We start from the raw sequence: 72089 nt of genomic DNA, 5'->3' as shown, positions 1-72089 counted from the left end.
ACACCATCGACCAGTATGTACCTAGCGGCCTGCCTTTGTAGAGTTCTGGCTTTGTTTCTATCTGTTGGTAGCACACCGTTCGTCTCCAAGTAAGGTGGCATCCATGTATCCTCCATTCGAATTTCCATATTGGTCTCAACCGCTTGTATGCTTGCCTCACTCAGTCTTTCCACTGGCACAATGTTCAAAGTGTCAACATCTTTCGCGCTCGCGAGTTTGGCTAAGGCGTTTGCGTTTGAATTCTGATCCCGCGGAATTTGCTGGAGGGTGTACTCCGCGAATTGGGCTAGCAGGTCTTTTGTTTTATTCAAGTAGGCCACCATTTTTAAGCCTCGCGCTTGATATTCTCCTAGAACTTGATTTACCACCAGCTATGAATCACTGTAAATATCAAGCATCTTTATGCTCATGTCTTTCGCCATTCTCAATCCAGCGAGGAGTGCTTCATATTCGGCTTCATTGTTTGACGCAGTGAAGTCGAACCTAATAGCGCAGTGAAATCGATGTCCCTCCGGCGTTATCAATATCACTCCCGCTCCTGTGTGGGATTCGTTGGACGACCCATCCATGAATAACTTCCATGAAGGAGCTTTCTCTTGAGGCTCAGGCGCACTAGGCTGTTTGCACTGCTCGCTGTCTGGGAGTTCGGTGAACTCTGCAATAAGATTGGCCAAGACTTGTCCTTTTACTGCTGCTCGCGGTGAATAAGTTATATCGAACTGCCCTAATTCGATTTCCCATTTTAATAATCGTCCAGCCGCTTCTGGTTTTTGGAGGACTTGCCGAAGGGGCTGGTCAGTTTAAACTGTGATAGGATTGGCTTGAAAGTAAGGGCGCAACTTCCTAGAGGCCAGGATTAAGCAATATGCTAACCTTTCAATGGGCGGATATCTCAGTTCTGCCTCGATCAACCTTTTGCTTACATAGTAGACCGCTTTCTGTACGCCTTCTTCTTCTCGTACTAGCACCGCGCTCGCAGCAACTTCTGTAATCGCCAGGTAAATAAACAAAGTTTCTCATTCGATCGGTTTTGATAAGATGGGAGGCTGTGCCATATGAGCTTTCAAGGCCTGAAAAGCTTGCTCGCAGTCTCATGTCCATTCAAACTTCTTATTTCCCCTAAGTAGATTGAAGAAAGGGACGCATTTGTTTGTTGACTTCGAAATAAATCTACTTAGGGCTGCGATTCTCCCGGTTAAACTTTGTACATCTTTGATCCTTTCCGGCGATTTCATGTCGATCAGGGCTTTTATCTTGTTGGGGTTAGCCTCGATTCCTCTTGAATTTACAATGAACCCCACAAACTTCCCTGATCCAACTCCGAAGGAACATTTGAGGGGATTTAACTTCATCCGGTATTTGTTCAATACATCGAAGCACTCTTGTAAATCCTTCACATGTCCTTCTGCCTTTTTAGACTTTACCAGCATGTCGTCCACGTATACCTCCATGTTTACTCCGATAAGCTCCTTAAACATGTGGTTGACTAGCCGTTGGTAAGTCGCACCTGCGTTTTTCAGTCCGAAGGGCATTACTTTATAACAGTATAAGCCCGTATCGGTCCGAAAGCTGGTGTGATCCTCATCAGGGGGATGCATGCTGATCTGGTTGTAGCCCGAATATGCATCCATGAACGAGAGGATCTCGTGTCCTGTAGTAGCATCGACCAGCTGGTCGATTCTTGGGAGTGGGAAGCAGTCCTTTGGGCAGGCTTTATTGAGGTCTGTAAAATCCACGCAGGTTCGCCATTTGGCATTAGGCTTGGGAACCAGCACTGGATTGGAGACCCATGATGGATTAAATGCCACCCTGATGAACCCATTCTCCTTTAATCTTTCAACTTCTTCCTTTAAGGCTCTCGATCTATCCCTATCGAGCAGCCTTCTCTTCTGTTGCACGGGTGGAAAAATCTTGTCTATTTTCAGGACATGGCTGATAACTGCAGGGTCTATCCCAGCCATGTCTTTGTGCGACTAGGCAAAAACCTCCTGGTTCTTTCGCAAAAATTTCACCAGTGCGTGCTTCGTGGTGGGCTCTAGGTTTTTCCCGACCTTCACAACTCTGGTCGGGACTTTTTCGTCGAGTTGGACCTCTTCCAAGTCCTCGACAGGTCCAACGTTCTCTTCAAAATCCCCAAAGCGAGGATCTAAGTCTCTATCCTCACTTTGGGCAACACGCTATTTGGTGACTTCATCACCGGATTGGGCTTGTGTATCAACTCCTATTTGCAACATATCCGAGGTAGTTCTCTTCGGTGTTCCATTTTTCGCCTTTGTGATTGAGGCATTGTAGCACTCTCTGGCTTCCCTCTGGTTCCCCAACATGCGCCCTACCCCTGCGTCTGTCAGGTTCTTCATGGCTAAGTGCCGCATAGAGATGACGGCCCGTAGATCAACTAGTATAGGCCTTCCAATGATGACATTGTACACTGAAGGACAATCGACCACTACAAAAGTGGCGAGTAATGTCCTGGTAGCAAGCGCTGTACCTGTCGTCACTGGTAGTCTGATCAATCCAACAGGGGCGAGTCCCTCTCTAGAGAAGTCGTATATCGTTTGGTTGCAGGGCTCCAGGTCCTTAACGAACAACTTCATGCGTTCCAGCGAAGACTTATACAGGATATTCACCGAACTTCCTATATCGACCATCACTCTCTTTACCATCATGTTAGCCATCTGGATATCTACGACTAGCGGATCGGAATGTGGGAATCAGACGTGTTGGGCATCACCATCAGAGAAGGTTATTTCGCCCTCTTCTGATCAAGCCTTTTTTGGCGCGCGGTCCTCCACAGTCATCATCTCGATGTGCTGGTCGTGGCGCAGGGTCCGAGCATATCGTTCCTTGGCCTTTCCGCTATTTCTCGCGAGGTGCGGGCCTCCACAAATGGTCAATAATGTGCCAGTCACGGGGGCAGGCTGTAAGGGTGGCGAGCGTTGGCGTGTGGGCGCCTGCTCGTTGCTACCTGGAGCTTCTCGTTGGGAATTTCCCGAGGCTCGTACGTATCTTCTCAAGTGTCCTTGTCTAATAAGGAACTCGATTTCGTCTTTCATCTGGTTGTATTCGTTGGTGTCATGTTCGTAGTCGTTATGATAACAACAGAACTTGGTGGTGTCTCTCTTCGAAATATCCTTTCGAATGGGGCCAGGTTTTTTATAAGGCACACTAGAACTTGTGGCCTGATAAACCTCTCCCCGAGACTCAACGAGGGCAGTGTAGTTAGTGAACCGAGGTTCATAACAGTTACCCTTAGCTCGTTTATTGTCGGAGGTGGAAGGCTCATTGTGCGGCCGTTTTCCACCATTCTTGCCATTGCCGTTGCCATTCTCGTTGCCTTTGCCGTTGCCGTTAGGTTTGGACCCATTGGCGGCTTTGGCGGGCTCGGCTGCTTTCTTATCCTTGCCTGAGGGCTTTCCATCATCGGCAATTGTTTCTTCGAGCTTGATGTAATGATCATCCCGGTCCAAGAATTCTTGGGTAGTTCTAACTCCTTCCTTGCGGAGGCTCTTCCAAAGGGGGGGGGGGGGGGGGGATGCTTAACTCCTGCGGTTATGGCCATCATTTTGCCTTCGTCCCCCACTGTTTTTGCTCCGGTTACTGCTCGCATAAAACGCTGGATGTAATCCTTCAGCGACTCCCCATCCTACTGGCGAATTTCAACCAGTTAGTTTGCTTCGGTCAGATGCACACGACCTGCATAGAACTGTCCGTAGAATTCCCTTACGAACATTTCCTAGGAAACTATGCTTGCAGGAGGGAACTTAAAAAACCACTCCTGCGCGGCCTCAGAAAGTGTTGCAGGGAAGATCCTGCACCAAGCGTCTTCGGACATTTTCTGAATGTCCATTTGTATCTCAAACTTATTGACATGAGATACTGGGTCTCCGTACCCATCAAAATTCGGTAGCGTAGGCATTTTAAACTTGCTAAGAGTCTCTGCCATAGCTATCCTCTGGACGAAAGGAGTGCCTTTCCTCCTATCGTGGTCGATGTAAGATGTCCTTCCCCCCGACCAGTTGTTGCACCGCCTGGCTCCCGCCTCTACCTCTTTCTTCATTCCTCCGACCAGCATTTCCCTTGCCTGAGTCGGCCTCATTATAACCATGGCCATCTCTGAACCTCAATTGGCTATGGTGGGATCGACTGTTCCCTCGATTTTCATCCCTGGCTGAAACGTCCCGAGCGTTAGAGGGTGGCCTGCGCTGGTCGTTGTGTCCCCGTGCATTATCATGCCGTGGGGGACCCCGGACCGCAGAGCCTAACTCTGAGTTCCTCCTGTTACCAGGAGGATACTGACCTCTGTTCGGTAGGTTTGGCTCATCGACCCTATGGCGTCTAGGACTGCGAGGTTGATGCTCGGTCATATTCTGCCTCTGTTGCGGGGGATTGCCGCGACTAGCCTAGGATGGAGGCTATGCCTCAGGGTCCAGCGGGACATCGTCATGGGGCACCTGAGGCTGCTCGGGCCTTTGTGGACTCGAGGGCTGGATTGGTGGGCTAGGATTAGGACCTCTTTGGGGTGGCCCATTTGTTGGGTGTTCAGGCTGCGAGGCAGGTGTAGCCTGATTCCTTGCCAATTGTAAGGCTGCTTTGAGGGCCGCCATGGCTTCACTCTGGTGACGGTGCATCTCCGCCTGCCTCTCACTTAACTCTGCACGCTACCGTTCAATCTCCTGCTGCTACCGCGCCATAACTTCGGCAGCAGTCTCTTGACTGGCCCTCAGATTAGCCAGCTCTTCCTACAACGCCCTCAGGGTACTCTTCAGCGTTGCGTCATCCATTTCTTCCTCCTCAAAGTCCAGATGTGGTTCATCCTCAGCCACGCTTGCAGGGGGAGGAGGAGGTGGGTTTGATGGTGCAGCGGCGGCCGCCTGTCCAGTTTTCCTTGCAGTTTTCGCCATTGATTTTCTCAACAATGATAAATCAAGCTCTCAATGAAAGCACCAGAATGTTGACCCAGAATTTGGTCAACTGACACGGAGTCAGAATATGCTTGATGTGAATAAATGCGTTGAAAAGAATCGAATGACAAAAGTAATAAGAACACAATATTTTATAGTGGTTCAGCCCCAGGATTTGGTAATGACCTACGTCCACTTAGATTGTTATTGATATGAGAATCAAAGGAGTGATCAAAGAACTAGGGTCCAATGAGTTTCACTAACCTCTGAAGAACAATACAATATTTCAAGTAGAATTACTCTAGTCTCCAATAATTCAAAAGCCAAAAGTCCCTTCCTTGAGCTATCTTTCTCTATTTATAGGCTCAAGGGGGTTTACACGAGATTGTTACAGATATTCTCTCCTGAATAATTGGATATTCAGGAGATTGTGTGAGTTAATTTCGAGATTTACAAAGATCTTGATTGGAACATCATGCTGTATGCAGAACCATCGATCAGACTGGTCGCAGGAAAGAGTGGGTCGTCTACTGCCTATGATGTATCTTCTGGTCGATACACTAGCAGGGTTCCTCCAGATGTCAGCCACGTGTCCAGGGATCACTTGCCACGTCATCAATGCCTGTTTTTTGGATAACAAAAAGGCAAAATAAAATCTAGGACACGATTATTTATTTTGCATAATTGGATTAGTATTTATTGGAATATCATTTTGTAAAATTAATTAATTAGTTTTACAACCTAATTAAAAAAATAATGATTTTGAGAAAAACACAATTTTAAAATAGTGAGTGGGAGAGGGAATTATGATAATAAGTCTCATGGTCTCCATTATTGGTTGAACACCGAGAGGCATAGGAAATGCCTCATGTTGCCTCCGTTTGCGGCCTCCCTAAGGAAAGACTTCCGAATATGTTTATTTTATCTCATGGTTGACATCTCTTATGAGAATTAGAATAGTGATGTATTTTAAGTTTGACTGACCCTAAGGCAGACTCTTGAGTTAAGTCATCAATCGAAAATAATGGGTTGCACTATAAAGATGTATCTAGGCTTTTGAGCATGACTAGTACATCTTGACCAAACTAGTGGTAATTCATAAGTCAAAAGAGAAAAATGAGTTTTTAAGTTTTCACTTATGGAGTTGAGATCTTGTTTCAAGGTTAATTTGTGATTAGTTTGACCTACCCTAAGACGGTCCATTAATTTTCAAATTAATCTATCGTGGATTAGTAATTAATTTTTATGTGTAATTTTATATGTTGCATTCATGAATCATATTTACTATTCCAAATATAAATTGATATTTATTATAGGCATTAATTCATTATATTTTATTTATTTAATTTTCAGCAATATGTCCAATCCAAACCCTGTAACGACTTTACTTGCTAATGAGAAATTGAATGGTGATAACTACATGAAATGGAAATCAAACATGAACACTGTTTTGATATGTGAAAACCACATGTTTGTTCTTAATGAGGAATGTCCTGAAGTTCCCGCTCTCACTGCTGCCAAAACTGCAAGAGAGAAATATGACAATTGGATCTTATCTAGCAATAAGGCCAAATGTTATATGCTTGCTAGTATGAGCGATGTGCTCAGAAAGAAGTTTGAAACCATTGAAACAACCTATGAGATTTGGGAATCTATACAAGGCATGTTTGGCCAGCAATCTGATAAGTGCATACATGATGCTACTAGAAGCTTCATGAATATGAAAATGAAGAAAAATGTTTCTGTTAGAGAACATGTCATTGACATGATCAACATATTGCATGATGCAGAAATCCATAGTGCAACCATTGATGAGAGAACTTAAGAAAGTGTGATACTTGAATCTCTCACATCAGCTTTTGCGGCATTCACTACCAACTATGTTATGAACAAGTTGGAGTATAATATGACCTAACTGCTGATGAGTTGCAAACTTTTGAATCTCTAAAAAAAGTTTCACTAAGGTTGAGGAGGCAAATGTTGCTGAAACCAAGCCTTCCACTTCAAACAATAATTCAAGGAAGAGGAAGGGTGGCCAAGGAAGAGACAAGAAAAAGGAAAAACAACTAGAAAAGACCAACAAGTCTTCCAAGAAGAATAATTCTGTAAAGAACTCAAAAAAGAAGGCACCGAAGGGAGCATGCTTTCATTGGGGAGTTGATGGTCATTGGAAAAGGAATTGTTCTAAGTACATGGCTGAACTGAAAGACAAAAAGAAGGGTAAATTTGATTTACTTGTTTTAGATTCTTGCTTAGTGGAAAGTGATTTATCATCCTGGATAGTTGATTCTAAAGCCACTAACCATGTTTGTTTTTCTTCGTTGACTATTAGTACTTCAAGGAAGCTGGCTCATGGAGAAGTGACCATGAGAGTTGGAAGTGGTCAGGAGATCTCGGCAGCTAAAGTTAGAAAAGCTCGCCTGGTGATAACTCTACAAAATATAGTTATTTTACCACTTTTTATGTGCTAATTGTTGCTTAATTCTTGAGTTTTTAATTGATTTATTAAGTTTTTAAGTAATTTTGAATTTATTGGGTTTATTTTGATTTTATATATTTTTGTGTGTTTTATTGGGTTTATAGTTATTTTGTTGTAAAATATTGTAGTTAATTATTTGAATTATTGTTGTTTAATTTGAGGTAAAAAAATGTTGTATTATTGAGCTTAAATGTTAAATATAAATTAAGTTATAGTTAATATTTTCAAAGAATTAACTTAATTTATTTTATAGTGAAAATATTTTATTATGATTTTGTTTATGTTTATTTTGTTAGGGAACTTGCGGTATGTTTGTGTTTGGAAAAAGGATAAAAAGCTAAAGAAAGAAAGGAAAAATGACATTTTTAAAATGCCATAAGCAAGCAAAAGCTCACCAACCAGCCCATGTACCACTCCAGCCTAAGCTCCCTGGCCCACCTGCCAGCCGAAGCTGCCTTTGCCCAACTGTGGGCCTGCCTTCTTCCTCCACTCGCCTGGGCCGAACCTGCCACGCCCAGCTCATCCTGCTCACTGTCCACCGAAGACACCAGCAGCCCAGGCCCAATGCCATCAGGTCCGCCAACTGCTTCAATCTCCACCAGCCCGTGCCACCTGAAGCTCCTACAGCTGCTCCAATCCGCACCCTTCCCAGCCAAGTACACCACGCCTGGCCTGCCTCTAGCCCAACACACCAGCCACCAAAACCCAAACTTTTTCCCTTTTTGAGCCCAACAAAAGCACATTGTCCCCTTGTCCCCTTTGTCCAAAAATACAATTTTTTTTACCCAAACTTTTCTACACATTTTACCCCAAAATCATCATTACACCGTAAAATTTACCCATATTTTCCATATTATTATTAATTTAATCAACTTAAATAATTTAAATTGATTATTTTAATACTCTTATTTTGGCTATAAATAGGGAATTTTCAAGATCATTAGGGTGCTTATTTTAGAGAGGGGGGGGGGGGGGGGGGGGGTTACACTACAAGACTTTCAAGACCTCTCTATTCTCTTCATCTTTTTCTTCTTTTTGGTCATTTTTTCTATGAGATTTTAGAGGAAAAAATTGGGGGTTTCTCCTCTAAATTTTCCTATTTATGTTTGTAATTTCTATTCTAGTTATGAGTTTCTAATCTTTTTAAGATTATTAAGGTGATGATAAAACAATATGTAACTAGATAGTATTTATGTCGTGTGTTGATTTCTCATTTTGTGCAATAAAGTTTATGGATTTTCTTCTTCACATATTTTCTTTCATCTTAAATATCTTGTATTTTAGATTGTTAGAACATATTTACACTTAGTTCTTCATTAGTACAAAAATATAATATTCTTTGTGTAATATGTGTCATTAAATTGTATACATCCAATACTTAGAACAAAAATATTATGTTTTGCCTTATAAATAATATTATTTTATTTTTTGTTGTTTCATTAGGTTGATTCACATTAAATACTTTGAAATTATACTTTTTGAAAAGTGAAGAAAACTCCTATCTTTTTAGAAGTAATTTGTGTTCAAAATTAGAAATCTATTTAGAAAATTATAGTTTGATTTATTTTAACTATCACTAAAACTTGAGAATCAATGTGCTTATAAATATTATTGAAATTATATTTTGTGAATTCTATTATCTTAATAATATTTCTTCTACCATCTTGTTTACAATTATTAATTTAAGTATATATTGTCTTTAATTTTTTTATTATTATCTTTTATTTTATTTTCATTATACAAAAATCTCATCAATCTTTGGAGCTAGGTTATAATTTATTAATTTTGATTTAAAATAGTTTTCTTTTTTATTTTAGACAACTCATTTGGGTTTGATCTCATGCTTACACGAATATTGTGCGCTTGCGAGTTATAAATATTTAAAACATACCCGTTTTGGGTCCATCACCTGGATTTTGATAATAATAAATTCATTATGTTTGACAATGTTTATTGTATTCTTGGATTTACTAGATATTCAATTTCCTTATCAAAATTGCATGAGCAATGTTTTAATGTTTCTTTTAATAATAATTCGATTGTTATTTTGAAATATGGTTTTGACATTTGTTCTGCAAAGTCTAAAGGTGGACTTTACAAGCTAGAGCCCAACGTCGAGCATGTTTATAATTCTGAATTATTTAAAACTGCAAATCCTAGATCTGTTAAAAGACAAAAGACAGATTCCGATAGTGAAACATATTTATTGCATTTGAGATTTGGACATATTGGTCTAGACAGAATAAAAAATGATGGACCTTTAAGAGAACTATCTATTGGTTCATTCCCAGTATGTGTAACTCCCCAAACTCCAGGGACCATTACGGTGTGCCTTGTAAACAGTGCTAAGCCCGCTAATCGAGTCATTTGGCCAAAATCGTGAACTAAGTATGATTAGCGGTTTAGGGATTAAACATTTTGGTTAAGATGTAACGTTTCACTAGAACGTTTAATATATATATTGGGATCCCGAAAATATAATTTCAGAGTTTATCACAGAAAATATTTACAACAGGCCGTTCTAAGCGGCAAAACAGGGTTCAACCCTAGTTCCACTTTAAACCTCGGCCGTGGCGGACGAGCAGCTGCATATGTACACATCATCACCTAAGCTCTTCAACTCAAGGATGATCCAGCTTCCTCTTGCCTTTACCTGCACCACATAGCACCCGTGAGCCGAAGCCCAGCAAGAAAACATAACACTCTACATAAACATTATCAAATGATCATCATTATAATCACACTGAGCGTAAAACTTTCAAACCAATGAGTGAACATCACATTATTCAAGAGGGAGAGTGGCTGCTAGGTAAGTTAATGGTTGAAACTTACCTCAAACATGATTCACAAGTTAAAAACTAAAACTCAAAACAGAGTATGAACCAGAAACTAATGGTTGAAACTTACCTCAAACACGATTTGAATCCTTCCCAATGGCTGAACTCAAGCTAAACCTCCCCAAGCTTGACTCCCTAGCTTGCTTCCTCAAGATAGGCTCTCAAAACTTAAAGAAAAGGGTGAAGGAGAACTTGTACGGGAAGAAAGGGAGAAAGATGAAGATAGGCTCTGTTTTATTTCTGTATTTTCTACAGCCTTCATGTCATATATATCCAAAACCCTAAATGACCAAAATACCCTTAATCCATCAAAAGCCTCTAAAACCATTTCAATGGTAAAATTGGTACTTCCCGCTTATCCCGTTAATTATAATTAATGCTTCCCAATTCCCGCTAATCTCAATATCCTCAAACACCAATAATTCATATCCCATTACCCTAAAATCCCTGGTAACGCTATAATCATTAATATCACCCCGAGACTCACCCCGAGCCTCGAACTTAAACCCGTTATGACTAGACCGAACACTTACATCTCATGATCGTCTCATGCGGAAAAGCTCGAACCAATCCGCCCTATAATGTGGCTATATTAATTAATCTCAACCATGCACCCAAAATATACAATTACGCCCACAGTGGCCAAATTACCCTCATAATTAACACATGAACCCATATGCATGCATTCACCATCATATAATAATATAATTCACGTAAACATGCATATAATCATTAAATACTATAATAAATCAATTATGGCCCTCCCGGCCTCCTAATCAAGGTCATAAACCTTATTAGGAAATTTGGGGCATTACAGTATGTGAATCTTGCATAGAAGGAAAAATGACCAAAAGACCTTTCTCTACTATAGGTTCAAGAGCTACAGTTACACTTAAACTTGTACATACAGACGTTTGTTGTCCACTAAATGTCCAAGCTAGAGGAGGTTATGAATATTTCGTCACTTTCATTGACGATTATTCAAGATATGGTTACTTGTACTTAATGCAAAGGAAATCTGAAACCTATGATAAGTTTAAAGAATTCCAAGCAGAAGCTGAAAAGCAATTAGGTAAATCAATAAAAGTACTTCGATCAGATCGAGAGTACTTAGATTATGAATTTGAGGACCATTTGTGTAACGCCCCACGTCACTATGGCTGCTTCCTGGAATGACAACTGACCCTACAAACCAACACGAGTCTTTCCAGCGTGCTTTGTCCTCACTCGCTCGCTTCCTGGGAAAACTTCCCAGGAGGTCACCCATCTTGAGATTACTCCAGGTCAAGCACGCTTAACTTTGGAGTTCTTAAGTGATAGGCTACCGAAAAGAAGATGCATCTTGTTGATGTAGGCAGTACTCATCAATCCATTTAAGCCCTCTTCAACTGTGTAGTTCCATACCTACACAGTCTTAGAATCATCACACTTGACCTTCCCCAGGTGTTGTGGGATTGCACAGATTTACCCGGTCTTTCCCCTTATGGATCACGGGATTCTGACTGTCACAATTTGCATGAGCATGGAATTCAATCCCAACTTACTGAACCTGGAATGCCACAACAAAATGGTGTTTCAAAAAGATGGAACAAAACCTTATTAGATATTGTTAGGCCGATGATGAATTACTCATCATTGCCTTTTACATTCTGGGGTTATGCAATAAAATGTGCTCTATACATACTCAATATTGTTCCATCTAGGTCTATTAAGAAAACACCATTAAAATTATGGAATGGTACTAAACCTAGTTTACGCCATTTCAGTATATGGGGTTGTCTTGCACACGTGCTTAGAGGAAAGACTAGGAATTTGGGGTTACTGTAACCACCTGGATAGCCAAGACCGTTACACTGTGTGTTTATAAAGTGCTAGACTTGTTAATCAAGTCATTTAAATTAAAAACGTGTTCTGAAACTATAAAGAAACATCTCCTGTTTACACGGGATCCCAAAAATATTAAGATTGAAACTGTTTACAAAATATTTAAGGACTAAATACAGTATTAGCCATATTAAGGCAAAACAGACAATTAGGCAATCATGTCCTGATCCACTCCTCGACCATGGCGATCGAACAACTGACTATGTACATTCAGCCCCGCAGCTCTCCACCTCAGATCTGGTCTAACTTGCCTTTGCCTTTACCTGCACCATGTAGCACCCGTGAGCCAAGGCCCAACAAGAAAACACAATAATAGAGCATAAGCATTCAACAGACAATCCAACATTTCATATTGCATAAACATGTACTCAACCATATAAATATTCAGAATAACCAAGTATTCAACATACTAAACATATCAATTCATATCATATACCAATTCACAAATGATAACTAGGGCTAGCGCCCTCGGGTCGCTCCCTCCGTTATTCCACTGACTCCGACCCGCTTAAACCGAGCTCAGTGAATATTAAGCTGTCCTCGGCTACTAGTGGCCAAGCTGCGTCCTGTGCGCAAATATTGTGTACGGCGCCCTTAGGCCGCTATCACATGTCCCATGGCATAATACCATCATTGACATAATACAAATATCGGGAGCACTTAGTCCCATCTCAAACATATAACTGGGTGTAGTTTTCTTACCTTTCAATTCGCTAGCTTTGATCACTTGACTCCTTGAGCACGATCCCTCTCGAGCCCTAGCGCTCACCTAAACACAACCATAGGTCAAAGTCATCACCAAACCTCAAGTCCAAAACCTAGTCTTGGGACCAATCCCGAGCCCCCGGGAAGTCCTAGTTCCACCAAACCAGGTGGTGGAATCGAACCCCGAACCCTTGGTCAAAAACCCTTGAAAACAACCCTAAAATCCCTTTTTGGAAACAGGGCAGCGCTACAGGGCTCTTAGGAGGGCGCTACAACTCTACAAGCAGAACCAAAATCCCCCAGAAAGCATGGCCTAGTGCTACAGCGCCCAAAGGCTAGCGCTAGTCACAGACAGCCAACCTCCCAATTTTCCTTCCTGCGATTTCCCCGAGCCAAACTTAACCAAAACTTCTCCAAACCTTCACCAAACTCAAAAACAAGCTTATTAACACACTCCACTTATTCCAAGCATCCCAAATACTCAAAACCCAAGCACATGCATCCCTAATCTCAAAATTCACCATAGCCACTTCTAGACTTCAAAACTTAGCAGAAACCAGTCAAAACATCAAAGTTAAAAGCTCAGAATTTATACCTTTGATGGAACTTCGACCTCAAGTTGCCTCTAGACCTCCTTGGCTTGCTCTTTCTCAACCCTTGGCTCTAACTTCCCTAGAATTCCCCATCAACACAGCTTAGATATCTTAGCTAAAAACCAAAACCAGAACTGAAGGAACTACAAAGTTTTACCTCAAGTGATGGTGTGTTCTTGCTAGCCCTTCTAACTCTTCAAGCCTAGCTCAGGATTTATGTTGCTCAGCCTAACCCAACTCCCCTCTGAGTTTTGCTCCAAGAAAACACCTAGAAATGATGAAGGAGATCACCAACCGACTCCTAGGAAAACAACTCTATTTTCTCCCTTTTCTTTTTCTTCTTTTTCCTTCTTTTCTTTCTTTCTACAGCCTTCTACCCTTTTTCTACAATTCCCACTAAGTATAAAGCCTTAACATACTTATCTCTGAGAAGCCAATTGACCAAAATGCCCTCCCTATTAATTCTAAACTCTCCACTTAGGGGCATTGTTGTGAAAATTAGTCTACGCAAGTGCACGCAATCGTCAACAAGTAATATAATGATAAATCAAGTATCGTCTCCACAGGGATTGCAAATTAAAGTAAATGTAAAACCAACTAATTAACAACTTGAAATAAAGACAAATATGGGAATGATTGAATAATGAATCTAAAATTAAATGACTGTAAATAAAACTTGCTTAAAATGTGACTACAATTACTGGAAAATTAATTGCAAGAAAAAGTGTCTATGGAATGATAGACTTGAATAGCTAAATCCCCCCCTATGTTTTATCTGCCCAGTTGTTATAGCATTTCGTTCAGCAAAGCTGCACAGAGTTAACAGAATTCTAGAATTGCTCGTGAGATTTTTCCAAAACTCACTGATTATGTTCTACTACTTAATTTAATATATTCCTATATTTAATCAGGTTGCAGAACATCAATTAAACACCAATTCTCAAGTTATGCAAGGTAGTAAAATATTCCTATCTTACTTACTAAGAACAACCTAAACATGGAAATTCTCTTGCATCATCCAAGTTATATCCACTAGATTTAGCCTTTCCAAAACCAAATCTAGCTTAGCAAATTGTTACTCATGGCCAATTAATAACAATTAAATAACAGTAAGCTCACTTGAATGAACAAAGGCAAAATTGCTAAACTCATGCATTCACATTAATTAATCACAAGCATAGGGGTTCATAGCCATCCAAGTCTCAAAGGAGCTTAGCTCATGTTCAAAACAGAAAATAAAATATAAAATAAAATCTGTTCTCCCATGGAAACTACTTTGTCTTTACAAAATTATCAAAATCCAAGTTTAAAAAGAAGGGAAGAAAATAGAAGAAGACGAATAGAAGGTGGACTAAATGAAGCTTCGGCCTCCTCCTTCTTTTCTCGATGGTTTCCTCTTTTGAATACTTGGTTTTTCAGTACTATCCTTTTCTGCAACTATTTTCTCCTCTCATGGCAGCAACACACATGTTCACTATTGAATGATGTTGGTGGCTGGTACTTCCTTTCTTTCTATATCTCCAGGGTACAATTTCATTTACCCTAATTAGAAAGCCCACTTTCTTCTCTTTGGCCCACTAGTCCAATCCACATCAGCCAGCTGACATAATTTTAAATGACTGCCACATAGGCGCTGAATTAGATGAAGAAATTCCTGCTGGTATTTTGTCCACGTCATTTCCCAGTACCCAGAAATGCTATAGCATTTTGTTCTCCAGCAAATCAGAAGCATTTCCAGCTTTAGTGTTCACTTTGGCCTCGAATTCCTTTCTTTCCCTTGGCAATTCAAAAATTCCTTTCCTAAACAACAAAACAAACAGAATTAATTAATTAATTACATTTAACACTAACAACTTAAAAGACTCCTAAATTAGTACACTAACTAGAAAAGAAAGATAAAAACTAATCAAACTTACAAACAACATCACATTCATTACTCTTTTTCACAAAAAATCAAGTTTAAAGTTAATAAAAATAACTCTATACCATAGAGTTATCAGGCATTTTAGTCATTTTACCCAATTCCCGCTAATTCCTCGAGTGTCTCTAATATTTTCCGCTTACTTCCCAATACCTAATTAATCACCAGTAATATTCCTCGATATCAAAATAGACCCCAATATACTCACTAAATTCTCATTCATACCCCCAGGCTCGCCCCGAGCCGGGTATAAATCACCGCCTTGACTTTTTCGCTATTCTGCTCACTAGGATCATCTCGAGTCACAGATCACAAATATATCCACATAATAATGTGGTCTCAACAATCATCACATATATAAATACAGTTATGCCCATAATGGCCAAAATTACGATTATGTCCTTCTAACCTAATCAGGGCCTACATGCATACTAATACACATAGTCATGCATCTCGAATATTCAAATAGTCATATAATATGCTTTAAATCATAGTCATGCATTTTACTCATTAAAGTCACACATAATTCTCATTATGCCCTCCTGACACACTAATCAAGGCCCTTAAGCCTTATTAGCGAATTTGGGTCGTTACAGTTAAAAACCCATTCATTTTTTTAATGGCTAAACTATCTAAATGAACTGGAGTAGTTTTCTATTAATACCAATTGTTAAATTCATTAAGTTTAATACACGTGTAGAGTTTCAAAGCTTATTCTAAAATTTGTTTTTATAAATAAATAAAATAAAGTTAATTAAACAGGAGAAGAAAAATAAATAAAATAGATAATAAAGAGAGAAGGGAGAAGTTGACACATGCTAAAACCTACCCAAATTTTGACTTCTCCCAAAATTATACTAAGATTTCGGCTAAAATCTAACCCATGAGAGTCAGTCCCTTTGAGCTCTTGCTATCCTTTTTTCTCATTATATTTTTGTTTCAAAATTTGGATGCTAGTTGTTCGTTAAATTGTCGAAGAGAAGAGTTTTGACAATGAATTTGAGATTTGCCAAAATTAGAAAAATGAGAAATTTACCATCTTGTTTCGGTGAAAATGGAGTTCAAGTTGTGGATTCTTAATGGCTCAAGGCCTTAATGTGGAAATTGATGACTCTTCGAATCAATGTATTTGTAAGGTTGATATTAAACCATGGTTATTCTCCAAGAGAAGAGGTTCAAGGAGATTGGAAGCGTATTCTAGTAAGATTAATATATATTAGGACTTTTCTTTTGCAAAATTTGGATCCGAGCCTGAACCATTGGAGGGGCATTATGTGGGAGTTGCAGTAGATCAACAAATGGTTCTCCTTCTCGGAGATTTGAGATAAGAAGTTTTCCAAAAGACTAGTGCCACTCATATGCCTTCAAATGCTATATTTGTTGCCAATATCAAATTTTGCAACATCTTCAGCTGCTGAAATGATGCCTTATCAGCTTGGGCCCAAAATTCAAAATGATGGTGACAAGCAAAATTTTGGTGGTAGTTCAGTTGTTGAGGACAGTGAAACTGAACTTTCTTTGGAACATTCACAAAGTTCTACTCATGATATGGCATCAGTAGTTGGCTATGAAGATTGGGTGATTCCTTTAAGGGCTCTTATGTATGGATATTCCCAGATCAAGTAAGGCGATTCTATGTAACAACTGATGGTAAGAAGTTGATGGATTTCAGAGGAGGTTATAGTATTAGGCCAGAAGATCACAAAGAGAAGATGAACTTTTCTACACCAAAAAAGGTAATATTGTTTTCAGACTTTTGGACTTAATGAAAGAAAAACTCTAATCATTTGGCTTTTAGATGTATTCTAATGAATTGGGTGTATTAAATTATATAGTATTTTATTTTGTTTATTTTTATTTTTTATTATTTGGACTTTAGTTGAGTTGTTTCCAGCTGTATTAGGCGACAACATTTGTACTGGTTATATATAACCAGCTGCTATTTTTCATACGGACTGGTCAATACACAAGAGACAAAAGCTTTTTCTTTTTACTTCTTTCAAGAAAACCTCTAGTTCTAATATGGTATCAGAGTCAGGTCCATTCATTCATCTTTGACCATGGCTCGTCCACGAACACGTTCAACCTCGACAACCACAATCCCATATATCTCTTCACCGATCAATGAAGCTTCATCTCCACCAAGACCAGTCGACCATGGAGGTCATTTTCCTCTCCATCAACCTCCCATCAACACTGGTGCAGAAGCTTCAATTCACAATCCTTTATCGCCGCGACAAACTACCGGTAATCGTGGTCAGACCTCCATCAATCATCCTCCACCACCAACTACTACCGGCAGCAGCAATCAAACTCAACCATTGTGCCCCACTATCGGCCATGGTACTTTTGTTCAAGAAAAGCGATTCTTTCCTCTGACTTCATATCGATACACTCAAGATGAAAGCCCACACTTCCTTGGTTCTTCTGACCACCCTAGTCTTGTTCTATATTCTCCTCCTCTCACCGAATTTTTTTTTCAACAATGGCAAAGAGATTTCCGAATCAGTATTGGATCCAAAAACAAAACTAGTTTCTTAAATGGTTCTCTTCCTCAGCCCCCTCCTGATGATCCCTATCATAATTCTTGGTTCCAATGCAACCAAATGGTGATGTCCTGGATCTTGCACTTTCTTTCCCCTGAAATAAAAAGAAGCATAATGTTTCTTGATACGGCAGCAGCCATGTGGTCCGAGCTCAACAATCGTTTTGATCAAGGCAATGGTCCGTGCATGTTTGAACTCAGGCAAACCTTTATTGTTTTGCATCAAGGAGCTGATTTAGACACTTGTTACTTCACCAAGCTCAAATCCATTTGGGATGAAATCAATAAATTGAGGCCAAGAACTCCTTGTACTTGTGTTGCCTCTCTAAGCAATCTTGATTTTCACAATCAAGAACAACTTCTCCAATTTTTAATTGGTCTAAATGAATCTTTTCATTCAGTTCGTGCACAAGTTTTATTAATTGATCATTTTCCGTCATTGTCCAAAGTTTTTTCTATGATAATTCAGGAAGAACACCAAAGGAAATTGGGTTCTTCTCAAACTCCAAATCTGTTGGCTGCCACCACTCCTACCAACAATTTGAATCCAAAATATAAGAAACCTCGACCAACATGTACTAATTTTAAGAAACCAGGGTATTATGTTGATAAGTGTTACTTTATTCATGGTTTCCCACCGGCTATGGAGACAAGAAAAATCAATAAGACAAAACTCATGCTTCCGCACATCACACCACTAGATCTGGTCATGCTGATGCTTCAACATCTCAGAATGTTACTACATCAACTTCAACACCTAACCCTACTAGTCTTACCAATGCTCAATGTCAACAACTAATTTCCATGTTGAGTCAACAATTACACAAGAGCAGTACCAATTCTGAACCAGCTCTCTCAAATTTCTCTGGTAAACTCTATCCCTTTAACTCTACAATATGGATTATTGACAGTGGTGCCTCTCACCACATTTGTCATGATATAAATGATTTTTCTCATTTCGATGATCATATATTTTCTCTGTAACACCCTGGATAGCCAAGACCGTTACACTGTGTGTTTATAAAGTGCCGGACTTGCTAGCCAAGTCATTTAATTAAAATCGTGTTGCAGAAGCTACAAAGGAACTAGGGTTAAAAGCGTTTTCGTCTCAAAAACCACACTTTTCATTAAGAAACATTATCAGGTTACACGGGATCCCAAAAATACAAGTTTAAAGATCGTTTACAAAGGTTGTGAGACTCAGATACAATAACCAGCCATACTAAGGAAAAACAAGCAGTTAGGTAATCCCTGTCCTGGTCCACTCCTCGACCGTGGTGAACGAACAGCTGGCTATGTACATTTCACCTCGGAGCTCTCTGCCTCAGGCTTGGTCCAGCTTGCCCTTGCCTTTACCTGCACCACGTAGCACCCGTGAGCCAAGGCCCAGCAAGAAAACACAACAACAACAGAGCATAAGCATTTAGCAGTCAAGTCAATATCTCACATACTAGGCATATCAATTCATAACATGCACAGTTTATAAACGATAACCAGGGCTAGCGCTCACAGGCTGCTCCCTCTGTTATCCCAGTGTTCATGGCTCCCAGTGGCCAAATCGCGCTCTGTGAGCTAATAGTATGTACGACACTCTTAGGCCGTTTTTACATGTCCCATGGCGTGATACCAACATTGACACGATACAATTCTCGTGAGCACTTAGTCCCATCACAATCATACAATCGGGTGCAGTTTTCTTACCTTTCAATTCAATAGCTTTGATCCCTCGACACCTTGAGCACGATCCCCCTTGAGCCCTAGCGCTCACCTAAACACAATCATGGCCAAAGTCATCATCAACCCTCAAGTTCAAAATCTAGTCCCAGGGCCAATCCCGAGCCCCCGGGAAGTCCTAGTTCCACCAAACAAGGTGGTGGAACCAAACCCCAAACCTTAGGTCAAAAACCCTTGCAAATAACCCTAAAATCCCCTTCAGAAGGCAGGGTAACGCTACAGCGCTCTTGGGAGGGCGCTACAGCGCTACAGATAGAAGCCAAATTTCCCTCAGCATTATGGCCTAGCGCTACAACGCCCAAAGGCTAGCGTTGTAGTGCTAGTCACAGACAGCCCAGCACCAAAATTTCACTTCTGCGATTTTCTCGAACCAACCTCAACCAAACCTCTTCCAACTCTTACCCAAACTTAAAAAAACAACCCCATGAACACATTCCACTCATCCCAAGCACCCCAAACACCTAAAACCCAAACACATGCATCCACAAACTCAGATTTCACCATAATCACTTCCAAGCTCTAAAACCCAGTAAAAGCCAGCTAAACATCAAAGTTTAGAGTTTAGACCTTATACCTTTGATAGAATTTCGACCACAAGATGCTTCTAGACTCCTTTGGCTTGCTCCTCCTCAGCCTCAAGTCTGAATTCCCTAAGGGTCCACCCAATTTCAACTTAAGCACCACAACTCAAAAACCAGAAACTGAAACTGAAGAATTCTAAGTCTTACCTCAAGTGTTGATGAACCCTTACTAAGCCTCTGTCAATTCCTCAGTCTTAGGTTAGGATCCTTGATGCCTAGTTAATCCCAGCTCTCCTCTGAGCTTTACTCTAGAAATCCTCAAGAAACAAGTGAAGGAAGTACAAACCGACCTAGAGAATTCTCTCTGTTTTCTCTCCTTTCTTTTCCTTTCCTTTTCTTTCTTTTTTCAAACTTCTGTAATGTTCTATAAATCCCACTAACATAAAACCCCAGTAATACCCATCCTTAAAAGCCAAATGACCATTATGCCCTCCCTATTAATTCTAATCCTTTAGTCCACTTAAGGGCATTTTAGTCATTTTACCCAATTCCCGCTAATTCCTCGAGTGTCTCTATTATTTCCCGCTTAATTCCCGATACCTAATTAATCACCAATAGCATTCCTCAATGTCATAATAGACTCCAGTTTATCTACTAAATTCCCATTTATACCCCTGAGCTCACCCCGAGCCAGGTATAAATCCCCGCCATAACTTTCTCGCTACCTTGCTCACCAGGATCGTCTCGAGTCACAGATCACAGATATATCCACATAATAATGTGGTCTCGACAATTATCACATATATCAAAGCAATTATGCCCATAATGGCCAAAATTATGATTATGCCTTTTTAACCTAATCAGGGCCTATATGCATACTAATACACATAGTCATGTATCTCAAATATTCAAGTAATCATATAACATGCTTTAAATCATAATCATGCATCTTAATCATTAAATTCACACATAATCCCCATTATGCCCTCCAGGCACACTAATCAAGGCCCTTAAGCCTTATTAACGAATTTGGGTCGTTACATGCTCAATATGTCACTTTACCTAATGGTTCAAGATACAAAATTGAAAAATTGGGTACTATCCACATAAATAGTCATATTTGCCTTAACAATGTCCTATATGTTCCTCAGTTCTGTTTTAATTTGTTATCAGTTAATTCTTTTCTTAAAAACACAAATTATTCCATCATATTTACACAAACTAAATGCTTTCTTCAGGAACATTCTCGGACTTTGAAGATTGGGATGGACAATAAATTTGGAAATCTTACATCCTTGATACAAAGTCAGCACATTTGCATTCGACTTTAGCATGTAATACTCATTTTAGCAGTGATCCTTGGCATTCACCCTTGGACATCCCTCTATGTCAATATCTTCTCATTTGAATAAAAATCTTCATTTTTCATCTACTTTGCCTCATAATATTCCTTGTCATGTATGTCATTTTGCATAACAAAAATGATACCTTTTACATCTAATAACAACATTCCTACCACTCCTTTTGATCTAATACATCTTGACATAGGGGGACCATTTAACACAATATTTATTCAAGGACACAAATATTTTCTAACAATAGTTGATGATAGCACTAGATATACTTGGATATACATGCTCAAAACCAAATCTGAGGTTCAAACCATCATTCCAAATTTTTATACTTTAATTCAAAGCCCATCAATATCAAAGTTGTCCAATCCGACAATGCTCCTGAATTAATTATGACTACTTTTTATTCTTCTAATGGCATTATTCATTACCATTCTTGTGTTGATCGTCCACAACAAAACTCAGTTGTGCAACGCAAACATCAACATATATTAAACTTGGCTAGAGCATTAGCATTTCAGTCACATATACCTCTACAATATTGGAGTTATACAGTACACACTTCCGTGTACTTAATTAATAGAACTCCCTCAAAATTATTGCAATTCAAAACTTCATATGAATTGCTACATAAAAAAGAACCTTTATATATGCATCTTCGCAATTTTGGATGTCTTGGTTTTGCATCCACTCTTGATTCAACTAGGCACAAATTTTGAGCTTGTTCTAGAGCTTGTGTCTTTATAGGATATCCTAATGGTATGAAAGCTTGTACATTGCTTGATATAGAGACAAATCAAAATTTTCATTCCAGAGATGTTAATTTCTATGAAGATGTATTTCCTTTTTCTAATAGTTTATCTACTGATGCAGTCCACAAATTATTTTCTAGCAATATTTTGCCATGTTCTGTTCCTTTGTTTAAAATAGGTCCAGATTACAAAACATCTTTGGATGACCCAACTGCTTCTTTACCTCAAAACATCACAAGAGCTGGTTGCATATCTCAAAAACCAGCTCACCTTGATGATTATTTATGTGGATATACTCCTGCCAAAGTCACTACTAATCATCCTCTTGAGTCATATATTTCTTATAACAAGTTTTGTCCATCTTATAGGGCTGCCATCCTTGCTACTCAAAGGTTGAAGAACCAAAATATTTTTCCAAAGCTTGTCACATACCAGAATGGCAATCTGCCATGAATGAAGAACTTGTTGCATTAGAAACTAACAACAATTGGGAAGTTGTTTCTCTTCCTCCTGGCTGCCACAGCATAGGTAGTAAATTGATTTATAGAATTAAATATAAATCTAATGGTGAAATTGATCGTTACAAAGCTAGATTAGTAGCACAAGGTTTTACTCAACAATAGGGAGTAGATTTCTTTGAAACTTATGCTCCAGTAGCTAAATTTAATACTCTCAAAGTTCTTTTAGCCCTTGCTTCTACTAACAATTGGTTTTTACATCAAATGGATATAAATAACGCTTTCCTTCATGGTGATTTAGATGAACATGTTTATATGACAATGCCTAAAGGATAGCATAAGGGACTTTTCCTTCAAATCTGGTTTGTAAATTGAAGAAAAGTCTATGTGGCTTAAAACAAGCCTCTCGACAATGGTACTCCAAACTCAGCAAAACACTTCTTCAAGATGGATTCAAACAATCACCATCCGACCATTCTTTAATCATTCAACAAAAATCAGGTATTTTCTTAGCCATTTTAGTTTATGTTGATGATATTATAATAGCTAGTAATAGTATGGATGCCATCTCTCAATTCAAATTATCTCTTGACTCTAGATTCAAATTGAAAGACTTAGGCCCTTTGCGTTTTTTCCTTGGCTTAGAAATTGCTAGATCAAACAAAGGCATATTCATATCTCAAAGACCTTTTACTTTACAATTGCTTACTGAAACAGGTTATTTGGGAGCCAAATCAGCTTCCACACCAATGGAGCCCAACATTAAACTTAGTAAAGATGAAGGCCCTCTTGTTTCTGATGCTACTAGTTATCGCAGCATGATAGGAAAACTGATTTATCTAACAATCACAAGGTTGGATATCTTCTTCTCTGTCAATCGGCTAAGCCAATTCTTACATGAGCCAAGGGTTCCTCATCTCAAAGCTGCTCAACGCATCCTTCAGTACCTTAAATGCACTATTGGTCAAGGTATTTTCTATCCTTCTTCTTCAAATACACCTTACAGGTTTTGCTGAAACAAGTTTCCAAAAAAAACCCACAGTTAAAATTTTTTGTTGATGCTGATTAGGGTTCATGCGTTGACACAAAAAGATCCATTTCCGGATATTGCATTTTCCTTGGTAATTCCCTTATTGGTTGGAAATCAAAGAAACAAACCACTGTCTCAAGATCTTATGAGCATGAATATAGAGCAATGGCCAATGCAACTTGCGAGATAACTTGGCTTCAAGCTCTCCTCAAAGATTTCTCCATTATCAATCAACAACCTACTACTTTATTTTGTGATAACACTGTTGCACTACATATATCTGAGAATCCAGTCTTCCATGAGCACACCAAACATGTAGAAATCGATTGTCACGTGGTCTGAGAAAAAGTCCAACTTGGCAAATTAAAGCTTCTTCATGTTTCTTCCAAACATAACTTAGTTGATGTATTAACCAAAGCTTTATTTCCATGTCACCTTCAGGAGTTAATATCCAAGATGGGCTTAATAAACTTATACATTCCATCTTGAGGGGGCGTAGGAAATTATATAGTATTTTATTTTGTTTATTTTTATTTTTTATTATTTAGACTTTAGCTGAGTTGTTTCCAGCTATATTAGGTGACAACTTTTGTACTGATTATATATAACCAACTATTATTTTTCATACGGACTGGTCAATACACAAGAGACAAGTTTTTCCTTTTTGCTTCTTTCAAGAAAAGCTCTTGCTCTAATAGGGTGTCTTATGTTGATCAAGTTATTGTGTGTTTCTCATCACTTCAGCCTAAAGAATATAGTGGCATTGGAAGTGAGGTGGACAGAAGATAAAAATCAAACAAGTGCTTTTCTTTTCCTTATTTACTTAATCGTTTATTATTCTTTAATCATAAATTGCTTAAATTTCAAGGTGAAAGAGCTTGTTCTGGTTAGGGCACACAATGGCAACATAAAGGACCCAAAGTCTAAGTTGTTAAGGAAGTCGATGAACCAACTATAGCATTGCAGAGTTAGCCACCCCCTGCACCCAAAAAAAAAAGGCTACGATCCAATGATGCAGCGGAACCCAAGTTCAAACCATAAAAGAGTCAGCCACCTTCTATTCGACTTCTTCTCCCAATCGTACACACCTCCGGCGACATCAGATCCAAGCTCCGATTTCAACTTCTGGGTTTGAGGGAGGAGATGCCAATTTCTTTGGGTTTTGGGAGGAGCTCTCGATGTCAACTTTTGGGTTTGATGGAGGAGATGTAGACTCATCGACCTCTGCCTTTGAGGTAGCAGATGTGAAGTCGAAGTCGACTGGTATTTTGGGGAAGGAGATGTCGACTGTATTTCTGGGTTTCATTAATTTTGAAATTTAAGTTTTTTTAATTTACAGGCCAAAACAAATATTAGAATGACATGTGTACATTTTTAACGGAACAACATTCCATCTCATGTAGGTGGTTTAGCCATTAAAAAAACAGAATTGGTATTTAACTGTAACAAACCCAAAAGATTGGGTAGTTTAGCCACAATTTACCTTTCATAATACTAGTGAACTGTACTAACAATATTTAATACAAAAATTTCATATAACTTTGTTTTACTATGAATTATTTAAATTTAATTCCCTCAATCTTAATATTCTTGTATCAATAATTGAGGTCACATTAATGAATTTGGGGATTATTTATATTTTAAATATTATTCAAACAATAATATAAAACATTCAATATATGCAAAAATTCATTTCATTTATTGTTCATTACATATGTTTTAAGGGCACCATTCCCAATAATAATTAAGTGAGGTATTAAGGACTTAGAATAAGTGTCAGAGCATCTCCAACTACACTAGCTAAATTATCTTATTTAACTAAAATAGTTAAAAAAGTAACTTATTTTGTATTTTTCATCACTCTAAGAGGCTAGCCATATTTTAACTATTTTAACTTTTACATTTTTGACTCTTCAAATGTAGAGAGCCTCCATGGCTAGCTAAGCCATATTATATTATTATTTTATCATCATTATTACTATTTTATTATTATTTTAATAAAATGTATATTTATGGAACCAAAGTGTGGGAGAAATTCAGGCCACACACCTTTAGCCTCCTCCAATTGTTTTTTTAAGCTCGCCTTTAAAGTTTTATTTACCGCTTCCACCTGTTCGTTGGTTTGCAGATACACCACTGACAAAAAACTCTTGATAACCCCGTATTTTTCGCAGATGTTGGTGAACAGCTCACTGTCAAACTGAGTCTATTATCTGATACGATTTCTTGGGAAGCCAAAGCGGCAGATTATGTTCTTTATCACGAAATCAAGTACTCTCTTCGAGGCTATTGTCACTAATGGCTTGGCCTCAACCCACTTTGTGAAGTAATTCCTAGCGACCACAACAAAGAGAACTCCACATTTCCAGGTTGGCAGTGATCCAATCAAATCTATCCCCCAAACAATGAATGGCCAAGGCGAAGAGATCATTGTTAGCTCGACAGGTGTAGCCCAAGCTATTGTCGAAAAATGCTGGCATTTATCACACTTCTAAACATACAAGGTCAAGTCTTTTTTCATAGTGGGCCAGAAATAACTCTGCCTAAACACCTTCATGGCTAGATTGCGCCCCCCCTCCCTCCACAAAATCCTTCATGGATTTCTTTTAGAATAGCTTGGGCTTCCTTTGGCGAGACACACCTGAGCAAAGGCATAAAATGACCCCGCCTGTACAGGGCTCCTTCGATCAAGACATATCTTGGGATCTAATATAGAAATCTGCGTGAATTAGCTCGATATTTTCTAATATTTCTTCGATGCTCGACTTTTCAAGGAACTCAATTGGGACTATGTTCAACGTGTCTGCTTCCTTGGTCGTGGCAAGTCGAACCAACACATCTGCATTGGTGTTCTGTTCGCAGGGCACCTGCTCAATAAAGTAAAATTCGAATTTTGACAGTTTGTACTTTACTTTGGCTAAGTATGCAGTCATCCTAATTTCACAAACCTAGTATTCTCCCAATACTTGGTTTACCACAAGCAGCGAATCACTAAAGCACTGTATAGCTTTCGCCTTTAACTCCTTAGCTACTCGAACTCCAGTCATAAAAGCTTCATACTTAACTTCTTATTTGAGGCTTTGAATCCAAACCTTAGAGCAATATGGAAGCAATGTCTTTCTGGAGTAGTCAAAATGATTCCAGCTCCTGACCTGTGCTCATTAGATAACCCATCCACGAACAGTTTCCACGATTCTTGCACTGGCCCCCTTATTGGTTCATCCTAAAAACTAGTGCACTCTGACACAAAATCAGTTAGGGTATGCCCTTTGATGGTTGATCATGGTTTATATAAAATCTCGAACTGACTGAGTTTGATGGCCCAGTTTAACAATCGCCCCAATGTCTCAGGTTTTGCAATACCTGCCTTAAAGGCTGATTGGTGAGGCTGTAACTTCCTCAAGGCCAAGACTAGGCAGAACGCAAGTCTCTCCATCAACAGGTATCAATTTTCAGCTCCTAGAAGCCTCTTGTTGGTGTAATAGACTGACTTCTAAGTCTAATCTTCTTCCCAAACTAAAACTACGTTGGCCACATTTTCCCCACAGCAAAATAAAGATACAAAGCCTCTCCATTGATAGGTTCCGATAGAATAGGGGGCTCAGCCAAATGTTTCTTCAGATCCAGAAATGTCAGCTCACACTCGTCGGTTCACTCAAATTTTTTGTTCCCCTTTAATAAGTTATAGAAAGGAAGACACTTATCAGAAGATTTTGACACAAAGCGATTCAGAACAGCAGTTCTCCCTATCAAACTCTGAACATCCTTTCGCGACCTAGGAGAAGGCATCTCTAGCAAGGATCTAGTCTTCTCTGGGTTGGCTTCAATCCCCCTAGAATTTACGATGAAGCCTAAGAACTTCCCTGATGAGACACCAAAGGTACATTTCTAGGGATTCAGCTATATGTTGTATTTTCTCAGCATGACAAAACATTCTTCCAAATCGACCACATGGTTATTGGTAGTCTTCGACTTGACTAGCATGTCATCGACGTACACCTCCATATTTCGGCCGATCTAGTTAGCAAACATTTTGTTCAGCAGCCTTTGATACATAGCTCCTACATTCGTCAGCCCGAAAGGCATGACGTTCTAGCAATATACGTTATGCTCGGCCATGAAGCTTGTATGCTATTAGTCGACATGGTTCATCGTGATCTGGTTATATCCAAAATATGCGTCCATGAAAGACATGAGCTCATGTCCTACCGTGGCATCTACGAGTTGATCAATTCTTGGCAAAGAAAAACAATCATTTGGGCAAGCCTTGTTGAGATTAGAGAAGTCAATATAAGTTATTCATTTTTCGTTTGGCTTCGGGACCAGAACAGGGTTAGCTATCCAGGTCGAATACTTTGTCTCCTTGATGAATCCTCATTTTAAGAGGTGAGTTACTTCTTCCTCTAGAGCTTCTTGTTGCGGTGAAATTAATATATGATAAGTATGCGCAAGTGTACACAGTCAACAAGTAATAAAGTGATAAGAATGAGTATCATCTCCACATGGATTGAATTAGCAAATAATCGTGCAAAAATCAATACTAGACAACTTGGAACAAAGCAAGTGAAAATAAATTTGGTTGATCCTAAAAACTAAGCAAGAAAGTAAATAATAAAAAAAAACAAAATAATAAGATAGCAAGAGAATGAAACAAGCTAGAACAATTAATTCCCCCTAATATGCAAAACTGATGATAATGTTGCCAGTGTGCCATAGCAAATTGGGTATTATTAATCAAGAATTCCAATTAAAGTCCTAGGTTCTCGTCGGAATCACTATGGTATAAATTCTCTAATTAAACTAACATATATGTTTATGTCAATCTAACTTCAAGAATATTTGCCAAGCACCAATTCCACAAAGATTATGCAATGCATTAATATATGTCTATAGTAACACAAATTAAATTCAAAGAACTTAATCTTGAACCATTCAAGTTGTATGTCCATTAATTAAATTATTTTCAAAATTATTAATTAACTCAATTGCCCACTATTGGTGATCAAACAATAGCAAGCATTTAAACATTAAAATCACTTGAATGAATAAACTTCGAATTGCATTAAGCATCCTCAACAAAGTACAAAATTCACATATTAGGGTTCAACAATTATTCTAGCTACTAAAAAAATTAGCTCATAATTAAAATAGTAATAATAAATTCAAACATTGACAAGAAAAATACAAGAGAAGAAATTATATACTAAGAAAATGATGAGAAAATCAAGCCCCAATAAGTGTCCCCAAGTGGTTATCTCCTCTTGTCCTCCTCTTTCTTTTGCCTTTTCTTCTTCTTCTTCTTCATTCACCACTTTCTATTGTTCAATGGTGGTTGGTCGTATCCCCTTTCTCCTCTAAAAGATGACATATATTTATATATGATATGTGATATTAAAGCTTCAATTATTTCCCATTCTTCCTTTCCACACGACTTCCTTTATCCAATTATTTGTCCTTTTGCTAAATATGCACCAACATAATTAATCTCTTCATTTACGATTCAGCCCAAGTCAAGTTAATTCAAAAAGATTGATTTATATTGCTGAGATGGCAGCTCCTCATGTTGACCCAAAAATACTTGCTGCCTAGTCACAATGCTTCAACGTTGCTGCAGCATCTCGAGAATTCTACACAAAAAATTATCATTTTAAATAACATTAGCTCATTTCCACCTCACTCAACTCCAACAAATTTATCATTGTTTTTTTACTTATTTTCCCTCAGAACGAAAACTAGCTCTTAAACAAAAATAAGAATATCACACCAATCCTTAGCTTTGTAGGTAACTCTATATTATAGAGTTGTCACTTCTTCTGTTTCTTTTCCAAATTGCCTTCTTTTTTGTTGCGTTGCTGGCATGTTCCTTTCCAGATTCAACATGTGCATGATCACATTAGGACTAATGCCAACCATGTTAGCATGACCATGCGAAGATGTCGAGGTTATTTCTAAGAAACTCAATCAGGTTCCTCTTCTGCTCAATACCGAGATTTCTTCCAATCTTCACAACTTTGGAAGTTGCTTCCTGATCGAGGATTACCTCCTCCAGTTCCTCAAGAGCCTAGAGCTCTGACTTATCCTCACTCACTCGTATGTCAATCTCTTATAATTCGACGACCTCAATCTCCATTAATTGAAGCTCCTCTGCTTCCACGATAATTACCATTGTTTGCTACCCATGTTGCGTTCTTCCCTTTATCGAGATGCTATATCACTCTCTGGCAACAAGCCGATCTCCTTTAACTGTACATATTCCTATTGGTGAGGGAAATTTCATGGTTAGATGGCGAACACAAGTTATGGCTTCAAAGATTATTAAGGCAAGTCACCCTAGGATGGCGTTATAGGCAGACAGACAATCTATAACAATAAATTCGAGCATCTTTGCAGTGGCTCGAGCTTCATCACCGATTAATACAACGAGCTCAATCGTCCTTATTGCTGCCAACCCTTCTCCTGAGAACCAATAAAGAGTTGTTGATGAGGCTTTTAGGTCTGTGACTGAAAGTTCCATCTTTTCCAATGTGGACCTGAATAACACATTTACTAAGCTACCGTTGTCGATCAGAATTCTCCAGACTCTCCTGTTGGTGAGCTGAAAGGTTATCACAAGCAGATCATTGTGTGGGAATTGGACGTGGCAGATGTCCTCTTCCATAAAAATGATGGGTTGTTTATCAGTTCTCTGCTGCTTTGGCAAGCGCTGCTCAAGAGTATATACCGCACTGTCGTGGGTCTTCAGCTCCTAAATGTATCTCTTATGGACCCCATTACTTGTTCCAGCTAAACATGGCTAGCCTATGATAGTGGCTATGTCCCTCCCTTCTACTGAAGGTGGGATGAGAGGGTTTTCTAGAACTGGAAAAGCTACGAGTGGATTTGGCTGATTACCCGAAGTTGGTCGCAGATTCCGTGCGACCTGTTGGTTAGGGGCTACCCGATTTCGGGCATACTGTGCTAACGATCCAGTCCGAATCAACGTCTCAATTTCATCTTTCAGATGGCGACAGTGGTCTATAGTATGACCAATGTCGTTATGGTAACGACAAAACTTTGTCGGCTCTCTCTCAGCGCGTCGATTTCTGTTTTTCCAAGGAAGGCGAGTAGAGTTAACCAGGTATAAACTTTCTTGTGTATCTGTTAGAACAGTAAACACAATGAAAATTGAGGTGTACGTCTCCCCAGCTTTATTTTTCTTGGACCATGCTTGGTCCCCTTCATTGTTCCCTTTCCTCTTATTATTATTACTTGTCTAGTTATTATGGGTAACTGGCCAAGTTGACGCTACAATGTTTGTCACCACTCTAGTGGGTTGAATTGGAACACTACTAGCTCCTACTACGGTGGACTCCGCCTCCTCGAGGTTAATCCACTCTTGAGCTGAAGCTAAAAATTCATCTGTGTTTTTAACTCCTTTCCTTTGGAGCTCCTTCCATAATTCACTTCCTACAGTGATTTCAGACCGCATTTCCATGAGTTTGGCACTGTCATCGGCATCTCGTGCTCAAGCTGCAATATTGGTGAACCGGTTTATGTAAGCCTTGGGAGACTTACCTGGTTGCTGCTTTATGTTGGCCAATAAGTTTGCCTCCACCTGTATCTCCTTGGTAGCTCGAAACTGCTTCTTGAAATCTGACAACAATTAATTTCAGGAAGTGATTGTCTGCCTCTTGAACTTGTCAAACCATAATTTGGCAGCTCCAGTCAAAGTGGCTGGGAATAAAACACATTGCATGTGGACGCCTACATTATGGGCCCTCATTAAGGTGTTGAAGGTCCTGATGTGGTTAGACGGATCGGTAGTTCTGTCGTGGGTCGCCATCAGTGGCATCTTAGAGCCAGGCGGATACAATGTTGCGCCAATGTGAAGAGCAAATGGCTCGAGCTTTTCATCATAATCACAGTCATCCTTGTTTCTTTCTAACAGAAGGAGCCTCATCTAATCCTCCATCACAGCAAGTCGTTTTAGGGTTGGATCCCTCACTGTCGAATTATTTGGGAGCTAATGACTTGCTCTCAATCCGGGTTGCGTGTTATCCTCCCTCCAAGCTGGAGCTCAGTTCATTGGGACGTTCCCATTATCACGCCTCACATGAGGGTTTTCCCTTGGAAGATGATTATAATCCCAACTTGGTTGTCTCCGCTGTGAGTTTAAGCGCTCATGCAAGTCGGGCTGACAGCTACCGCTGAAACTATGAGCAGAGTTGAGATGTTCTCTCAGATCAGGCTCTTACCTTCGAGAGTGAGTGTTATGAACACTCTCTGACTTGTCTTCGTGACAGTTCTCCATCCAATAGCTATCTTTAGCAAAACTCACAATTCGTTGATGAGGTCAGTGAGTGATCGTTAACACGAACTCAAATTCTGGTATCTCGAGATCGAGTGACATGAGTAACCTCTCTGTGAACATAGTTTCTTCAGTCATTCCTTTAAAGGGATCCACTCCTTCGATCTCGCGGTGACGATGGAGCTCGCTAGGGTGACAGATGGCGTATTGGTGATGGTGAATACCTTATCGGGGAAGCCACATGTCGTCCATATGGGCGCACAGCTCTGGGTCGCCCATCATCCACCCCAATCTCCCTTACAAGGGGTAGGCCCTCTTCTTGACCATGGTTATTAGCATGGACTTGAGCCAGTGGATTCAAGGGAATCCCACCTCGCCTTCAATTTGTACCAGCCCATCCGGGTTGATTAGGCTGTCTCCTAGACATGTGAGCTGCTTGCTCATTTCTCTGAGTGTGTGCAGATCGGTCATTTCTAGAAATCTGCCCCAATGGCACAATGCTCGGAGTGGCAGTCCGAACCAAACGGCTCGTGTTGGGGTGACCACGCCTTCGCAATCTATTCTCTTGAGATCCACTTGCCCTCCGTTTGACATTCTGATCAGTTATAGGTGGCAAACAAGACAGGATCTCATCAATACGCTTGTTGGCGTGGGTGAGCTGGCTCCTGAGATCGGCACTCCCTTGCTCAACCAATCCTATATAGAATGGATTTTCCTGATGGGGTTGTGATGATGAACTGCCTGTTTCTGGGGTGTTTCCTGATGGGGCTGTGATGATAAACCGCCTGTTTTGGTTAATGAATTTTATTAGGTCACAATATAGAAAGAAGAGTTTGAATACATGAAATGGAATATACAAGGAAAGAATAGTTTTAGTGAAATCAAAATCTCTAAATTAATTGTCTATATCATCATCTAATTAATATTTTAGCATTGTTATCCTTATTATTTCTCTTTCATTTTTTTTCCTAAAATGAAATCATTCAAATAGAATAAATATTAATTAATAATATAATTTTCGTGGAAACATAACTATTTCTTTTATTGCATTTTATTAGTTGTTTAGCATTACGTACACTCTCAAATAGCACAACAATTATTCTTGGCTCCATTTGTAACTCTTACTTTTCTGGTCTTCAAGTTCAAGGTGGGAGCTACAATATCAATATCAACTTTGAAAGTATCTCTCTCTGGTCGGGCCTCCTCATTCAATTTCAGGGTCTGTTGGAGAGCCCTACAGCTACTATATTTTTCTTATGACCTCTTGTTCTTGTATGCTTTTTGGTGGGTCCAAATATAATTAGCACGTGTCTTATATTCTTAGTACCCTACTAATTTTATTGATATCAATTATCTAACCAAACCAAACAATGATTAGTTTGGAGTTTAGAAATATTGTTATGTTGTGCCATATACTAATCAATGTACCATAATTGAATAATCTAATATCGGGACTATATATTTTATTTTGAATTAAAATATATGAAATTCAATATTAAATTTAACCAATCACCATATGTTAGCGTTACATATCATAATACGTTCTTTTTCGTTTGATAAATTTGTAATTAGGATTATCTCTAAATTTGTATATTCAAGTAAAACATGACAATTTCAGCATAAATTAACATTTGATACGTTTGAGAATTTTTGTAAATAACATTAGTAGTGGAAGGTAAGAAAAGATGTATTTATAAAGTAAAATCTAAACATAAATTTCAATAGTTGATTGTTTACGAATAATTCTGTTAAGAAAAGTGCTAATTACAATATCTTTTTAAATCTTATTCACAAATAGTCTACTTATTTAACCACTTTTGGTTCAATTATTTAATATTTATATTGAAAAATTATATTTACACCCAAAATATTATATAGAATTCTTTTTTTAATATTATTTTATTACCAATTTATTCTTAAATAAAATAACTAAAATATACTATTTTAAAGTTTTAATTCTATTTATAAAATTTTAGGCTTAGTAACCCATTCTAAAATTTTCTCAACTTCAATTGATCCATTTCTTTTAAAATTTATTTCATCGTTATAACAAGTTAACAACCAATAATTAAAATCTTATTGACAAAAAGAATCACATAATTTAGACGTAAGTTTATTATATATTTAATTACATTTTTTTTAAAAATTTCTATTAAAGACTGTTTAAAATATTTATGAATTTTTGCTTAATTATTTATTTTACTAAGAAAATTTTAAATTAATCATTTAAAAATTATAGTTTCCAAATTTTAGAAAATGAGATAAGCAATTACATTTTATTTTTATTTTATATAAAAGGTGTATATAAAAAACATGGGATATAATTATAAATAAATACAATTTTTAATTATTTATAATTAAAAACTTAAATATGATATTGAACTATTAGGTAGCTGCTGCTGTTTTCTAATAGATCAATATTTTATTTAAATTTTAATAAATGAATAATTTATTATTTATAAAGAATAAAAATATAAATAATTAATTATATTTTTTTAATAAATGGTATAATGGCTGTAGAAAAGGTTGAAATAGAATCTGTTCATAGCACTAAAAAAAATCATAGTGTTTGACAAAATAACATTGGTTTGATAATTTTTTTTTTTTTTGCAAAAATAGACACCTCCGACAATAGACATAGCGAAATGGGGCAGTGGGGCAAAGCAGGGCCCCAACCCGGTGGGGCGTGTTTGCCCCGATAAAATCGGGGCAAGGCATAGGCTCGACCGATACAATCCAATCCAATAATGATCCAATACCATCCAATTAATATTCAGATAAAAAATATATTATATATTTTTTTTAAAGTTAAAATATATTATATTTTATTACATTTACTGTTTACATATATTATATTTGATGTACTAAACTTTTTTATTTAATTATGATGTATTATTGTAATTTTATGTTGGATTCCTACAAATTATTAAGACTTATGTTTTTAATTTTATGTTGGATTCCTACAAATTATTAAGACTTATATTTTTAATTTTATATTAGATTTGCGTTGCAAACTTCTAAATCATTACAATTAAATATTTTTATTATTTGGATGAGTAATTAGTGTTTTTATAATTGAAATAATATATATATATATTTTTTTTTTTAAATCAACCTAAATAAAGGTTTTAAAAGATCGGATAGATCCGATCCGATCCAACGGATAACCAATGGATGGAACCGAACTGATCCAATTATCCATTGGATCGGATCGGATCGGTTGGTTCAAGATGATTGGATCGGATCGGTTCCAAAAATCTAACATCCAATTGGATGATTGGATCGGATCGGATGGGCTTAAAAACATTGGATGTCATCCAATGAACACCCCTCCTCCTCAAACTCAAAATCCCCTAAAATCTTTCCTTGTTCTTTCTCCAACTTATCCTCTTCCTCTGTTACACGTCTCGCCTTTAGACCCAAGGACTTTTTGCTTGTTAGGGTATTTACTTGTTATTTGAAAAATAAGAAATAAGAATTTACGCTACACAGTATTAATGGGTATCTTTTGTTTTCAATTTCTCAGTTTCAATTCACTTTGTTAAAGTGTTAATAGGTATCATTTGTTTTCAAAAAATTATTGGAAGAATGGTTTCAATTTACTCTTGAATAATTGTGCCAAAATTTTCTGATGTGGCGCTATGCTCATAAGTTTTCGTTGTTTGTTTCGTCCAGCTGCAGGCAACTGTTGCTGAAACGGAGCCGCCAAAATGGTCGGAAAAGAATGCACCAAACATGGTTGACATTCATTCTACACAAGAATTCTTGAGTTCTTTAGGTGAAGCTAGAGATGAATTAGTTATTGTAGAGTTGTATGGAACTTATGTGATGGTTTTAGATATGTTTTAAGGGAACTTATCTTCCATTTGGTATCCAAAAGGAGTTGATCACATCAACACTGAAAAACCATGGTATATTGTTGATGGAACAGACAAAATTCTTGGGAGTCTAGCATCTACAATAGCAAATCACCTCCGTGGGAAAAGCTTCGCTACATACACTCCTAGTGTGGACATGGGGGCATTCGTTATTGTGGTGAGTAAATTACTGAGTTACGTATGTTTATATATTGAAAAAATTTCAATGCTTATTGGCATATGTGGGAACTAACATTTATGATGATTTGACAATATAGTGAATTGGTATAACAAGTCATCAATAGCTAAATATTTTTTTTCTACATTAATTTTGGATTTAGTTTTTTTTTTTTGCCATAATTAATATTATTTTCAACCAACGAGAGACTAGTTATATTTAAAAATTAACATGTATTTGAAAAATAAAAAATTTACAATATTATATTTTCATAATAAATGCACATTTTTCATCATATAGCCTTTCAAAAAATTTGAAAATATCAAAATTTAATTTTAGAAATATTAATTAACAACTATAAATATAGACCATTGATCTTAATTCAATAGTTAATATTAAAGTAATCATCTATAGGTAGTAACCATTAACAATGCACACATAAGAATTCTCAATGTTATAACATGTACCCATATATAGATATAAGGCATATAAGGTAGACATATTATAGAATAAGAAAATAAGGTGGTCTTATAAAGAGCAACGTTATAGTAATATTTACTTTTATGGTCTCATATATATATATATTAGCTAAAAATAACGTGCACGTTTGTTTAGTTTTAAAATTATAAACATGTTTATTCAAATATATATTTATTTTTATTATTTTTTAATTATTATATAAATTTTAAATAAATAAACAATATCATAAAAATAAATAAAATATATTTAATATAATGTATGACATAAATGTATTAAAAAATTAGGAAAAAATATTGTTTATAATTATAATAAAAATCAATTTTTTTTTTAATATATAATATAATGAATTACAGTTCTATAGTATATATAAATATTTATATCAATAATCTCTACATATATGACATTTAAACACAATATTAACATGGATATATATTTACATGATTACATGACATATATATAAATTACAATAATATTTAAAAAGAAATTAATAATAGAATAGAAAAATAATAGAAAAAATCATAGTGTAAAGTAGTATACATGCATAAACTATTTTTAGTATCTAATGTAACTCGCAATATCTTTTGGTGATTTTGATGAAGAAAAAGAGTGTCAATCATATTAATATTATACATGGATTTTCAAATAAGTTTGTTCCTAGTTGATAGTAGATTATATTATGTTATATGTTTAATATGATATTATTCTAATACGTGAAGTTTAAGTTTAATTAAACTTTATTTAAGTTATAAAATGTATGTTTTTATTATTTTTAAATAATTGTCATTGTAAAATATTTCAAAAATATCATATTTTAATTTGTTTAATTATTTATTTATTTAATTTGATTTAAATCACGTTTACAATCTACCGTTAAATATAAAAATATTTTGTTATGTATAAGAATATTCTGTTAAAATTAATAAAAAAATAAAAATAAAAAAACCGTTAAAACCAAGAATTTATGTTATCTATATACTTATTATATAGAAGATAATAAGTATGTAGATAAAGGAAATTCTTGGTTTTAACGAATTTTTATTTTTTTTTAATGTTAACTTTAACGGAATATTCTTATATTTAACAGAATATTCTTATATTTAACTGTAATTTGTAAACACTTACACTTAAATAAAATAAAATAAATAATTAAAAAAATTAAAATAGTACATTTTTGAGATATTTTACAATAATAATTTTTTAAAAATAATAAATCATTAAACAAATTAAAATAGGATATTTTTTAGATATTTTTCAATGATAATTATTTTTAAATAATAAATAATTAAACAAATTAAAATATGATATTTTTTTAGATATTTTACCATTATAATTATTTAACAATAATAAAATTATTTTATAACTTAAATAAAATTTAATTAAACTTAAACTCACTTATTAGAATAATATCATATTAAACATATAATATAATCTACTGTGAATTAGCAACAAATTATTTTAAAAAAAACTAGCAAGAAACTTAAATTTAAAATCCACGTATAATATTTAATATTACATTAAACATATAATATATAATCTTTTGTTGTCACTCCCAAATTCAAAAACTATAACAAACATAAACTTAAACAAAAATAAATATATTTTTTAATTAAAGTAGGATATTTATTTGAAATTTATACGACATTAATATAAATTTAATAAAAATAATTAATAAGTTTTATAAATAAAATTAAGCAAACGTGTATATTACACGTTGCTTGTATCTAGTTTATATAAAAGTACGTAGATATGAAAATTCTTGGTTTTAGCTATTTTTTTTAACTTTAACGGAATATACATTTAAAACTAATTGAAAATAGATATTTACTAATTATATTAATATAAATTCAAATATTATAAATTATCATTATTATAATAATATATAATATAAGACTACATATTTAATAATTATATTAATATAAATATAAATTCAAATGCAAATGTTATAAAATATCATACTAGATATTTAATAGTTATATTAATATAAATTTAAATATTATAAAATATCATTATAACAATAATATATAATACATAATCTTAATTTTTATTAAAAAAAATTACCATTTAATTTAAAAAGAAAACATGTTATTCTTTTTATTTAATCTAACTTATATAAATATATATTCATATTGAATTAAAAATAAATATTATAAAAATATTATATATAGGTGTCGTGTGTATGTAAATAGTATGATTGTATAACTACATAATAAATTAGAATAATATTTATTTTCTATCAAGAATAAACAAGTTTATTTTTGAATCAGTAAAGTGTACTTTGAATAATATCATGAATGTTTTGTACCTTAAATATGATAATTTGTGATCTAAAAAATTATCATATATATATATATTTTAAAAAAACTATAAACAATGTTTTGTTTTAATATGTTTATGTCATTTTTTTTATATATAATATTGTTTATTTATTTAAATTTTATATGACAATCATACAAATTTAATAAAAATAATTAACAAATTCTACAAATAAAACTAGTAAATGTACATTTTACGCTTCTATCTAGTATAAATATATATACTAGATAGAAGCAACGTGCAATGCACGTTTGTTAAGTTTTAAAATTGTAAATATTATTTATAATTTTAATAAAAACTGGTTCACTATTTTTTTTTAAATATATATAATAGAATGAAGGCTTATTAGGATTTTTTTTCCCTGAACTATTACCAATCCAAATCGTGCCCCCGAATTTTTCATCTAGTTGAAAATTTCCCCTGAATTATTCACGTCGCTGAAATGTGAGACTTCTGTCCAATTTCGCTAATGGAATAGTGATGTGGCAGTTTGGTGGCCGATGTAGTATTGTCATGTAAATGCCTCGTTTATAATATAAATAATGAATAGGATTTTTGCCCCCCAAACTATTACCATTATCAAATTGTGCCCCCCAAATATTAAAATTTTAAAATTAAATAAAAAAAGGGAAAAAAACATTAAAATTAAAAATAAAATTAATGGTGACAAAAAAATTGGCTTGGTGTTGGACATGCATCAGAATGAGCTCAAAGTTGGTTGGGTAGCAACATCGTCGACAGACTGAGCTCATGTGAGTCCCTGAAGACATTCAGCTTTGGTGTCGCCTATGTCGCCTTAAGTTTTTATTTTGTATGATTTAATTTAAATGAATTTTTAGTTTAATATTTTTTAGATTTTCTTTTTAATATTCAAAATATTGTTTAAATTTTAAATTTTAGAATTCGATGGGCATAATTTGGTAACGCTAAAAGTTTAGGGGGTAAAATCTTATCTATTTTTTAAATTATACACGTGGCAATCTACATCAACACTCCAATGTCGCCATATCACTATTCTGTTAGCAAAATAGGACAAAAGTCCTACATTTCAGTAACGTGAATAGTTCAGTGAGAATTTTTAACAAGCCAAAAAATTCAGGGGGCACGATTTGGTAGTGGTAATAGTTTGGGGGGAAAAATCCTAATAAGCCTAGAATGAATTATAGCTCTATAGATATATATATTTACATAGTTACATGATATATATATATAATATAATAATATTTAAAAAGAAATTAATAATAGAAATAAAAAAAAAAACATAGTGTAGACAGTAGTATACATGCATTAACTATTTTAATTTTTAATGTATCTCACAATGTACTTTGATGAATTTGATGAAGAAAAAGAACATCAATCACTAAATAAAAAAACAAACTATCACACAAATTTATAAAATAAAAAAAATGATATGTATGCATTTATTATTTTTAAATAAATATAATTTAATTATTTAAATTATCATAAAATATATTTAAAATATTCTATTTTAATTTATTTATTTATTTTTGTTTAAGTTTATGTTTGTTCTAGGTTTTTAATTTGACAGTGACAACAAAAGATTATATATTATATGTTTAATATAATATTAAGTTTAATTAAATTTTATTTAAGTTATAAAATATATGATTTTATTATTTTTAAATAATTATCAATGTAAAATATCTCAAAAATATCATATTTTAACTTGATTAATTATTTATTTATTTTAGTTTAAGTTATGTTTACAATCTACCGTTAAATATAAGAATATTCTGTTAAATATAAGAATATTCCGTTAAAGTTAACCAAAAAAAAATGTTAAAACCAAAAATTTTCATTATCTACACACTTTTTATATAAAAGAGATGTTATGTTCAGCCTTATTAACTTTTTGCTCAGCAAATTAAAGTCACTTATTTTTATATGATATAGTTAAATATTAGTTTTATTAGTTTACTACTTCTCTGTTAAATATTAGTTTTAATCCTATGTATATTCTCACAAATTTCGAGAATATCTCTTTAAATTTTTAAATGTTAAAAATAATGTTGTCTCGTTTGCCTTCCAAAATAGTAGTTAGAAAAATTACTAATAATTGTCCTCAAAATTATGTCAAAATAAAGTAACTATAGCTATATTGGTTTGTTGTATTAGTTTTTTAAAAACTTTGGTTTCATTTTATAAATTGTATTGGTTCCTCTCCTTTATTTTCTTCGCATAAATATTGATTAGTGTACTCTTTTTTTTTTTGTGTGGATTTAGTTTCATAATCAACTTAAATTATACTTTTATGAAGAAATTGTATTGGAGTTAGTTTTGGAGGTGTGTTTTCTATAGTTTTAATTTTATATAGTTGATATTGTATAAAATTTAAAAGAGTTTAAATATTTTATATATTCATCCATAGTGAAGTAGGTTCTGAGACTTTCATGTACTACGGCGATAACAGAATGTTGATAATTTGATTTGTATCTTAGTGAAGTAGGTTCTGAGATTTTTGTGTGCTGCAGTGACACAAGGACGAAAACCTATGTTGTTTGATTGTTTTAATTGATATTGACAATCAGTTAGGTTAATAAAATAGTGGAAATGTTGTCCGATTTTCTACCGATATAATTATCATTTTTAAAAAGTTTTGCATGCATAATTATTTTGATGTTGATCTCTTTATTATGTAGATATATTGTAGCTTAGATCAAACTCTAAACATGTCTACCCAAGATGTTACCGAATCTAATTTTGTCGATGATGTTGATTATGTTCATTCAGCATATACACAAGAGGTACAATCTCTAGGTAATACAAGAGATGAAAATGAGAATAAAAGTGCAGAATGGAAGATAACATCTCCTGCATGGGATCATTTTACATTGCAAAAAATTGATGGATTGTGGGAAGAAATTAGGGGTAGAGAGTAGTAATGGGACTAAACATTTACTTGATCATGTGAAAAGATGTCAAGTAATAAAGGAACAATTTTCCACGAATCTTTATCCTAATGCAAGTCCTTCAGTCACAACTTACAATTTTGATCCTGAACTAGGGAGAAAAAAGTTAGCTCAAATGATTACATAAATACCATTTATCGTGGTTGAGCATATTTTTTTTATAGACTATTCGAATATTCTTTTCCCTGTGTTTAAAATGGTGTCAACGAATACAATTAGATTTGACATTTTGAAAATGTATAAGGCTTAGAAGGAAAAATGTAGCCAAATTTTGGAGAAAAATAGAAGTGGAATAACTACAACCACTGAATATGTGGACCGTCAATCATCAAAAGATGAGATAAATGACTATGACAACTCATTTCATAGATGACTCTTGGAAGTTGCATTGTTGGATTATGAATTTTAAGTATGTACCATGTGGTTGTAACACTTACTGATACACTGAGTTTGTGTCTGTCTGAATGGAATATTGAAGACAAGATTAGTACAATGACTGTGGATAATTGTACCACTAACGATGCAATGATTCCACTTTTGAAAGAAAAGTTTAATTCTAGTTGTTTCATTTTAAAAGGAAAGTTATTTCACATGCGTTGTCGTGCACATATTTTGAATCTTAATTGTCCATGATGGCTTGTCTCTTATTGGTGATAGCATTGACAATATTCGAGACAGTGTTGCTTATTGGTTGGGCACACCAAAGAGGCATGAAAATTTTGAGGACATTGCTCGTTATCTTAAAGTGACATGTACTAAAAAGTTGTCACTTGATTGTCACACAAGGTGGAATTCAACGTACTTGATGCTCAACATAGTTTTATTCTCCAGTAGAGTATTTGAACGATTAAAGTATGTGATTCAAGGTATGTTAGATATGCGCCATCAGAAGATGATTCGATTAGAACTCAAAAATTGTGTGACAAGCCGAAAGTGTTTCATGAGGTGACAGAGTTGTTTTTGGAACTAAGAATCCTATAGCTAATCTTCTTTCTCAAAGATGTGTCAAATTAAGATGATAATTGAAGCATAGATTGTTAGGGTTTTATGCCCTAATTAAAACTCAATTTCTTTGTAATCTCATTTATTATCAATAAAAGAATAAAAATCATTTTTTTGACACAGTCAATCACTTTGCTCATATGTTTTGTTTTCATGATTATTTGTTTAATATAAACTTCTATTAAATCACGAGCACATAACTAATCGTATTTATAGTGACGTAATCACAATGGAATATAAATATGATTATATGTTCAAAATAAGTTAGTCCTAAGATTACTCAGTGCACATGATTTACACTGACTTGCCAATCTACGATGTGATCTACTTACACATAGTGTTATGTTCTCTACGATAAGATCGGATGTATTTGTTACATCGGACATGACCGATATTGACAGTTGATAGGATAAGTAAATATATACTGTTATTATCTATTCTAGTCATATCATATAGTTGACCATAGGTCAATTCAATCTCAATTCAGAGTGGTTAGTATTCTAATTGATTGTATTATTTGAGTTCATTGACATGTTCGTTACCAGTTACCCTACGAACTAGCCTATACTTACATCTTGGAAACTCGGTAGTATAATTGAGTGGGAGTGTTAATCATAGATATGAACATCTATAGCTTCTGATGAAGAAGTGAAACGATGGTTTCTTTTTAGTTTGGTTCAAGATGTTAAATGATAGAGATCTCATTTCAGTAATTAATATTAGTTTACTAAAATATCATTTACAAGGAACTAAGTGTTTTAAGGATAAAATACAATGAGGGGTAAAACGGTATTTTAATTTCATCTCATTGTAGACCGTTTATAGAGGATTGAGTGACAATTATGATTGTAACAATTGATAATTAATTGCGTATCTATATTTGTTATAGAACGTTCTATGAATTCAATAGTGTAATTCCGAGTCTTTAGTGGAGTCACGAGGAATTAATAAGTTATTAAATTTATTTGTTAGATTTATGATAACTTATTGGAACTTGATTTCATAGGCACATGGTACCCACTATACATTTGATAAAATCATTTAGATAGTTTCAATTAATTAATTTAATTATCAATTAGCATTATCAAAGTTGACTAGGTCAATTTTGGATAGTTTCACAGAGTTGTGTAATTTTGAGTAGAAACGAGAAATTATGGCAGATTTATTAATTAAAATAAATTGGTATCTAAATTAATAAATAAGTTTAAATTAAGGTTCAAATTATAAATAATTAATTTGATAAAGGATTTAATTAATTAATTCAATAGAAAATATATAGGCCTTGATTTTAAGTCCAATGAGCTTATAATTAAATGGGAAATTTCATGGGCCTAAAGCCCATGATAATTTCGACATAGGGTCGTTAATTGACTATTATTTTATTGATTTTTTAATTAAATAAATGACCTAATTGAGTTTATAAAAAGAATGTTAAGAGAGAGTTGAATACACAAGACAAGTTAAGTCAGACGCAGACACTAGCTTTCTGATAGGTTTTAGATTATCTCTAAACATAAGTCATTTTCTAAGTCTTATTGCTCTTCTCTCTGTATCTATATCATGTGTTGAGAATTACCCACCATAGTCTAGGTGATCCTAAGGATACTTTGGAAAGCTGTGAAGAAAATTGAAGATTGGTTCAGAATCTTGGTAATACTCTGCAACAGAAAGAATGCAAGGATTAAAGAAACTGAAAGAAAGACCCTATTATTCCGCTGCGTATAATGTAAGTATTCTTATCGTTATTTCTCCTAATTCAATTTTAGAAATATGTTATAGGTTGCCTCATATTAACTTGTTTAATATTAGATCTACATGAAAATAAATAAAGATTCTGTATAAGTTTTCCTAATATAGATGACATCAGATGAGCCCTTTGTTAGGGACATGACAACTCAAATGATGTCTAAGTTTCAAAAGTATTGGGAAGAGATTCATAGACTTATGAATGTGGCAGTTGTTTTGGTTCCAAGATATAAGTTTATGTTGATCGAGTATTATTTTCCTACCATTTATGGAAATGATCATTATGGGATTGAAATTGAGAAGGTCCGCAAACTTTATTATGAGCTAATAGAATAGCACAGTTCTAAGTTTCATAATCTGAGAGAAAGAAGTCAGCAAATGGAAAGTGTATTAGCATCTTCCTCAACACAAATGGATGATCTATCTAACTTTGACACGTATGTTAAAGTTGCATATGGTGCAGAGAATGTGAAGTCAGAGTTAGAACTCTTTTTGGAAGAGAAATTGATACCTAGGATTGATGAGTTCTTTTATATATGCAATTATTGGAAAGTAAATGGTATTGGAAGAAAATGGTAGTAGTAAAGAATAGGCTGAAAAACTACTACTCTTATCACTCTTTTATCTCTATTCGGTATATCATTCAAGAAGTTTATGGCAAATTTATGGGAATGACCGAGAATGGGAACCTGATTTGGACCAGATTTATTTGGAGTGTTTGTGTAGTGCCTAAGCATGCTTTTATTACTTTGCTAATCTGAATAGATTGAAAACAAGGGCTAGATTACATCACTTTGGAATAGCAAGTACATCATCTTGTCTAATCTGTGACGCTGCAAAGGAAGATAATTTTCATTTATTTTTCTCTTATTGTTACAGCATGAAGTGTATCACAGAGGTAAAACATTGGCTGGGTTGGTATTCGAGTTCTGAGAATCTTCAAGGCCTTCTGAGATGGCTAGCTAGAGGGAAGGGTCTCTCCCGTTTCAGGAGAAAGATTTATGCCTCTAGTTTAGCTGCAACTACCTATTATTTGTAGAGAGTGCGAAACACTGCTTTGTAGGAGGACAAAATTCTAAGTGTTGATTGTACAGTTAAACATATCAAACGAGACATTAAAGCTCGAGGGAATATTTTTTTGCAGAATAGAATTTCTGAGATAGATAAAATCTAGTTTGGGGAGTTAACTGTATAGAACTTGTTTGTTTTTTTTTTTTTGCTCTGGTTTCCATTTTGGGTTACTGTAGGTTGTATTGGAGGTTTTTGATTAATGAATTTTGCTTGCTTACCAAATTTTTTTATTGGAAAGTAACATAACTTAAATATCATGTGATGAATATGATTGCCAAAGATATATTTGTTATCTATTAGCATTGTTGCTTCGAAATTTGCATTCAGCACTGGTGGTAGATATGTGGGTTCACACCAAGCGAGACTTCATCCTTCTACATTGGAAGCATTGATATGCACTCAAATTTGGTTGGTAAATGACAAAAAGTAAGTATACTTATCTTATATATATATATATATATATATATTCATATTTTGTTGTATTATTTCGATATTAATTTTTTTTAAAGAAGAAAAAAGTCAGTTGATTCCTATGAAGCACCGAAAGTGGAGCGTTATGTCGTATATGATAATTTTGTTATCGTGAGAAACTCTCATTACACTTGGTGAATTCTTGAATTAAATGATGATATAATGATATGATTTAATCTAATTTTCTTATGTTACTTATATACATGCATAGTAAGTAAAATTAACATTTTATTTGTAGTTTAGAATAAAATAAGTTTTATATAATTCATCATTATTCTTGTATTTATTTTTGTAAATTTTAAAATAAAAAACTAAATAAAATATTTGAGAATGTAGTTAATACGAAGGGTTAAAAATAAGGATTGTAATAAAAAAATAATAACTTAAACTTAAGGAAAATTCTAAAATTATAATTCAATGTTTCTTTTTTTTTAAAAAAATTAACGAGTCAGGGCAGGTCCACCCAACCCACTCCAAGAAACCAATCGAGGCGGGGCGGAGTGTTAGCAAGGCAAGGTAGACTTGCCCCATTTTCATGCCTATTTGACACCTCATTGGAAATTCCCAACACCTAGTAGAAAATTCCAAGCACACTATCTGAATTCTAGAAAGAAGTCAATTTTGTAAAAAATTATCAAAAAATCATTTGACAAAGTGAGATCATAAAATGATCTGATTTCACCAATTACTCTTGTTTCGTTTTGATGAATTTTTTAAACAAGTTCAGCAAAAAGAATCATTTTTTTTTTCAAATGTTACTAGTGTAATAATATGCTTGATGTGGTAATGTGTGTATAATTACAAAATATATAATTTTATGTTTTAAGAAAAATTAATTGGAATCAAATAAATATATTACAACAAAATAACCTATTATTATTTTTTATTTTTTCTAAATAATTGAACCATACAAAATACGTCTGATTAAAAGAGATTGAAGTTGCAATGGCACTTCTTTTGTTGGTATGTATATGGTGAAAATATCAATACAATTTCAATAGAAGATATTGGAGTTGCACATGACACTCTTCTTTTATTCGTAAATATATGAGAATCAACATACTCTGTCAGATTATTGTGTCTCATAATATGTCCAACCAATATAATACTAACACCTTATTTAATTTTGACACTTCATATTAATAGGGGATGTAATAGTTTTTTAATGAAAAAAAATTAAATTAAATGTCAGTATTATATTAGTTTGACACATTACGAGACACAATAATCTGACAAAAGATCTTCATTCTGTATGTGGTGAAAATATCAATACAATTTCAATAGGTGTCAACCTTTTGGCCAGTTTCATCGTTAACATTTTATCATAACGTCACCGTACTTCGTCATACACTTTGTTTCAAAATCCTTTGCTAAACATATTTTCCAGATTTTCTTTCACATCAGGATCAAAATCGAGAGTTTAAAGCTTTTTAATAAGTTGGCCGCTCGCGCAATATGCTTTTTCCACCAGAAATGGCGTTTAAGATGAGATTATGTCACCATTTCATTATTTTTGTTAGTAAGTAATTATAGGTCCACACAAAATATACTTTTTTAATCCATCATTTTACACACTTAAAATATACACAATAACATTGAAGTATTTTAAACTACATATAAAAATAGTATAATTCTACAGTGAATATTTAGTGTGTGAAATGAGTGTATGCCTAACATTACTCATTAAAAATTCAGATCAAATGCTTTCCTAGTGTATATTTTGGGTAATAGACTACATCAGCATGGCATTTTCCTTTGTACCCAATGTTTCAACAATCTTATGCATACAAATTAATCAGAACAATCTACAATGTATTTTCTACCAAACCGCTTATTTTTTTCCATCCTGATTGCATGACTCGTGTTCTAACTCTCATGAACAAGGTTTGGTTTTTTTTTCTTTTTCTCCTAATCTTTGCAATTAGTTTCTCAGCTGCAGAATTCTTATTTCTTGAGGTAGCCATTGACATTGGACTGAAGTTTTCTGTTTAAGCCAAGCAAATCACGTCTACTTCAATTGGAGGAATTTCATCATCGTTCAGTTTGGATTGAATTTTGAAGGAAAATGAGAAATTTAGTGAAACCAAAACAAAAAAACTTGTGCGTATTTGGGGGACTTTGAATTAAACACAAAAAGATTAATAGAATAAGGTTTGAAAATTGTTTTCCTAGTGTCTTTGTAAATTCTCAAAAGCTTTATATTTTATTTAATATTATTATGAAAAAATAAAAACTTATAAATTTTATTTTTTCTATTGTTTGAATATATTCTTTATAAAATAACATTACATTGAACTTGTGACAAAATAAAAAATAATAAACTTTCTCAATTTTTCTATTGTTTAAAACTGTTCGCTTTTCCATTCAATTTTTATGTTCAAAAATCAAAATTTTGTTTCAAAAACCTCAATCTATACATCTTTTTACACTTGGGTTCCAACTTTAAATTTTAATATATATTTTTTCTAGTAAACAAAACTAACTTCAAATTTATTGAGAAAATAGGTAAATATTCATTTGATACCATATATTTTATCGAAATACATACTTGGTACTCTATATTTATAATAATAATCATTTGGTACACTCTGTTTGCAATTCGTACTAGTTTGGTATCTTCTACTGAAATCTGGTCAACACAAATTTCCACTGGAATCTGGTCAACACAAATTTCAAATATGACTATATTACCCATCTTTTTAATGATCTATTTGATCTTCTTTTGTTTTTGTTATTTTAAAATGATTTCAAAATATTTTTTTAATTAATAAAACAAAAAAATGTTTTATAAATTAATCAATGAAAAAGTATTATTAATTAATTTTAAAATAAAAATATTTGATTAAACTATTCTAATTGGTTAAATTAATACACATAAATATTTTTAATTTCAAATATAAGTTTAAAAAAACTAAAGCAATATTTTTAAATTAATTAAAGTAAATTAAAAGTTTCAATTAAATTATTTTGTTTGAATTCAATTTAAATTCTGACTTTTAAGTTTAGGGTGTTGATTTATTTAATTTATTTTTAATTGATTAATTTATAAAAAAAAATTGTTATTATTTTATTAATTCATAAAATATTTATAAATAACAAAATCTAAAGAAAATCAAATAAATCATTAAAATGGTCATATTTAAAATTTGGGTTGACTAAATTTTCGCGGAGAATACCAAATAACTATAAATTGCAAACAAAGAGTACCAAATGATCATTATTATAAACATAAGGTATCAAGTGTGTATTTCAATAAACACAATATCAAATGAGTATTTATGAGATTTTGAATTCATAAATATATGAGATTTATTATAATATATAAACGATAGTTGAAATTTTTTTAGCATAATTGCAATAAATAGTTGATAAAAAAAATAAATACTCATTTGATATTCTGTGTTTTATCGTAATATATACTTAGTACCCTATGTTTTCAATAATACTCATCTAGTATCCTGTAAAATGAAATTGTACATATTCGGTACCTTGGACTAAAAAAAAAATTAATAAAATTTTATGAATATGACCAAACTGTCCCAATAATGAGTTTCAAACTCAAATTTAATTACATAAAATTGAGAGCAATTTGGTCATATTAATAAAATTTTATTATTTAAATTTAAGTGTAAAGTACCAAATATGTATAATTTTAAATTACAAGATATCAAATAAGCATTATTGAAATCACAGGGTACTAAATCTGTATTTCGATAAAACACAGGATACCAAATGGCTATATTAATATTTGATAATTTCAATAATTATAGTATAAATTTTACAAAAATTTAATAATTTTTTTTAATTCAAAACAAATAAAATACAAAATTGTCTATATATATAAATAATAATAAATTATCAAAATTTGAAGTTGGAAATAAATTGGAATTTTTATATACATACAATGAGGGAATATAACTATTTGGTTATATATATAGAATGACGGAATATAACTATTTGGTTATATACCATGTATTTTATCGAAATACAATCTTGGTACCCTATGTTTTTAATAATATTCATCTGGTACCCTGTAATTTAAAATTATGCATATTTAGTATCCTAAACTCAACTTTGAACAATAATATTTTATCAATATGACCAAACTGCCCTCAATGATATATAATTAAGTAATTAAATTTGAATTTAAAACTCGTATAATTAAAGACAATTTGGTCATATTGATAAAATTTAAATTTAGAATACCAAATATGTACGATTTCAAATTACAAGGTACCAGATGAGTATTATTGAAAACATAGGGTACCAAATATGTATTTTGATAAAATACAGGATATCAAATGAGTATTTAACCTACTAATGATGCTAACTTTTTAAGAGGTTAAATTTAAAAGCAAAAACTTTGAAGTTAGGGACCCAAGTGCAAAAAATGGGTTATGTTGAGGATTTTTCAGCAAATAAGACTTTAAATCCAAATAAGATAAAATAAAATATTTTGAATATTTTTTTACTTTCAAACAAAGCCATCGTGTTGTGATTCTTATTGAAGCAATTGTGCTGTTTTTCTCTTATGGCTTGGGGTTTTGCCTTGTCATTGCAGTTTTTCAGACACAGAATGCTTACTTCCTGAGATAGCCATTCACATTGCACTGTAATTTTCTGTTTGTCGTTTTTAATTTTTAGCCAACCAAACACGGCTGTGCTAATTCAATTGGAAGTTACCTACAATAATATGCTACTTTCGATATAAATATTGTAATTTTATGAAATAAAAGTAACAAATCTTCAGAATCTGAATTTAAGGAATTGAAATTGTAAATCATTCAGCCTCTAGATTGTTGAAAGTTACAGTAGTTTGTTGTCTTGAAGTTGAAACATCATAAGCAACAATACTTCAACATCAACATTTATCATAAGCTTTCACAAATTAGGTTCAATTTAACAGGTAATATTTTCTTTTTTTTTTGATCTGTTTCTTCTATTTAAATGTTGAGTTGAGTTTTCCTCTTATGGTGGGTATAAACAGAGAGTAACAAAAGCATAACATAAATTTTAAAACAATGTATAAACAATGTATCATAATCATAACGATTAAGAAAAGCACTTAAAATAATAATATTCTGGGGTATTCGACATACCTCAAACAGAAGAGATATCCAGCAGCCAAAATGTCTAAAATGCTTGATAGTTATTTTCATGAGATCAAGGGAAATTTTCATGCCACCACCAAATTTGTCAACTAGGCCTACCTTAAATCTCAATCATCTTCCTTGTACTGTGGAGACACTTTGACCGAGATGACGAGAGTATGCAAGACCAATAGACCTAAATTGTTTCCTTCTCACTTCTGAAGGATGCAAAATAGCAAGGGGATAGTTATTATTTCGACATGCTTCGATGCTAAGAAACATGTTTGGAAGGAAATTCAATATTTAACTGAGGATTGGCAAATGAAGGTTGAAATGAAATTTGACAAGTTTAATTTATTAAATCTAGTAAAAAGCTGGAGTCACCTCTACAAGTTGTCATGACGGTCCAGTAAGAATGAAAGCATGTAGCAAGCTCTGAGCTGCCTGGGTTTCATCGGGTGTACCAGATATGACTATGATTCTATCACTTGTTCCAGGACGTGGTTCGTGCACAATGACCCGAGCACCTGAAATCTGATTTGAGAGAGCGAGGGGGTAAGGACAAATGTATAGATACAAATGTGGATTCCTGAGAAAACTAAATGCTTCTAACAGCGTGGTTTATGTTTGCTAAAAGGTAGTGACCAAAATACAAATTAAGGAAGCATCATTTAAACATAAATTTCGTGAAGTTGTGCATCTTAATTCAAATCTTCATGTGATAAAGTGGATCCTAAACTTTTTTTATCAATATCGCAAAGTTGATTGTGTTCTCTTATCATAAGTTTAAACAAAATTTCAAAAAAAAAAAATTATATAACAAACTATAATGAGTTCTCGAAACTTCTTTTATTGTATTTAATTTTAATGAGTTCCAAATGTACCCTTACTCCAAACCAAAAACTTAATAACTTTCTTGGCGACAATTTAAGCATAAAGAGTTCCAAATCTTGATGTCCACTTTTTATGATTCATTTTGGTATATATCCCCTTTTCTTTTATAGCTTTATAAATAATACCAGCACATTCATAAATATACTAGCTTTAGTTATATACTGTTACTTTTCGTATAATTTTTTTCTTTTTCAAAAAGACTTTTCGTATAAATTTGATTATACACATATATACACGAAAATATCAATTAAACATGATATATATTTTTATATATAAATATATTCACTGATATTCGTCATTATGATATATAATTTGAAAAGGAGACATCTATTAATCAAAGTCCAAAAATTGGGCCATTTAACTAAGAGCTCCCAATTTTTTTGGGACTTGCTACTTTTTGTTTCATAAAACTACTTGATTGTTATTTTCATTTCAACAGCCTTTAAATAGGCTAAGTATAAGGTATATTCTAGGTATAAACTAATTTACCCATTAATTACATCTTAGCTGTATAACACTAACTAATGAACTTAAAAACACTAACAAATAATTCAGATTATTTCTACACCCTTCCTTCCTTAAGCTGGTGCATACAAGTCCCACATGCTTAGTTGGCACACTTGCTCATCAAAGTTTTCTTTTGATAATCATTTTGTTAGCAAATCAGCAGCTTGTTGTTTTCTTGGCACATAAACAACACAGTTCTTTTTCTTCAATTTTTTTTTTATGAAATGACAATCCACCTCTACATGTTTGGTTCTTTCACGATGAATCGGATTGTGTGCTATATTAATAGCTGATTTATTGTCACTGTATAGTTTCAAAGGATACGCCCTTTGAAGTTGTAGTTCTTCAAGAACTCGTTTGATCTAGATCAATTCACATACTCCTTGAGCAAGAACTCTAAGCTCATCTTCAGCACTGTTTCTTGCGACAATAGGTTGTTTTTTGCTTCTCCAAGTAACAAAGTTTCCCATACCTTGGTACAATATCCAAATGTTGATGTTTTGTCCTCAATTGAATCTGCTCAATCTGCATCTATGAAATCTTCTATGCCTCTTTCTCCATTGTTTTTAAACATCAGACCTTTTACTGGTATCTTCTTTAGATCTCGTATATCCTGTAAACTGTCTCCAAGTGTTTTTCTAAAGGGTTGTACATATACTAACTGACCAAGCTAACTGCAAAGGCAATGTCCGGTCTAGTGCAAGACAAATAGAGATCAATTTTCCCACTAGTCGTTGATACATCCCTTTGTTTACAAGTTTCTCATTTTCTTTCTTCTTGTACTTCCCTTTGGGTTCCACTGGTGTTGTTGCTGGTTTACATCCAAGCGTACCAGTCTTTTTGAGAAGATCAATAACATACTTACGTTGCGAGACTGAAATCCTCTGCTTGGTTCTAGCAACCTCCATCCCAGATAGTATCTCATCTGAACAAGATCTTTTACCTCAAATTCTTGAGCTAGTAGTCTTTTAACTCCTCTATTCCATTAAGGTCATTTTCAGTTAGAATCATATCATCAACATAAATAATAAGAATTACAATCTTACCATCTTGTGAATGTTTAAAGCATTGAGTATGATCCGACTGACCTTGTTTGTACCCATGCTTCTTAATCACTTGATTGAACCTCTCAAACCATGCTCGTGGTAACTGCTTCAAGCCATAGATAGAATTATTAAAGTGACATGCTGTTTCTTTTCCATATTTTCCTTCGAGGCCAAGAGGAATCTTCATATAGACCTCTTCCTCTAAATTTCTGTTTAGAAAGGCGTTCTTAATATCAAGTTGTTGCAATGGCTAATCAAGATTAACAGCTTTTGATAGAAGAATTCTTACTGTGTTTAGTTTTGCCACAAGTGCAAATATCTCTGTGTAGTCCACCCCATAAGTTTGAGTGAACCACTTTGCAAACAGTCTCGCCAAGTCTTTCTATAGTACCATCAGCTTTGTATTTCACTGTGATACCCACTTACATCCTACCACATGCTTGTCTTTCGGCTGAGCAACTATTTTCCAGGTTGCATTTTTTTCCAACGCCCTTATTTCCTCTTCAAATGCTTTCTTCCACTCAAGAATGGACAAGGCTTCATCAATATTTTTTGGAATAACTGTCTCCTCAATTTTGGTAGCAAAGGCTCTAAATTTTGGTGAGTATGCTATAGCACACATACTTAGATATAGGATGTGTAAAGTACAATTCCTCACTCCCTTTTTGCAATGGGCACATCTAATTCTATCACACTCGAACTAGGATTAGGATCAAATGAAATTGGACTCAAAGAATCACTTACACTAGGATTTTTCACTAGTTCAGACACATGGGAGATGAAATCCGTAGCTGGCGGTATTACTTGATGTTTGTCCCGTCATTTAGTATAAACCAACAACTCTTTTCCTGCATTTAATTGGTCTGTCTTTTCCATTTCAGGAGTGTTTTGTTCAGAATTTAAAACCGAGTTAGACTCAATGGGCGGACTGAATTCAGATCCTATCATTGGTAAACAAGTATCCCAACAGTGAGTATCACTAACAATCCCTCCCTGAAGCGAAGTGTTGGGTTAACAAGGTTGCTCTTCATTGAATGAGACGTCTGATGAGACACTAAGGCTACGAGTGAGGGGTTGTAACATTTGTAGCCCTTTAAAAGGTGGAAGAATACCCCGGGAAAATACACTTTCAAGAACGAGGATAAAGTTTGGTATGATTAGGTCCTAAAATATGAACATAGGATGTACAACCAAACGTTTTTAGTGGAATATCTGAGAGTAGGTGAGTCTGAGGATAAATCTTAAGAAGAGAAGAAATTGGAGTTTGATATTGTAAGACACGAGAAGGCATTCTATTGATTAAATAAGTTGTTGTCAAAACAGCTTCTCCCCAAAAAATCTTAGGAACAGTAGTAAACATGAGAACCCTAACAACTTCTAACGGATGTCGATTTTTCCTTTCAATCTCATTTTGTTGGGGAGTACAAACACATGAACTCATTTTGATGGACAATGCCATTAGAGATTAGATAATCACCTAAGATTGAATTAAAACATTCTCTACCATTATCAGTGTGCAGAACTTGGAGATTAGCTTGAAATTGATTTTTAATCATTGAATGAATTTTTTTGAAAGTGGCAGCGGCATCATATTTGTCTTTTAAAAGAAATACCCAAGTTAAACGAGTAAGATCATCTATAAAGGATATAAATCAGCGGGTATTAAAGATATTTGTAACGCAGGATGGCCCCCACATGTTACTATGAATGGGAGTGAAAGGATGAGATGCCTTATAGGGGCGAGAACGAAAAACACTTCAAGTATGTTTTGCAAATTGACACACTTAACATTTAATCATGCTCAAGTGTTTGTTTTGAAACAGACTAGGAAACAGATGTTTCCGATAGGGAAAACTAAGATGTCCTAATTGGTAATGTCATCTCATAATATCAATATTAGAAGCAGTACAACCAAAATGCAGCCTTCTATTACCTTGAGCAAATGGCGGGTCAACGTCATAGTATAGCCCGCTACATTCTCCGGCACTTCCACTTGTCTTCCCCAAGGACAATTCCTAGAAATCACAACGTAAGGGTGAGAATTTTGCAATACAACCTTGATCAAGGGTAAGTTTACTAATTGAGAGGAGATTGCAAGATAGATTTGGCACATGGAGGACGTCTTTAAGAGTAAGTAGAGGAGATAGATAAACGGAACCTTTATCAGCCACAGTTGATAGAGAGCCATCGGCAATTACTATTTTACTAGTACCTGGACAAGGACTATAAGTAATGAACTATTGAGATTGACCAGTCATGTGGTCAAATGCGCCGGAGTTGATGATCCATACGAAGTTTGAGTAGCAAATGCAATAGAAGTGTTTGGAGTGGAGAAAAATCCCAGAGTGTTTAGATTTGGTATGGAGTTGAGCAGCCTATGGAGTTGAGCAATCTGATATGTGGTGAAAGGGAATGCGTCACGCTGAGCACCCATCATAGCGTGCCCTTTAAAATTATTTTCAGCGGTTGAATGGTGAAGATTAAGTTGTTCAAAGTGATGGGAAACAACCTTAGTGGAGGTTTTTGAAATTTCAGAGATGGTGGACTCACAAAGTGGTGTTGAGATCAATTGGCGAAGTGACCATGGTCGATTTTCAATGGTCAGAATGAACAAAAAAAAAGCTACTGAACAAACCAAAAAAGGACAGCAAGGGCAAGAACACGGCGAGGTGCGGAGAAGAAAGACAGATGAAGCCGAGGAAGAGGACGCCGGAAAATGGTCATCGGAGGCTGCACTCACCAGCAAGTGGCGGAGATGGCAACGACTGGAGGTGGCGCGTGGAGCTCACGCGCAGCTTTGATGGGCACCGGATTTTGGGGTTTTGACGATCGGAGGCTGGGCAAACTCACTATGTCGGAGCTGAGAATAGAAGACCACTCCAAAATATTTTTTTAAGATTGAACTTCAAGAGTACCAAACCCTAATTTTTAAGAAATAACTGAGAAAAAAAATTGAAAAAATTCCCAATTTTTTTGCTTCTAAAGCTCTAATACCATGTAGAAAAATATACTCTTTGATTGTTACTAAAGGAATAGCCTTTAAATAGGTCGAGTACAAAGATATATTCTAGGTATAAACTAATTTACACATTAATTACATCTTAGTTGTATAACACTAACTAATGAACGGTAAAACACTAACAAATAATTCAGATTACTTCTACACTACTATTTCTAGAAGGGTGGATACAATGGTTAGGCTCAACCCCATGGTTTGCTCCCGTAAAGTTTGGGGTTAAATTTCTCATAGGACTTGCAATATGTCAGAGTTTCTACCTCCAAAAAATTGTAGGAGGTAGCAGAAGGGCAAGTAATAAAAAAGTTACATTAAAAATAATGGAACTTCTATGGAGATTTCTAAAGCCACATATAGTTATCACAAGGAGAACCATAGTTTTAATGGTTAATTCAAACACAACAAGCTAGAAATCGACTTTGCTAATGTCAATATACTAGTGCACCGACGCTCTAGGATCTTCAGTTCCAGCACTTTCCAAAAACAGCTTGTTGTCTCTCATTTGTCATTTTAGCTATCATCAATAGGTAGCATATATACACAAAACAATGCCAATAAAGGAGTATTATACAAGTATGAGATATGAGTACCTGTCTTAGTCGAGTCAAGTTGTTCCCATTCTCCCCATACACAGAGCCAATAACATTTTCAGGAACTACAATCTCTACGGTTGTATTTGTTACAATAGCTGCTGATTTGCTTCCACTGCTGACACCACATACCAAAGAAATAAAAAAGGCAATCAATAAAAAAAAAGATGTTCTGTATAATTTTTGTTACAATTATGGCCTATGCTACTTCAAGAAACAAATATTTTAATGAAACGACTACTAGATGTGATATATATACACTCTACAAATATCCCAAAAAAAATATCTATTTTATTCCATCAGAACCCACAAGTGGTCTATATTATTTCAATGACTAATTTAAATGTACGTATACAGAATAATGACACGCCAAGAATCGTACCAGAGTAATTATAAAAGATACCCATACTTGCTACTGTATATGACAAGAAATAAACACCATTTTTAGTAGTCAGATTTGGGTACAGAAGTGGTGAATCTAGGGACATTTCGCTCAGCCCAAATATTATCAATTGAGATTTTTTTATAGACAAATTTACAATAACTTGAAAACAAAATTACTTAAATACTAGATTTCCAGCACCAATATACTATATAACTCATCGTCAAAATGAGTTCACATCAACAACTAAATTAAAATAAAAAATAAGGTGCTCTACACACTTGAAATTCAAAGAAGACGAATACTAGCTGATATCTGAAATCAGTGTTACCCAAAGCTTTAAATCTGTTTAAAAAGGCATTTTTGAGGCGCCTCAAATTGAGGCGGGAAAAAAACGCATCAAAGCGTGTGCTAGCTAGGCAGAAGTGAGGCGCTTGTTGGGGCGGCTGAGGCGGATTATTGAGAGTGGCGTATGCCTCTGGTTTGTATTTTCGTAATGGGCTTTTTTATGCTCAAAAAGGCCCAAAATCACATTAAAACATAACTGATCTTAAATAGACCTCATAACTTATTTGAAATAGGCCCAATAAAACTTGAAACAAATTAAATTAGATTTAAATAGACCCAATAAAAGTTAAATCCAATAAAGTTAATTTTATTTTAGAAATTTAGACAATTTATGAGATATTTATGTTTGAGTTTTATGATACATTTTATGGTATGTTCGAGTGTTATGACAATTCTTATTCTATGTTTGAGTGTTTGAGTTTTATAAGACACATTCATCTTATTTTATATCTTTAGGTGTTCTAATAAATTTTTTTTAATTAAATATGTGAGGCTTACGCCTCGCCTCACAAAAATAAAAAGCCTTGAGGCTTAAAGTGCTATTTTAAAGATTTAAGATGGTTTCTTTGTTCAGTGAACTAATCAAATTCACTATTTGGTGGCTTCTGTCAGCAGTCCAGCTTCTATTAAATTATAAATCAGCATAATCTGGTAACTTTTATGCACTATAACTGAATTACCTACCTTCCCAGTTCCAAGCCACCTTTTAGAGAAGTTAATCCCCTACTAGCATCAGAGAATCCCCTGATAGCATCAGAGAAACCCCTGCCAGCATCAGATAATCCCCTGCCAGCATCAGAGAAACCCCTGCTGGCATCAGAGAATCCCCTAACAGCATTAGAGAATCCCCCGCCAGCTTCAGAGAATCCCCTTGTACTAACTCCAGCCATCATCTGCAGATCAACTAGTAAAAATTATTGAAAAGATCGAAGACATAGATTAAAAAAAAAAAAGACATCTTTACCTGTGATTCCCATTGTCTTGGTGAAGAAGGATGATCTAAAGTGTGAGAAAGTCCAAGATGATCTAAGCCTTTACTAAGTGTAGAATGTTGAGTGAAACTATGAGTAACACCAATTGGTGGTGAAGTATTTATTCCAGGAGGAGCAGGGTCCCTCATCCTTGCGTAGGGACTAGTATTAGTTAGCAAAGACGAAGCATTCCTTGTTGCAGCACTGTTTACTATACTGGATAGAAGGTTATCCCGTAATCTACCAGTGGCATTGTACAATGCGTCTTGTACACTTGAAAAATCTCCTGAAATCTGTTGATGAAGAAATTGTTACAGAAAACAAAGATCTTGTTAACTTGTGTAACCAAACAATGAAAATCTTTACCAAGTAGAACTTGATTAATCAAATGAAGAAATTTCAGCAGCAAAAAAAAATCAAATAAAGAAATATACTCATATTGTTTATCACAAATATCTCAAATCTCAATACCATATAGAGTTGTAAGACATATGTTCATATTGTATCTACACAGACATCTCAAATTCCAACACCATATAGCGGGTGAATCTCAAAATATCTTTAATACAAAGAAAGAGTTGTAATGGACTTTGTACATGAAATGATTTTCCAGCAGATGAAAATAAGGTTGAAGTAGAATCAAAGCATTGGTGAATAAAGAAAATAAGTTGAGAAAACATCTTATTCTGAAAAATCATTAATGCACAAAATTGAATGAACAGCAACATTTTTTTTTTTTTAAAAGAGACTGACGCGTTCGTCATAGCCTGACCTCGTCTCAAATTTATTAAGAGCCCTCACCTTTGGCGGAGGAATACCGTGGTAACAAAACAAGCAGGCCACCAAACCACCCACAACAGAACCCCTCCCCCCAACATTAATTGAATGAACAGCAACATACTGATATATAACTTTCTATGAAATGAAAAAGGAAAATATATATATAATTTTCCTTCACTATATTTTTTAAATAATAAACGGATGAACAATAGGTAAATAGGATGAGACTCCTGATAAAACGGAATACTATTTTTTATAAAAACAGAGAATAGGATAAAGAATTTTGCACAGCCAATAAAAAAAAGCATTAAAAGTATATGACAATCTTCGAAGCTTGGGCCTAAATATTGAAAAATGTAGTGAAAAAGATTATTCAACAAATCCCTTCTTCATACTTCAGAATCAGAAAATTGGAAAAACAAATTATATAAGCAGTAATCACTTATTTAAGCTAAAGAAAAAGACGTCACCGCACCTGTACCACTACATCCTTCTCTGTGACACACTTTGGGACCTGGTCACCCCCTATCACTCTTATGTTAGCACCAGTTACCTTCCGCATTTCAGAAACTATTGCACCTCCTTTACCCAATAAACAACCAACTTGATTTGATGGGACAACAAGCCGTGCAGTAACAGATGAACCTTTATTGCCAGAATCTTGTCCCTTTTCAGAGCTAGCCTCTAAAAACCTAGAGAAAACGAGAACCACAGCCTTTTGAGCTGGCGAATACCTTGATTCAGGGTTCTGCATAAAGTGAGGCAAATCCAATTGAAGAACATATAAGAAACACATACACTTGTACTTTGGCAGATTTAAAAGGTGGAAATCAATGTAAAAAAACAAAAACAAAAACAAAAAACACAGAATGGCAAACCTCTGATGCAGAAACCGTTATTAATCGTTCATCACAATCAGCCAATGACACTCCAACACTTACATTAGCACCAGTATCACTCTGAAGAGCCCTGATAACTGAGCCACCCTTTCCAATTACACTCCCAACCCTATCATTTTCACAAAGAATTCTGAATGAAACTTCCTGTGGTTGCATTTTTTCTTCAAGTGCCGTGATCCTTTCAGACTCTAATGCCAAGGGGCGAACCCCGGAAACATAGCTGATGGAGCTGGTAGGCAGACTGAGGGAGCTAGTAGTATAAGTAGGCAGCATCAAATTTCTGTGAGAAAGATGTTCCATACGCAGATCAGGCAAGGTTTCTTGAGGAACTACTGCCTCAAGTTGTCTGTTTCCAACAGCTTTTGTCTTATCAACCGATGGACAATCTTGAACACGCCGAGAGACCGCAACAAGTGCTTTCTTAACAGCCAAAACATTCCCTTCTATCTGTGAGCACAAAATTACATTCACATTCACAAAAGGAATCAAGCAGACCAAATCAAAGACATACAACCCCCAACCCCCAACCCCCCCCCCCACACAAAATGACTCTTGATCGCAATCATAAAAAGAGCACAAAAGTTTCTCATTCAATAATAATTTTAACAAGTTTTTTTAACTCCCACATGTACAATACCATAAGTTAATGATAATTTAACTAAATCAACAATAAATTCCAAAACTTTCTCAACCCAAATAGCAAAAAGTGAAAAATTACCTCGATCATCTCATCAGTGGAGGCAGCACAAGCCGGCAACTTCTCAGTCAAAACCCTAATTTTACACCCGCTGTCCTTTCTTATCTTCTCCACAATCTTCCCTCCCTTCCCAATCACGGACCCGGCCTGCGCAGCATCCGCCAGCAACCGGCACGACACGACACCAATACTGGCACCAACAGCGCCGCTCTCGGCCGCAACCTCAAGAATCCGATCAAAAACCTTCAGCAGCGCCTCCTGCGCCTTGGACACTTCCATCTCTTCCCCTCCTCCATCGCCACCACCTCCAACTGGACTCTTCAGCGAAATTTTGGCCACCACAGCGCTCGGCGCAACCACCGCCACTACCCGGTCGGGGGACTCTGCCGGGGCATTCTCGACCCGAATCTTGGACCCGGTGGCCTGCTGGAGCTGCTTGATCACGCTCCCGGACTTCCCAATGACGCCTCCGATCCTCGACGCGTGGCATAGCAAGCGGAAGGCCACGTGTCCCGGGGGAACGACAAGGGGTTGTTGTTGCTGCTGCTGCAAAGGAGGCTTCTTGGATCGTTTAGAGGATCCGTTAAGAGAGCTCGGGTCGTCCATTCTGTTGTCTGTGAAGGGTATGGAACGCTTCGCTGGGAGAGTTGCAGAACCACTTCCCATAATCTCACTGTACGGGACCACACACTCTCTGTAAATATACAGTTTCTCGCTCTGTAGTTATCTATATAAATTTCTGTAGTTTTTTTTTCTTGTAGTTTCTCTCGGTCTCCAAGGGGAGCGGAGACTTTCTTTCGTCTTCGTATGAGAGAGAAAGGGTTGGATGAAGAAGACGAAGAGAGAGAAAGTGGGCCTTTATTTTTATTTTATTTTTGTTGCTAAATTGCGCCGTGGAACTGGGGATAGGGTGCGCCGTGCGCTGAGAGGTAGTATTACTCCTACCTATATGGTTGTGCACGTGAGTCGCATTTCGTCATCGGCAAATCGGGGAACACGCGCGAGTGCATTTTCACGCTTGGGGCTTAGAGTTATTTTTATTTGCACAAATGTACAAACATGCTATTTTATAAATTTTATTTATTTAGGGTGATTCTTATTTTATTTTATATTAGTTTCTTTTCCTAAGGTATACATTAATTTATGTGGTTTTAAGTTTGTAAAGCTCTTGAAAATAGGGGTTCTTTCATCAAAATTGGACAAAGATATCTTAGAAAGACAAAAGGAGGTATAAAATAGATATTCATTTTCCCTTTTATAAAAAGAAAAGAAAAGGATTACAGCCAAACTTATAGAATTTTAAAATAAATATACATATATATAACACTTGATTTCCTATGTCCTAAACTAGGGTGCAAGTTGCTCTCCAACAACTCTTTTTTTTTACAACTTACCATTAATTACATAGTTGAAAATAAGGCATTACCTCCCATGCCTAACCTCTCTTCATTAAGCCCCAACTATAATGTGAGCAAACAAGCATAACAGAAAATTTAAAACAAAGTTGACAAATGATTAATGCACTCAAATATTAGATAAAAAAATTTAACTCACAGACTTAGCTTATCTTTTCAACTAATTGCATTAGATGAGACTTATTATGTTGAAAAGACATGTTATGTTAGTGAGTAAAATTTTAGTGTGATATTTGAGTGCACGTATTACTAGTTGATAAATTTATGGTCAACTCTAATGTCCTGAGTTCAAACTTCATATCCAGGATTCACTTTCTGCTGCACATCTCCATAACTCTCCAACTCTTCTATGTCCTCTGGGCTCCCCAGAAAGAGAGGCAGCCTCTGGTGTAGCTTCACTGGCTGAATCGAGAGAATCCGGTGCTTACCATCGGATCCTCGGCCTCCTGCTTGCTCCACAAGGAAGCTAAGAGGGTTTGCTTCGTATACTAATCGAAGATGGTCTCTTGGATTCATGGCAATTCCACCATATAAGAGTGTTCTATGGAGATCAGCCACTAAAGAACAGATGTAACGAGCCGAGTACTTCTTAGGGTACTTGCCTTTCCCTTGCCTTACAGTGTCTATGTATTTTCTTAATCCTTCAGGCCAGTCAAAGTACCGAGCGTCGTTTACAGAATATATTTGGCCTGAAGAACAGAAGATCTGTCATCAATTGAATATGTCTAGCATTCTTATTGATTATCTTCAAACCAAATGAAAAGGGAATATTTTGGCAATCAGATAGGTTTATTTACTCGTTTGGAATACAGGATTATAATAATGACAGTTGCAACTTCTTCTTTTGATAATATACATAATATCAATACTGAACTAGGAGCAACTTAAATCCCAGATGTCCTAATATTTCAAATGATACCTGAAATTTAAAAATTCTTAATTTTTATCTAAGTTTTATGTGGTTTCATCTATACAAGAGCTAAAGTTTCACATCTTTAAGGTCTCCATCAGAGCAAGTATCATTTGTTTTCACCCAAACTGATTTGTACAAAAACTAAAACTCCACAGCTTAAAGGTTTCCAACAGAGAAACAACTTTTTTCTTTTCATTTACTAAGAAGAAAAAAAGCATGAATGTTATCACAATGCACAACATCTTATCTTGACGATTCATTAGAGAAGATGTTGAACAGCACAACACAAAAAAATAAAGTAATTGCGTTATTATAGAACCACAACACATCAAGCACTCAATAATATTTTGATAAGTAGAAGAGTTTTACAGCAAAATTTATTAGAATAACAGCAATTGTAACTTTTTATAATCTCAAGTCTTTTGGAGCAGATTGCAAGCAATCTTATAGGCACTGGCTTAATAGGTATTACACAATGGATACAATTGTTTCTTTCCTTTAGATTTTATTATTTGGTTGAGATAACTACATAAATCTTATCTACTGAATTTTAAAAATCAAACACATAATTCAACGTATGATATTTCAACAAGTAGAAGACTAAAAGGGTTACCTCGAGGAGGAATTTTAATGCTAGGATGTGTGAGAATGAAATCTCCAGTTGAATGATCCAGTGTGAATGCATGAGTTCCTGAACCGAAACTGGTGCAGAATATTGTGGCAGACGAATAGAGAACATAGCCTGCAGCCACAAGTCTAGTTCCACTCTGAAGAGAATTCAGTATAGCCTTCTCCTCCCTGGGAATATGATCCAATTCCACAAGGCGTTTATAAATCCCAAAGATGGTTCCGGTGGGAATAGAGGCATCTATGTTTCGAGAACCATCTAGAGGATCTGTTACCACCACAAATGGTCCATCATCACTTATCCAAATGGGAGCATCATCTTCTTCAGAAGCCATGACCGCGACTTTCCCAGATTTTCTAAGTGATGACAGGATGATTTCGTTCTGTGAACAAAGAGAGTTAAGTAAGGAAAACCAGTGTAAGGAGTTGAAGAGGTAAAAAAAAAAGCTACTCAATGCATAGGAGCCCAAACTAAAGAACACAAAATCAGCAACAGACATGATAATTTAGTTAAATAAGCTTGTGGACTCATTAAAGAATTTTGTTAAAAATCAAATTGAAATGACTTCCACTATAGAAAGAAACAAAGAGCCACAACTGAAACCATTACTCTTTAACTCTAATTTCATGAACACAACAGAGACCATGTAGGAATGCTCAATGAACCATTTACCACAGGTGATGTCACCAAAGAATTGAGAACATGATAAAAGTATAACTCAAATATGTAAGTTCTTTGAATAGAGTCTATGGTTATTAAAGAATTCATACAAGTAGAATTAGCACTTAGATAGTTAAAAAAACAAGGGTATATACCTTTTTAGCCCATTTATTTTGTCTCATTAATTGTTTGAACAATGTATTTTGACAAATTTATATTTAGACTATTTTATAAAATAGTTTATATAAATCCTAAAACCAATTTTGATGAATACAAAATTGAATATAACAAGACACGCAAAATGATTTTTTTTGTTTTAAATTGTTAGTTTGATGAATTATTTGTAATTTCAACTTAACACGTACATTTGTCACATCAGGAGTCTAAACAGTTAATTATACAAAACATTAGTCCAAAAAGTTATAAACCCAAACAAAAATAAAAATATAGAAAATGTACTGTACTAAACAGCTTACAGCAAAGAAAATAATATGGAAGTTAAAGCACACAAAAACCCATAACATATAATTTCAAAGGAATCCAAATTGATAGCAAATCAAAGGTCATGAGCGTCCAAGTTTGAAGTGAACATCACTGCTTCTTGTAATTCTAATTGCAAAAATAGTGTGATAATTCATTAAAGTCCGAATTTTTTAGCCTGTTTTGCTCGAGAAAATCTCCATAACTGATTCGTACTCACCGAGACGATATCGAGCGGCTTTGGCGCGTCCCTGTCTGAGGCACCGGCCGGAGCCGCCGGCGTGTTGAGGGCGAGACTCGAATTGAAAGGAGAAGCCACAAGAGCTGCAATTCTCTTGCAAGCGTATTGGATATGGTGAATCAGTACAATCAGATCATCTCCCGCGTCGATTCCTCCCTTGCCCACATACTCAATCAGAGTAGAAAACCCATTTTCGGCGGTAGTTGAGGAAGAAGAAGAGCCTGTAACCGCCTTTGGTATTCGAAGACCGATCTCTGAAATAGACGCCATTAATCTTGGGGTGTAAGGTGATGTTCCTCGCAGTGAAAACAGGTTCCTTGGTTGGAAAATTTGCCGTTTGGAGTGGAAAAGCAGAGATGGGCATGAAGGAGATGATGAAGATGTTACCGTTGGGTGGGTTTGCATATTATATGTATGTAGATGTATATATATACATAGGAGAGAGAAAGATATTGAGAGAGGGGTTATAGGAGTTGACGAGAATGGTGATGATGTTATTGTTAAGGATGATATTTGTGATGGTAGTTAGTAGAAGTTTTCAGTTCATGTTTGGATAAGGGGATTTTGGTTTGAGTAGGCTATTGTAGTGTGGATTCTAATCTGCTCTGTAAAATAGTGTCTTAATCTGTCTAACATATAACTTGCATGATGATCTTCCATCATTTTTATTATTTTCAATGAAATGATTCATGGTTCAAAAAATATATATATTGCAAGTTAACACTTGTAATACTCGTTTAATAACAAAATAAACACCAATTAATATAAATGTAAAAATATAGGACCGTTCGTTAACTATTAAAAAAGTGATTTTATATTTTTTAAAATAAAAAAATGGAAATATAATGCAAAAAGTGAATTTGAGAATGGGAACTTAAAACAATTCTCTTGATTAGTTCAAATTTTTAAACTATTTTATTACCTTCATATTAAGTATTTCTACACTTTCTTAGATCACTCAACTACTTAAAACGAAACACCAGGTAAGTTCATTTTTGTTTCTTATTTTTTAAAATTTTAATAAAATTTTGAAAATAACATTTTTATACTTTCATATTTTTTTAAAACCATTTTCCTCTCCAACCTTGGCCAGTTTTCTGTTTCCCCAGAGACTTCATTGTTATCTACTCCACTATCACTTGCTATTAGCTTTCATGGCTACTTTAGGTATCATTTTATCGTCTCCATTAGGGATGAGCATAAAATCTGAAAAACTGACTACACCTACCTTCCGAACATAAAAAAAAAAACAAAACCGAACACTGAAAAAACCGTTAACGGCGTAAACCGCCACTGTTCGGTTGGTTTGAAAAATCTATGTGGACCGACCGGTTTGAACTCAAACCGACCGAACTTATAAATATGTATAGGTTATGTTATACATATGGACTTTTAATTATGTTTTCAAACTTTCAAATTTGTGAATGTAACTATGTTCTATGTATTTATGTTTTAAAAAAGCACCAAAATAGATTCCAACAATCCAAAAATTTTAGTTTTTTTTTTACTAAAACTTTCTAAAAAATTATGGAATTTTTTTTAAAAAAAAATTTAACTTCAGTTTGGTCGGTTTAACCGACCAAACCACAATCCAAAACGGTCGGTTTTTTTCTTTAATTGGTTTTGACGGTCGGTTTTTAGATTGCACCAATCTGGACTGAAAACTAAATTCTTTATTTAATAATATGAAAAAGCCACCCAAACTGTAACGCCCTACTTCCTTAGAGTTGTTACAAGGTGAATTTAAAAACGTGCATTCAACTCGCTAATCGAGGTTTTAGGTCAAATAGTGTAATTAAGCCATAAACAGAAAAAAAAAAAAAAAAAAAACTTTAGAAATAATTCAATTTCAATGAAAATCATAAAAGTTTGACACCTGGGATCCCAAAATACAGTTTAGAAACATTTACATCATATAAATTGAACCAAGTCGACTAAACGACAAAATCTAAGTTTATTTACAACCATCTCCCAAAATCCACTGGCTGTGGCAGCCAGGCTGGCCCAACATGTACACGCCGCCTCACGCCTGCTACACTCATGGTTGGTTGGCTTTCTCCTTACCCTTACCTGCACCATAGAGCATCTGTGAGCCGAAGCCCAGCAAGAAAACCCACAAACAGATAACATATGCAAAACATACACCAAGCATATATAAGCAGGCCACCAATGGGCTAAACACATACGGCCTAGTCGTCCCAGGCGCTTACCAGGCCCTGGGTTCGCGGTCCACACCGTGAGGATATCCCAGGTATCCTTTAGGGACTCGCCCTGGCAACTCGCACTCCACGTGCTCAACGCTGCTCCCGACCCCTTGCCGTACTTGGCCTTGCACTCAACGTGCCTCACGCCGTTCCCGGCCCTTTGTCGTTCCCGGCCCCTGCCGACCTCGGCCTACACCGTTCCCGGCTCTTGTCGATCATTCACATAATTGCACTCATAGCATAATAAACAAGTACAAAATACTAACTGTTATCCAAAAAACAGGCACGGATGACGTGGCAGGCGATTTCTGAACACGTGGCTGACACCTGGCAGAGTTCTGTTAGAGTATCGACCAGTAAGACATAACAGGCGCGGCGGTTGAGTTTTCCTCACAACCAGCATGGTCGCACACTCCGCATATTTCAAAATGATCTTGGGTGAATCAAAGTCAATCCCGAGATTATCTCCCATGATTCCTGCTTATCCGATTAATTAGAAGATAATATCTGTAGCAAATCCATGTAATCCTCCTTGAGCCTATAAATAGAAAAAGATGGCTCAAGGAAGGGACTTTTGGCTATTAGATTAGCAATTGTACTGTTTATCTCTCTCAGGTCTGTGAAACTCGGAGAACCCTAGTTCTTTGATCACTCCTTTAAGATCTCATATCAATAATAGCTCAAGTGAACGTAGGTTATTACCAGTTTCTGGGGCCGAACCACTATAAATTCTTGTGTACTTTACTGTTTTTGTCATTATATTCATTCCAACATATCTGTCCACATCAAGCATTTTGACTCCGTGTCAGTTGACCAAAACAATGGTCAACATTCTGGTGCTTTCATTGAGAGCTTGATACGATATTGTTGAAGCATAAATGGCGAAAACAACAAAGAAGACTGGGCAGGCGACTGGCGCTGCACCATCTCAACTGCCTCCTCCTCCAAACGTGACCGAAGATGAGCCACATTTGGAATTTGATGAGGAAGAACTGGATTCCGAGACGCTGAGGAATACCGTGGGGGTATTGCAGGATGTTGCAGGATGAACTGGCCAATCTGAGGGCCAGCCAAGAAAGTGTTGCTGAAGTTATGGCGCGGCAGCAACAAGAAATTGAGCGACAACGCCAGGAATTGAGTGAAAGACAGGCGGAGATGGACCGCCGTCAGAGGGAGGCCATGGCAGCCCTCGAGGCAGCCCTACAGTTGGCTAGGAATCAGGCTGCACCTGCCTCACAACCTGAGCAACCTTCAAATGGGCCACCCCAAAGGGGTCCCAATCCTAGCCCGCTGATCCAGCCCTCGAGCCCCCAGAGGCCCGAGCAGCCACCAATGCCTCAAGAGGATGTCCCACCAAGGGATCCTGAAGCGCAGCCTCCATCCTAGGCTGGTCGAGACATTCCCCCACAGCCCTAGACGCCATAGGGGTAAAGGACTAAACCCCCGAGCAGAGGGCAGTGTCCTTCTGTCAACAGATGGAACTCAGAGATAAGCTCTGCGGTCCGGGGCCCCCACGACATGATAATGCACGGGGACTGTAACACCCTGGATAGCCAGGACCGCTACACTGTGTGTTTATAAAGTGCCAAACTCGCTAATCAAGTCATTAAAGTAAAAACGTGTTATTGAAACAGTAGAGGAACTAGGGTTAAAAGCGTTTTGGTCTCAAAAGATACATTTTCACTGCTAAACATTGTTTATGTACATGGGATCCCAAAAATGACAGTTTAAAAGCCATACTACAAAAATTACAAAGTTTATATACATTAACAGCCATACTAAGGCAAAATGAGCAGTTAGGTGATCTCCGTCCTGACACACTCCTCGATCGTGGTGATCGAACGGCTGGCTATGTACATTTCACCTCGGGGCTCTCCACCTCAGGCCTGGTCCAACTTGCCCTTGCCTTTACCTGCACCACGTAGCACCCGTGAGCCAAGGCCCAGCAAGAACACACATCAATAATAGAGCATGCACATTTAGCTGTCAAGTCAATCTTACATATAGCATCTCATAAACTTAAGCATATCAATAGTCAAGTATCTCATATACAAAGTATATCAATAGTCAAGTATCTCATATACAAAGCATATCAGCTCATAACACAATATACAGACGATAACCAGGGCTAGCGCTCACAAGCTGCTCCCTCTGTTATCCTTTCGTTTCTGGCTCCCAGTGGCCAATTCGCGTCCCATGCGCTAAATTCATGAACGGTACTCTTAGACCGCTTACACGTGTCCCTTGGCATAATACCAACGATGACACAAAACAATTCTCGGGAGCACTTAGTCCCATCACAATCATACATTCGGGTGCAGTGTTCTTACCTTTCAATTCGCTGGTTTCCGATATCATGTAGCCACAAGCACGGTCCTCTATCCCGAGCTTCTCCAAAGTCCTAATCAAACACAAATATAATATTCCTTGTCAATAACCAATCCAAGACTACCTTCCCGGTACCTAATCCACACTCTCGGAACCCCCAAAACCCTAGAACAACATCCCGGAGACATCCCCCGAACCCCCGGAGCAAAGGTCAAAAATTGCAAAATATCACTCCCTGAAATTTGCCTTGTGCCGCGGCACCACATTCCTTGTGCCGCGGCACCCACCTCCAGAGACCCCTAGGCCGCGGCAAGCAAAAGCCGTGCCGCGGCACACCATCGCAGACCCAGATTTCTGGGTTTTCCTTCGCATTTTCCCGAGCTCCAACCTCACCAATTCACCCCAAACTCTATCCTAAGTCCCAAAACCAACTCTAAACCCCTAACAAACCTCACAACAATCCAAAGACATCATGCCTAAGCTCACTCACACCTTCAATCCTAAAATTCACTTTTGAATTCCCACTTGACAACTCAAACCAGAAAAGTTATGCACAGCTTGAATTCAAGCACAACCCACACTTCAAACTCCCTAAACCTTAACAAAACAAATCTAATAAACATACAGAGACCTTACCTTAAGTGATAGGTTCAACCTCCAGCTCTTGACCTTCTTCCCCCTTGGTTTCCAAATTCTGAAATTACATAAAACCAGCCACCAACTTATCTCAATTCACCTTCCTTAACTAAAATTCAGACTTAAAACTTGGATATAGCATAATCAAAATCTTACCTCTGAGTTTTCTTGGCCTAAACTTGGTTGATAACTTCAGACATCCCTTGATTCTCCTTCCAAGAGTCTAGATTTCTGCTTCTCCTTTCTATCTCCTTTTTGTTCTAATTCTAGGTTTCCACCATTCAGCATAAACCCCTCTCCAAAATATTATACGTATATGTTATTCCCTCAGCTCAAACTCATCTATTTACTACCAAATTACCATTTTAACCCTCCATTAATATCACTTACTAACTAGACCTCAAGGGCTTATTTGTCCTTTCCCTAACTTTGCAATTCTACCACTTTCCCAAAGAAACCTGTTACTCTCTATAGTTACTAACAGTTACGCAGGTTACCAAATCACCAGTTACCATTATCTAGTTTCCTAGGACCGTCTTGGCACGTGCATCACATTTGTATCACAGCACCCACACAGTACAATTCACATATCATAATTATCACATAATATAATTCACATATCATATAACATGCTTAAAATCATAATCATCACACATAATTCTCATCATGCCCTCCCGGCACACTAATCAAGGCCCTTAAGCCTTATTAGTGAATTTGGGTCGTTACAGGGACCAACCGACCAACGTAGGCCACCCTCTAACGCTCGGGAAGTTCCAGCTTGAGGAGGCAACCGAGGGGACAGTCGATCCCACCATAGCCAGTCGAGGTTTAGAGATAGCCATGGTTACAATGAGGTCGACTCAGGCAGAGGAAATGCCGGTCGGAGAAATGGAGAGAGAGGTGGGGGCAGAAGCCCACCACCTAGGGAGGACCAACCCGAGAGACGCGACGCTGGGGGGCTGCCCAGGCAAAACAACGTCTTTAACCGGCTCGGAGCAAGCCAGCAGCAGTGAAGAGACGAGGATTTAAGAGATGTACTCAACGATCGCCGGGAACGGCATGATGAGTACATTCCCCCAGCAGCAGAGGCCCCGGTGATTCCTGACGCCGTGCAAGCCCAAATAGATGCCCTGAACAACGCAGTACAACAGCTGGTCGGGGGAAGAATATCTCATATCGAGTACGACAGGAGAAGGGATACTCCTTTCGTCCAGAGGATAGCTGTGGCAGAAACTCCCAGCAAGTTTAAGATGCCCACGCTTCCGAACTTTGACGGGTATGGTGACCCGGTATCTCACATCAATAAGTTTGAGATAC

The 72089-nt window shown here is 35.6% G+C and overlaps 2 protein-coding genes across 9 annotated transcripts; both read right to left on the bottom strand.

Annotated features, from left to right (window-relative positions):
* Nucleotides 1-14538: 14538 nt before the first annotated feature.
* LOC133788961 (KH domain-containing protein HEN4) lies at nt 14539-62109 on the bottom strand. 8 transcript variants are annotated; one of them, XR_009873430.1, is made up of 9 exons: nt 61289-62109; nt 60550-61017; nt 60147-60419; nt 58885-59184; nt 58605-58813; nt 57191-57308; nt 51522-51671; nt 51147-51355; nt 14539-15199 (listed from the first exon to the last, which is right to left on the bottom strand). XR_009873430.1 is itself a non-coding variant. In XM_062226648.1 (8 exons), the coding sequence occupies exons 1-7, from the start codon at nt 61931-61933 to the stop codon at nt 51534-51536; spliced, it is 2151 nt and encodes a 716-aa protein (XP_062082632.1). In that variant the 5' UTR covers nt 61934-62109; the 3' UTR covers nt 51034-51355; nt 51522-51533. The 8 variants fall into 8 exon arrangements, 2 of the variants coding, with proteins under 2 accessions (XP_062082632.1, XP_062082633.1); XR_009873425.1 differs by lacking the exon at nt 14539-15199 and adding an exon at nt 26728-32784; XR_009873429.1 differs by lacking the exon at nt 14539-15199 and adding an exon at nt 41025-44417.
* A 387-nt stretch (nt 62110-62496) lies between these two features.
* LOC133788963 (fructose-1,6-bisphosphatase, chloroplastic) lies at nt 62497-66224 on the bottom strand. Its single transcript, XM_062226650.1, has 3 exons — nt 65584-66224; nt 64209-64605; nt 62497-63371 (listed from the first exon to the last, which is right to left on the bottom strand). The coding sequence occupies exons 1-3, from the start codon at nt 66007-66009 to the stop codon at nt 62971-62973; spliced, it is 1224 nt and encodes a 407-aa protein (XP_062082634.1). The 5' UTR covers nt 66010-66224; the 3' UTR covers nt 62497-62970.
* Between the last annotated feature and the right edge of the window lie 5865 nt (nt 66225-72089).

The sequence above is a fragment of the Humulus lupulus genome, chromosome 7, assembly GCF_963169125.1.
Source record: "Humulus lupulus chromosome 7, drHumLupu1.1, whole genome shotgun sequence".
NCBI lineage: Eukaryota > Viridiplantae > Streptophyta > Magnoliopsida > Rosales > Cannabaceae > Humulus > Humulus lupulus.
This window is presented reverse-complemented; position numbering and strand designations above follow the sequence as displayed.

What these genes read in the sequence shown, in the direction of transcription:
- LOC133788961 (XM_062226648.1), bottom strand. Translation starts at nt 61,933, where the DNA reads ATGGGAAGTGGTTCTGCAACTCTCCCAGCGAAGCGTTCCATACCCTTC. An exon ending in AGAAGGATGTAGTGGTACAG is followed by an intron (nt 59,185 to 60,146) that starts GTGCGGTGACGT and finishes CTTCATCAACAG; the next exon opens with ATTTCAGGAGATTTTTCAAG. An exon ending in CAAGACAATGGGAATCACAG is followed by an intron (nt 58,814 to 58,884) that starts GTAAAGATGTCT and finishes GTTGATCTGCAG; the next exon opens with ATGATGGCTGGAGTTAGTAC.
- LOC133788963 (XM_062226650.1), bottom strand. Translation starts at nt 66,009, where the DNA reads ATGCAAACCCACCCAACGGTAACATCTTCATCATCTCCTTCATGCCCA. An exon ending in AGCCGCTCGATATCGTCTCG is followed by an intron (nt 64,606 to 65,583) that starts GTGAGTACGAAT and finishes CTTTGTTCACAG; the next exon opens with AACGAAATCATCCTGTCATC. An exon ending in CATTAAAATTCCTCCTCGAG is followed by an intron (nt 63,372 to 64,208) that starts GTAACCCTTTTA and finishes TCTGTTCTTCAG; the next exon opens with GCCAAATATATTCTGTAAAC.